Genomic DNA, 60,948 nt, shown 5'->3' with positions numbered 1-60,948 from the left:
CGCGGAGCGCGCTCGGGGCAGGGGCGGGGGCGGGGACGGCGCGGGGGCGGGGCTGCGCGCACACTCGGGGCCGCGCGCGCGCGGGTCGGGCCCTCCGCGGGCGGCGCTGCGGGCGCTGCCTCCCGAGCCGGGCCTGCCAGTCCCCCGCCCCCGGCCCCAGATGCTGCTCGCGGCGGGGCAGTGCCCCGAGGCCTGCGCCCCGTCCCTCGCGTCAGCCTTCCCAGGGCGGGTGCCCCGCAGCACGCGACCCCGCCGAGGCCCCCCACCCCCGGGCCCGCCAAACCCCCTCGCGCCCCCGCGCGCCCCCGCCGAGGCATCCCCCTGCCTCCCAGCTTCCGCGCGCCCCTGCCCCCTGCCAAGCCTCTGCGCGCCCCACCTACCCCCGCCTCCCCGCGCCCCCGCGCGTCCCCGCTGAGCCTCCGCGCGCACCCGCCGAGGCCCCCGCGCCCTCGCCGAGCCTCCGTGCGCCCCCACCGAGCCCCCTCCGCGCCCCCGCCGAACACCCCCCCCCCCGCCGCTGAGCCCCCGCGCGCCCCCCGCCGAGCCCCCGCCGCCCCCCGCGGAGCCCCCCTCCGCGCCCTCGCCAAGCCCCCGAGCCCCCGCCGAGGCCCCTCCCCCTGCGCCCCCGCCGAGCCCCCGCGCGCCCCCCCGCCGAGCCTCCCCCCGCGGGGCCCCCCTCCGCGCCCTCGCCAAGCCCCCCGCGCCCCCGCCGAGCCCCCCTCCCCCGCGCGCTCCCGCCGAGCCCCGCGCGCCCCCGCCGAGCCCCCCGCGCCCCCCGCGCCCCCGCGAGCCCCCCGCCCCGCCAGCCCCCGGCCCCCCCGGGCCTCCCCGCCCCCCCCCCCGAGCCCCCCCGCCCCCCGCGCCTCCCCCCGCGCCCCCGCGCCCCGCCCCCGCCGAGCCCCCCCCCGCCCCCCCGAGCCCCCGCGCGCCCCGCCGAGCCCCCGCGCCCCCGCCGAGCCCCCCCCGCGCCCCCGCCGAGCCCCCCGCGCCCCCCCGCCGAGCCCCCGAGCCCCCCGCGGCCCCCCCCCGCGGCCCCGCCGAGCCCCCCGCGCCCCCGCCGAGCCCCCGCCCCCCGGCCCCCGCCGCCCCGCGCGCCCCCGCCGAGCCCCCGCGCGCCCCCGCCGGCCCCCCGGCCCCCGCGAGCCCCCCGCGCGCTCCCGCCGAGCCCCCGCTGCGCCCCGCCGCCCCCCGAGCCCCCGCCTGAGCCCCCCCGCGCGCTCCCGCCGAGCCCCGCGGCCCCCGCGCGCCCCGCCGAGCCCCCGCTGAGCCCCGCCGCCGAGCCCCCCCCGCGCGCCCCCGCCGAGCCCCCGCTGAGTCACCCCCGCGCCCCCGCCGAGCCCCCGCCGAGCCCCCGCGGCCCCGCCGAGCCTCCTGGCGGCCCCGCGAGCGCGGAGGGCGGCGCGTGCGCAGGGGCGGGCCGGGCGGGCTCCCGGTTCGGGGCCGCGGGGTCGAGCGGTGACTGGGGGCTGCGCGGCCGGGCCGGGCCGGGGCGCGTCCTCGGAAGCCGCTGGGCGCCGGCGCGTTGCTCGGGGGGCTGTGAGAGCGGGGAGCGGACAGCGGGGAAAGCCCGACTGCGCTGACCAGCCTGACTGCGCTCAGCTTTCGCGGTGAAGGTAGATTTCCCCAACACCATCTTTGTGTGATTTAAGTGTCCACAGGGAATCGAGATGTGGAACGAGAGGATGAAACTAATCCTTTCTTTTGCACTGTTAGGGGTTGCCATAAACACCATTTGTTACAAAGCATAATTATGTTGGGAAAGTGCCTGATGAGACAATTAAGCTACATAAACACACTGAAAACAAATGAAAGCCAGAAGACGCCCACACCCCTTGTGTAAAGCAATTTTTTGTTTACATAGAGACGAGAGGGGTCTGAGCTGCTGCTCTATTGCAACAATGTTATTAATGTCTGCAAAAACCTAATGACCGTGTTTTGATGAATTTTAGGTCATGAGATGATGGTCACAAGATGAAGAGTCGTGGCCATCAACTCAAACCTGGACCAGCCGTGGAGCCCTGCGTCCCCTCTAGGTGAGGACGGTTAGGCCAATGGACAATCCTAGAACAGGAGCCAAAGCCAAAGGATTTAAGCCCCGGCGGTACTGCTATTTGTACCAGGGCACAACTGAGCCTAAACCCTAAAGCTTAACATGAGTCTCAAACTCGTACACCATGCACTGGGGGGTTCCCCACCCTGAGAACGTTACCTGATAGAAAATAACCCTTATGAAATGATTTGTTGCCTGAGTTCGTGAGGACCACATTTATTTTTAGTTAGGATATTTAAAAGAGACCAAAAGAGACCAAAATATGGCCTGATTTTGAAAAGGGAAATTTTTTTTCGTTATTTTCAGATATTTAAATTTCTTTAGTTCATAATATTTGAGACATGAAGAGATAACGAGTTGAAAAATGCCACTGTAGAGTACCAAAAAGAACCAAAGCAACCTCCAAAACTTATGTGATTAATCCACTTTCAACTAAAGGACATCAGTCACTTTTTTGGCTCTACTGATTCACACAGACTATTATGTCAGATTTCAGTTCAAGGAAGAGAGTCCTGTGAAAAGATTTTAAACTGAAAAGGGAATTTTGGAGATTAAAGTATGAGAGGAATTTAGTTAAATAGTTTTCACTTACAGCACCCAGATGAGTCCCTTTTATTTGTTCATATATTGTCTATTACATGGCCCATACAGAGAACTTTTCTTTTTGCCAGAAAAGTAGTTTTTATAAGAATCTTCATTTCCCTAGTAAGTCTCATTTAACAAGAAGATCATGCTTATTTTATTTAAGTAGAATAGACCTTGATAACAGGGATAATCTAAGGAACATGATGTTTAAAAGGAAATAACATAAAAAAAGGAAATAACATACTTTAATAAATATATGCATTTACATGACAATTTAGGCTGACAAACTTTCCTTATATTTTCTAGTATTGTAACTATGTTCGTATGTTTATATGTGCATGACCACAAAGACTTGACTTCCCGGTTGACTCACTCTGAGGATTTTATCTTTTAGATGTTCTCCAAGAATGACATGGTGAATTGTTCATATTATGACTGCCTGGTTTCTAAAAAATATCTACTTTTTTTATGGTTGATGAACATGAAAATATGAATGAGACCTAGAGACCAAAATGAACCATGATTTTTCTCCTTTTCTAGAAAAATCACCATGTCTTCTAGACTGGGGTTCCGTGTGGCTTCCTGTTTACTAAATATTTCAGAAACCAGAAGAAAATCCATGGTTGAGAACGTAGCAAAAACAGCTCTTCTTGAAAAATAATGGTAGGAACAACAGACAATTGAAGCAAATATGGATTGCTTTTTGATACAATAATTTTTGTATTGTGTAGATAGTGCTGTAGAACACTCTTTCTTCTTCTTAGACTTTCCTCCTTGTTCTTGTGCAGCTTGTTACAGCTTCTACAGGACTCCAGGATGCAAGATAGATCTCTTACGTGCACATGTGCTCTTTCTGAAAGCCCACAGAAGCTCAGCAATGCACTTATTCACACTGGAGGGTGAGTGTCTGAGATGAGCATTGTTCAGGATTTCAGGCTCCTGAGGAGGATATATTTACATAAAGGTTTAATGTTTCCCTCATGGGCCATTTATTTGATCATTAATAGAATGAGCATAATTGTACATTATGCCTTTTATTCAGCAGGCTAAATAAAAAATAGACTTGTCAAATACCAGCTAATTTTCAAAGCTCTCCTGCCAGGAAAGTGCATGCCTTCGTTACAACGTTATTTCTACTCCATTTTTTCCCATATAAAAACTCTTAGGCAATTGCATTTAAGTGATATGTGTAAGATCACTCAGTAATTCAGAAGACTGGGACTCAAGCCTCCTTACTCCCTAGACCAGTATTTCCAATGAGAGATACTACTCTTTATTTTACTCTTGTAAAAACGTTCATGTGATGGCACACAGTTCTAGATACCAGTTGTTTTGCTTTCACACACACACACACACACACACACACACACAAAACACAGTATATTCAGACTTCGAATCATTTTTTTTTTAAAGATTTTATTTATTTATTCGTGAGAGACATACAGAGAGAGAGAGAGAGAGGCAGAGACACAGGCAGAGGGAGAAGCAGGCTCCATGCAGGGAGCCTGATGTGGGACTCGATCCCAGGTCTCCAGGATCATGCCCAGGGCTGAAGGCGGTGCTAAACCCCTGAGCCACCCGGGCTGCCCCAGACTTCGAATCATTTAAATAGAATTGCTTTGTTATTAAATCAGTTTTTTGTCAACAGGTGAGCATTAAGGTCATAATCCTGAAGCATTCCAGTGTATTTTAATTTCTGAGTCATTTTTGATTTGGTGACTACTTTTCATGAGAAAGAAGTGTTTTCCCTTAACCCACTTGTAAACTGCAGGAGCTGGAAATGTCTAAGAAAATTCCTGATAATTGCTGATAAGAAAACTCCTCTGGAGTCAGTGTGCAGCTGTGCTTTTGCATTCTCTTTGTGGGAAGAGCCAGCTTGGGCCTCTCATTGTCAGACACAGTACCTCTAATGGGATTGGGTTACCTGTCTCTGTGATTAAATGAATGTGCAGAGACATTTGTGGAAGCTGTATACTGATGGACACCTGGGTCTTAACTCACAGTTTTTATCAGCTTATTAGTGGCAGCAGCTCAAGTGGAATTATAGCTATTATACTCCATTACAAATACCAAACAATTTACTTCTGCTGAGATTCATACTGACGGTTCCTTCTGCCAGCAGTAATTTTTTCCTATAAGCATGCTTAAGAAATTGCAGGAAAGAGTGTTTCATTCTTTTAGCATTTGATTCAATTGTATCATATGAAACTGAGAATAAAAAGCTTTTCAGAAGAAAATTTAGGATAAAAAAAAATAAAATCATCTCTTTTCTTCCAGGAGCTAGAGTATGTTGAAAAAATACGTAAAATAAGAGGTTGCATAATCTTGTTCTTGCTTCATCTTTTATGGTTTTAAAAATGAGAGAAGGTGGCACTAGCCAAGAAAATGACCTGTTGTTTTACAAGTATTTTAAATGCATTTATTTTTAAATAAGTGGACTAAATCTGTAGCATCCATATGAATGAGAAATCATACATTTTCTGATTAAGCAATGTGAAAATATTTAAATAGCCTAAAATACCTCAGATAAAGGAACCCGAGTGAGTTATAAATTTTAGATTTATACCAGGGCAGGGCTCTGTAGATGCTCACTTGGCTATGAGTGAGTGACATATGTTTATCTTTTCATGTTATTAAAATTAATAGTGTAGGCCTGCCGTAAACTCTGTAGTTCCTATGTATAACTTATTTTTCCTCTCTTCTGAAAAGTTTAATTGTTAGGCTGCCAAGGGACAGGGCGACAAAGGTATAATAGCATAGCTAACAGTTTAATTACTGCCTGAAAACTTTTGTCCTTCACTTTGAATTTGCTTTTGTAGGCTTAAGGGGGACTTTTAAGGAGGCTGAACCAGGCTTGTAAACTTTAAAAATAACTTTGGGGTAACGTGCGGCTGCCATACAAGTGTATGGCAGCTTTCTCCTCCAGGTTACACATTCAAGTGAGTCACAAGCCACCAAAAGCTGGAAGTCGTTAACATCTGAAGGCTGTTGGTGGCCTCTGAAAAGGAGATGGTGGAGACAGAACAGTTTCTAATGGACAGGTGCATCTATCCCAGAAACCTGTGCTTCAGGCACTAATTGGCCTATCCTAGTTTTTCCAAGATGTCAGATTTTGATCCAGGCAGTTTGATCTGTGCATTTTGGAAGGAAAAACTGACAAAGCCTAGAGGATGAGATTGAGAAGGAGAGCATTTAGAGTGATGTGATTTGACGATTGAAAGATGAGGCTACTGGAATGCCTGGGTGGCTCAGCAGTTGAGCACCTGCCTTCGGCCCAGGGTGTGATCCTGGAGTCCCAGGATGGAGTCCCACACCAAGCTCCCTGCAGGGAGCCTGCTTCTCTCTCTGCCTGTGTCTCTGCCTTTCTGTGTGTGTGTTTTTGTTTTTTTTTTTAAAAAAAGAAAGAAAGAAAGAAAGAAAGAAAGAAAGAAAGAAAGAAAGAAAGAAAGAAAGAAGAGGCTATCATCTTAGACTAAATTAAGAGAACTTTGGCAAGCCCAGTAGCAAGTCCAAGAGATGATCAGATGTAGACACCAAAGACTAGCATCTGAACTGAGCCATCTGGTTTTATAATAACCAGATCTGTTTATAAAGTAACGCTGTAAGAAGTAGACATTACTACCCATGAATTTCATGATTAGTCAATGTCACTTCAGAGGTCAAATCCCAGAATTTTTCTATCAAGCTAAATTTAATTATAACAGAAGAAATAAATTATTAAGATTTCATCAGAGAAAAAAATTCTTTCATGTATATGTTATTTTCTTTACAGGGCAGAAATATCCTGCAGTATTGATGCTCAATATATTTTCATTTTCAAGACTGCATAAGACCAGTTATTACAATAGCAGCTTCTATTAATGAGTTAGGTAAGATTTTAGCTTCTATGTTTACATATATGTCTTTTGATGAAAGATAAGCTTTAGGTAGACGTGAATGTTCTTTAATCATTGATTTCCTGTATAAATCTGAATACTCAAGAGAGTGTACCCCCAAACTTCATTTCATTATTGTTCTGAACATGTATATCTCCAACACTTCCCATTTCCTCTTTATTAAAATGAACATTGGGATCTAAGATTTAAATATTCTTTCACTGAAGATGATGATCTCATATTTTATGTGGTTAAGGAAACCTTTTCTAGTTTTCACCTGTGAAGTAATAGTATTGAAATCAGCTTTGATTTCACTGATAGGTTGGCATGGGATGAAATAAGCTAGGCAGTTGTGCTTTGGATTGGGACCCTGAAATCTTAGGTTAGTTCATGGGTTGAAATGAAATGAGCTCCATGTCTCATAGGGATGTTGTTGGGTTTAATTGGACAACTTGAATTGGAAAGATCATAATTGTTTAAAGAAAAGCTTATATTATCTTAATATTGTTTAGTAAAGGGTTCAAAATATTTTTAAATAAACCTGATTTCAACTTAGCAGAGTGTCTTCTTTCAAAAGGCATATTTGTTTGGAGAGCAAAGAGCGGACTGATAACTTCCAGCAAACACAGAACAGATTATCTTGAATGTTAATCATAGGAAGTAAAATTTGCTTCTTTGTTGTTTATCTTTATTTTTAAAATGGTCATATTACACTAGTGAAAACTCAAAGTAGTAGTATTATAGGTGTCTATAATATGTACTTAGGTATAATGATGGGTGTGATCCTGTAGTCTCGCATCGGGCTCCCTGCATGGAGCCTGCTTCCTCCTCTGCCTATGTCTCTGCCTCTCTCTCTCTGTGTCTCTCATGAATAAGTAAATAATAAAAATCTTAGAAGGAAAAAATTTGATTACTGAACAAAAACAAAAATCAAATACTTATGCTTCAGAAAAATGAATGTATATTTTAATGTAATTATTCATAAAGCATTCTGAAAATAACATGGACTTTTATCAGATTAATTTGATAAAATTGAAAAAATTTAAAGTAACCAAGTGAAAAAAATACAAAGTTGTTTAAGACTGATAATTTCTCCACTTTGAGGAATAAAGAATTGGCAGAAATGTGAAACTTGATGACAATTGGGAGGTGAGGTGAAGGGAACTGTTGGATCTTTTATTTTTCTTTATTTGGTTAAAAACAACCTTTGTACAGATTGCAAAAAAAAACAACTAGTGGGACAGTAAAATTATAGCTGCTTCTTTGGATGCAATTGAAAGTTTAATGATTGCTATTTGCAGTTTCACACGTTAGGGTAATTCTCTTCTGGCTACAACTTGGGGGCCTGTAAGTCTATCACTATGGAGGTTCGAGAGGGGATCCACTCTTGCCTGGGAGCAGTGAACCTCTTTCCCACTTATGCTCTCTCTGTGGACGAGTGTGGAGCTGTGGCCAAAAGTAAGAGAAAGTTTAGGGTAGTGTGTCATTCCTATTGGAAACCATTTTTCACAAATCAGGACAGTTTGTAATAATACTATCATTCGTTGACTCCCTGGGAAGAGTTGACCTTGAAGAATTAACATCAGCAATAGGCTCTCATGGGTTGCAGTGCATAGCTAGTCGCTGTGCCTTATCTCTCCACTTTCCACCCCACAACACTGTGGAGCTCTAAATGCCATGGGATGGGGCAAATCAACCATTTTGTCCCTTATAGATTCACCATAGATCATGAGAAACAACAGTAGTTTCTAATGAGTTCCTTAGACTCTTCAGGGCAGAACAATGGTGTGTTTTGCCCATCTGTGTCCTATTTTCTTGAGCAGGGGTAATGATGAGGTTGAAAAACCACTTAAATGTTAACTCCTACCCCTGTTTCCTCTGATATTTTTTTCTTTCCTATGCACAACTCTCTTTAAGATTTGCTTTAGAACGGAACTGTCACATGCTTGATTTAAGCCCCAGGGGTAAGTTTAATTTGGAAAATTTGAGCTATGTCACTTGAGGTGTTTTTGAATTAGGCAAATTGGGAGAAAAGAAAGACCTTTTGCCTGGACTGTCTAGCTGCACCGTGGTTAATTACGAGATGCAGAGCCTCATAACCTTTGGGGGAAAGTCCGCCTTAGGATAATTGCATTCTTCTCTGTATGACCTCAAGTCCCTGTATGATGTTGCCTCATTTTTATTTAATGCTGAATTGTCTAACAATTGGGATGCAGATTTGGACTCTGATGGTGTTACATCAAGTAGTAGCAACAGGGAAGGAGACTTGTTTCCAGAGGAGCACCTCACTGCCTGTGCGTTTTAATGTGACCTGACAACCTAAAGATTTATTTACCAGGGCAGTCTTAGCCCAGAATTTGCTGCACCTTTTATCCAAGGAAGGGTTAAGATTCAGCAGGGGGAGAATACATTTCACACAAAAATGAAGAGTTCAGAATTGTCCAGACCAGAATAATGATTTTAATTGTCTTCAAAACAATTATGTTCAATTACATTAAGTCTCAAATTAGCTAGTACATGAAGTTCTTCATTACATCAGGACTAGTCCACCCCCAGATGTTCATCCTGCGTAGGAGACAGTTGACAATCGGAGGGTCTGGACACAGTATTTCTCCCTTCCCTTGCCCTTTTGCTTCATTGGCAGCTACTGTACCTCATGATTTAAACATGGACATTTCTAATTAAATGAGAGCTCAGCTGCATTCTTAAACTAATTTATAACATTTGATTTGAAATGTAATAGCTTCAATCTTCATCTGATTAAAAACAGTCATATACTGTATATGGTTACTATTTTGATGCTGCAACATGCAGTTTTTATTTTTACATTCCCCTTTCTACACAGCTGTTCATCTAATATCATCCAATTTTTTAAAGTTTTTTTTTTTTTTTTTTTGGTTGTTGTTGTAACAGCATGCTCAGGCATTCTTATGAGGTAGAAGTATTCAAATTCTAGGACTTTACTGTTCTCAGAACAGTGAAGGGATGTTTTTCACTCAGGATAATCCCTTCTCACGGAAACCAACTTTAGGATAATACGTTAACTAACTTTCTTTGGGAAGAAGGGCAATGGAGAACATTCTAGTGACATGAAAAATAATTAATGTTGATATGTGTAATTCATGTATGCTTTATATGCAAATGTCCTGAATAATATATTTCAGAACTTTTTTATAGCAACTGTAAGCTTGCTTTTAACTTAAGGAATGGTTTCTGAAAGTGGGGTTCAAAATTGATGTTCAGAGGCCTTATAAATAATGTCAAAATCATTTACAAGTTTTATGCATGTTCATTTATGTATACACACATATGCACAAACACATGTAATTGTGCATCTAATTTTAGTTTAAGAACTTTTAGGATAATGGGCACAGCAATACAGAGGCTCAGATGTGAGAGCACTGTGAGTTTGAGGACTTGCAGAGGATGTCAGTGTGGCTGGCTGGAACTTAAAGATGGGGTGGAATGAGAGAGGCATTCCTGGGCATGTTAAAAAAAAATGAAGCTTCAGAGGTAATTAGAGGTCAGAGCATGAAGTCCTATATTGCAAGTTGAGGAGTTTAAACCTTATACTAAAGGCACTGGGAACCACAGAAGAATTTTAAGCAAGAGAGTGGTATGATCGGCTTTGAATTTTAGAAGCTTACTCTGCCTATATTAGAGGATGGACTGGAAGCAGGCAAACCAGTTTGGAAAGGTGATGGTGCCTTAGGTAATACAGTGGAGAGAATGGACAGAAACCATAGGATGTTGGGGGTGGAAACAAAGCAGTGGTATGAAAGTGTCATCACTTACAAATGATGGAAGAAAGGGGGTTGGGGGGGAAAGACAGTGAATACTTTTTTACATGCTGCCACTTGGCAATTAGATATAAAATGGAGAGCTAGAGGACACAGAGATCTAGTCTCTATTTATTTAAAGCTTACACTTTTCCAAAAATGTTTTGGACTTCGATTTTCATTTTCAATAAAAACCACATTTGACCTGTTAGGCTCTCTTTCATTTTTATCTGTATTATGTCTCTAGAACTTTTCTTTCCTCCCTTTTCCCCTTCCTCCCTGTGTCCTTCCCTCTCTCTTCTCTCTCTTCTGTCCTCCTTCCTTTCCTCCTTTTTCCTCTTTGTTATTATCCAAGTGATACACACATGTGGTTGAAAGCTGACTATTTCACAGGGTTCCCAAAACTCTAAGAACCTACATAACTCCTCTTTCCCTATCACTTTAATTTGCTTCTTCCCAAAGCCAAGTGCTTTCAGCCCTTTGGCCTTATCATATAGGATTCAACTCCAGATATCTAAATGCCAACTCATATTGGTGCTTTCTTGGTTTTTCAGTTTTAGGCATTGTCTGTTGACTTCTCCCTGCAGAAGGTGAGGATTTCTCTTCCTTTTACCACTCACCCCACCCCCAACATACACACACTCACACACTCTTCCTAATCCTCCCTCTTCCCCATACAATTATGTCAAAATTTGGATAACTATTTAATGTCTACATTATTATAGCTATGTAAACATTATTCACAATGAAGTAATCAGAATGTTGTTTTCATTTTACCCTTTCTGCACAACTTTTTCTTTTGGCTGGAATTGATCATTATATTTTTGATTGTTTATTGACCTAGTTTTTTATATATAATCAATGGTTTAACCCCAACCTCTCTGTTAATAATGACATCTCTCCACACATTTAGATTGATAGAACATTCAATACATGGAATGTCCTATCTGTTTAATCTCCTTAAGGAGCTGTCTTCTAGACCTTTCTGACCTGTTCCAATCTAGACCAGTTGCCCTCAATTTGTTGAGGATAACTGTAATCATGGAATCTCCCTTAACCATCATCCTGGGTGTTCCCTTTATCTCTCTCCATGTTGAATACACTGGTTCCTAAATTTCATATCTTCTCTTTTTTGTCCCCCTTAGGTTATGCCCTTGTTTTAGGGGAACATATCTTCTATTTACTTCTAAAAAAGGGGGGGGGGCGAGTATATTTTTGAGACCTTGCATGTCTGAAAATGCTATTATTCTATCATCATACTTGTTAGTTTGGCTAGGTATAAAATTCTAGGTTAGAAATCATAAGCCTTTATTTTGCAGACATTGTATTATTGAACTTTTATTTTTATGTTACTGTTGTGACCTTTAAAGCCATTATGATTCCTAATCTTTGTTTGTGATCTGTCATTTCTCTCTGGAAGCTTGTAAGATCTTTGCTTTGTTTCTAGTGTTCTGAAATTTCTGTGATGCACCTTTGTATGGGTCTATTCTCATTTATTATGCCAGATATGTTAGGCCCTTTGAATCCTTGAAACTCTTGTTCCTCAGTGCCAGACAACTCTCGAATTGTTCCACTGATGATTTCTTCCATTTTCTCCGTTCTTTCTGGAAGCCCCATTATTTGGATATTGGAACTCTTGTACTGATTCTCTACATTTTTTTCCTCTTTCCCCCATCACTTTATATTTTTATAATACTTTCTGGCAAATTTCCTCTATATTACAGCCTTCAGTAAGTCTTTCATTTCTTTTATATTAATTTCCAGATGCTTTTGTATACTCTCTGAATGTTTTATTTTATTTTATTATTTGAAATAACATCCTGGCCATGTCTCATGAATGCAATATCAGTGGGTAATTTTTTTATGTTTTCTTCTTCCTGTATTGTGTCTGTTTTTCAACCCCTGCCCTCACTGTCACCCCCAGGTTACTTGTTTGTTTAAAAGGCTTTCCTCGGGGATCCCTGGGTGGTGCAGCGGTTTGGCGCCTGCCTTTGGCCCAGGGCGCGATCCTGGAGACCCGGGATCGAATCCCACGTCGGGCTCCCGGTGCATGGAGCCTGCTTCTCCCTCTGCCTGTGTCTCTGCCTTTCTCTCTCTCTCTCTCTGTGACTATCATAAATAAATAAAAATTAAAAAAAAATAAAAGGCTTTCCTTGGATGTCTGATGATTGTTGGTTGGTGCTTACCCTAAGAGTAGACACTAAAATACTGGAGTGGATATTTTCAGTATATAGGTGGAGCTTGTCAGCTGTAGACTCATCTGACTGGATCATTTCTTTGATGACCCCCTAGATCAGTAATTTTTGGTCTTTCTTCTTGGGCTGTTCAAGTTCCCCAGAAAAGGATCTTCCAGTCTTGAGGGTAGATACAGCTATGTTTTAGGAAATGAATTAAGGAAGAGGGCTAGTAGAGTCTCAGCATTTAGTTTGTAATAGTCTCTTATCTCCCCTCTTTTTATTACTCATCTCTGCCCTCAGGTCTGCCCAGTATTCCCTAGCTGACATGCCCTGGTGCCAGATGCTTCTTGTCTTCTGCCAGGGTGGAGGCAGGGCACTTGCCTATCAATGTGGAGGTTGGGTTAGTATCTAACAGCTACTTAAACAGAATTCCCATGAGCCTCCGTTTTGAGCTTTGCCTTTATCTTCCATTCTGAAGTGGGTCTGCCATTTCTGATCATTATCAAGTATCTGTGGCATAAGTCAGGTTCCTTCACTGATGTCCTTTTGCTGCCATGGGCCTACTAAATCATCTACCACTCTTATATCTGTTTTCCAGGTTCCAATGCTATTGCCTCTTCTTCCATTTGTTTGAGTGAGTCCTTGCTTTTAGAAAGTATCCCTTTCCCATCTTTTTCCTGGGGTTTTAGGAGGAAGTGAAAGTAAACATAAGAATTCATACTCTCATCTTCACTTGGAAGTCCTTACTTCTGTAATTCTTCTCGATGATTTTTAATTAATTTGGATCATTCAAGAACACTTAAGTCACCTGATTTGGAATCAGTGGTAATTTACAGAAACATATTTTTTGTCTTATGTCCAACTCAATATTAAAGATATTAAGTCTCAATTTCTGGGCTTTTATACATTTTTTTAATAAGCTGTGGATCATACGGCTTCCTGTATGTTTTCCCTTTTTTCCTTACTCAGTGTTTTTACATGTGGGAGCCAGTGTTTCTGAAACATGACCCTGTTTTCCATTCACACATAAATCTTCATGAAAAGGATTGAGTGAAAATGTGGGGGAGGGTCAGGGCAGAAGGGGCTCAGGCAAGTTCTCCCAATAATTTTCTAGTGAGAGTGGGCTTACCTAACATGTAGGCTCATAACATTCAGCTTTAAAAGTCTGGACTATAGCTATGAATTTTATAAATGATATGGAAACTTGCTTTTTGTTTTATGTCATTAATTAGATGAAATAATGTTTGTACAGTGCCATATAAATTGACATTATTTAGAAGATTGAAAAGATGAGGTGCTAGCTTAAGTAAGTTATATGAATAAAGAAATAGCTTATACATAATTGATTTTTAGTTTTTTGATTTACCTTAAATTATATAAAACATTAATGAATTTGATTAGAAATATCAGCCTTGTTAGATGTTTTTTTGAGTATCTTTATGACTTGGAGGACATGTGCCATGACAGATTCACACGATGTCAACACTTGTGTGATAGTCTTGAGACCCTTTGATTACCTTATTACAGATTGTCAAAACATGGGCTGATCTGGCAAATCAGGCACAACTTTCCCTTCAAGAATTTTCTACCCTGATTCTCTAGTTGCTATGGAGATTGCCTTATAAAACAGCCCTGGATTTGGTTGAGATTAGTCAATTTAGATGCTGGATTCTGATATAATTCTCTCCATCATCAGCAATGCCCTCATTGCCATAGTATAAAAACAGTGGTTGATTTTACAAGCATATGTTAACATAGTTTTAGGACATAGCATTTAGTTTGAGAATTTTAAGTATACTGGCACTATATTTTAAGAAAACTGAAAAAACAAGGGATTATGAATTAGGAAAGTACTTAATTGATTTAGTACATTTTGATTACAAAGGAGAGGGCAGCCCCAGTGGCTCAGCGGTTTAGTGCCACCTTCAGCCTGGGGTGTGATCCTGGAGACCCCGGATCAAGTCCCATGTCGGGCTCCCTGCATGGAGCCTGCTTCTCCCTCTACCTGTGTCTCTTCTCTCTCTCTCTCTCTCTGTCATGAATAAATAAATTAAAAATCTTAAAAAATAATTACAAAGGAGAGTTACCAGATTATTCATAAATGCATATTGCTATAGGTTTAATAAATGCAACAGGATTGTATCTACCAATATAAAAGGAGGTACTAATGAGGAAGGATAAGGCCAAATGAGAGAACTGGGATAAACTAACCTGTTTTTCCACAGCAATTAAGGAGGAAAAAGCTTATTTGAAAAAGCTGCACTCTTTTCTTTCAGTTTGACTCTGTGGTAACGTGAAGTCCAAGCAAGTTAACACCCTGTGGAGCAAGCCATGACCAGTGGAAGGACCTGAGCTAGTAGATGCATACTCTCACCTTTTGTTCTTGAGATGGACAATTCTGAGGCTCATTCTAGCAAGGCCAAGCCTCAGTTGCTCACAATGATGACTAGCTTGGTAACACATCCTTGTATTGACTCTCCCTCTTTCCCTGTTTCACTCTTGATATATATTGAATAGGATTTATTGCAAATATTGAAAACAAAATTACTATAAAAATCTTGGGATGAGTGAGTGGAATGCATGAAATCTTTGCTGCCTGGCTGCATGATGAAGCCATGGATCATGGTGGGAGACATTAACATTCACCCTTTACTAGTAAAGGTATCCCCGGGGGGCTCTCAAAGTTTAAGGGCTCTAGGTTTTCCAATTTTGAGTAGTTATTTACAGTACCCAGTGATTGATTTTATGTGATCATTGGTGGTGTTTTAGAGACTGTGAACCTAATAAGGGATTTATAGCAGGTGACTGATACCATAGCTAACTTTTTGAGTCCTTGTCCCCAGATCTTAGCAATTCTTTTTTTTTTTTTTAAGATTTTATTTATTGGGGATCCCTGGGTGGCTCAATGGTTTAGCGCCTGCCTTCAGCCCAGGGCATGATCCTGGGATCCGGGATTGAGTCCCACATCGGGGTCCCTGCATGGAACCTACTTCTCCCTCTGCCTGTGTCTTTGTCTGTCTCTCTCTCTCTCTTTCTCTCTCGTAAATAAATTTTAAAAATCTTTAAAAAAAGATTTTATTTATTTGAGAGAGAAAGTGTGTGCAAGTGGGGGGAAGGAAAGGGGGAGAGGGATAAGAGGACTCCGCACTGAGCATGGAGCCTGACTCAGGGCTTGATCTCATGACCCTGAGATCATGACCTGAGCTGAAATCAAAGGTCAGATGTTTAACTGACTGAGCCACCTAGGTGCCTCCTTATCTTGGCAGTTCTTTTCCTGAGTTCCTTTTCCTTTTTATCCCTGCTTCCTAACATTTGCAGTGACTTCTAATGTCAAAGTCACTAGGATTAGAAAATTCTGAAGAAGTGACATAGTGATGCTAGTGACATTGATGGGCCTGTAAAATGAGCTACATCAGTCCAAGTCTGTCCACACCCTTGTGTATCCACCAGCCCATCTCCCTGCTCTCCATTGGTCAAGTGAAGGTGTACTTCTTCAGGAGACCCAGAGCATGCAATGATGTAATGACGTAATGTAATGACGTAATATAACATGGTTATAACATTGTTATTAATTAGATCAATTATAATTTATTGTTTGATATTAAAATTCATGTATTAACTCATTCCCCAGTTTTAGTTAACCAAAAACATATAGTAAGATAATATTTTGAGATATTAATTCCTGTGTGCTTCTTTCCCCCATAGCCTATGTGTGACGATTTCCTGGACAATCTGAGTTACCTGCTACCTTGAGGGGTATAGAATTTTTATAGTAGGAGTGAGAAAGTAGCAGTCGGGGATGCTAGGGTGGCTCAGTTGGTAAAGCCTCCAACTCTTGATTTTGGCTCAAGTTATGATCTCCAGGTTGTGAGATGGATGGAGCCCTGCGTCAGACTCCATACTGGACATGGAGCCTGCTTAATTCTCTCTCTCCCTTTCCCTCTGCCATGCCTCTCCTTCCTCTCAAGAAAAGATGAAAAAAAATGAAGTAGTTCATTTTTGGATTTTTGACAACTTGAAGGAGAGGCCTCGGAGAAGCAGTGCATAAAGTTTATACCATTGCAATAGAAAAAACAAGGGAGGAGGCCACCTCACTCCCTGCCCAGAAAAAGATGAGGATTGGTGTGGGGGGTTTGAAAGGAGGATGTTTGTTATAAATAGTATGCTCTTTCCTTTCCCAAATTTTGAACCAATTTTTCAGTAAAGAAAAGATGAGAAGAGGAAATACTAACTTAATACTGATGAAACTAACATTGACAGCTGAGCTTACTCAACCAGAGAATTAGATAGACTCATTCAGCCCATCACAAGCAGCCCTGTACAGCACAAGAAGGCTTTTAGCAAGGAGGAATGGACCAGAATACATGTTTCCTTCTCGCAGCTAGCTCCTTAGAAGGAAGAAGGAGGAAGAGTTTGCCTATGCAAACCCAACTTCTCTTCCAAACTCTCCATCAGGGAATGAAATTTAGGAGGAAGGGAGGCCAGTGTTTATTTCCTAGGGCTGCAGTAACAAAGTGCCATACACTGGGTGGTTTAAACAATAGAAATGTATTTAAAATTTTTTTAAAAAAATATTTATTTATTTGAGACAGAGAGAGAGCAAGCACAAATAGAGGGAAGGAGCAGAGGGAGAGGGAGAAGCAGACTCCCCACTGGGCAGGGAGCCTGGATGTCGGATTCAATCCCAGGACCCTGGGATCATGACCTGAGCCAAAGGCAAGTGCTTAACCAACTGAGCTTCCCAGGCTCCCCAAATGACAGAAATTTGTTATGTCATAGCTCTGGAGGCCAGAAGTCTGAGATCTAAGTATCAGCAGGGTTTGTTCCTTCTGAGGGCCATGAGGGTAGGATCTGTTCCTTTTTGGTTTTCAGATGGCCCTCTTCACGTTCACATGTCATTTTCTTTATATATTGTCTATGTCCAAATTTATTTCCCTTTTTAAAAAGATTTTATTTATTTGAAAGAGAGAGAAAACAGGGGGAGGGGCAGTGGGGAGGGAGAGAGAGAGAGAGAGACCGACCGTCCAGCAGACTCTCCACTGAGGGCAGAGCCTGACACGGGCTCAAACTCACCACCCTGAGATCATTACCAGAGCTGAAACCAAGAATCAGATACTTAACTGACTGAGCCAATGTAGCGCCTCTGAAATTTCTCTTTTATGAGGACACCAGTCATACTGGATTAGAGTCCCACCCTACTCCTGCATATGACCTCATCTTAACTAATTTTATCTGCAGTGACCCTCTTCCCAAATAAAGTCATATTCTAGAGTTCTGAGGGTTATGGCTTCAACATATGAATTTGAGGTGGGATACAGTTTAACTCACAACAGCCAGCAAGACCAGCAGAACTCTCTCCATCTAGAAATATCAGTAGTGAGCAAAAAACATTCCCCCCCCAAAGGAGATTTAAAGAAGTGGACGTAGGGTCTCCCTTGAGAGGTGGCAAAGAGCAGAGGGACTATGGGAAGGACACTGGGAGGACTTGACCTGTTAAAGGAGCACATGGTAAGAGTTAGGGCTAGGCTTGTGATGACTGAGAGATTGTTGAGTATGGTTGGTGGCCAGTGACCAGGAAGATGTGTGGGAGCAGAACATGCACAAGGAAACCAAACTCACTCATGTAGACGTTTTTCTTTTCTTTTCTTTCCTTCCTTCTTTTCTTTCTTTTCTTTTCTTTCTTTCTTTCCTTTCCTTTCCTTTTCTTTTTTCTTTTCTTTTCTTTTCTTTTCTTTTCTTTTCTTTTCTTTTCTTTTCTTTCTTTTCTTTCTCTCCTTTTCTTTTCTTTTTTCTCCTTTCTTTTCCTTTCCTTTCTTTTCTTTCCTTCCTTCTTTTCTTTCTTTTCTTTTCTTTCTTTCTTTCCTTTCCTTTCCTTTTCTTTATTTTCTTTTCTTTTCTTTCTTTCACCAGTTGGGGAGCGTTGGTTGGGTGTAAGAGCCAAATTAACTCTTTGCAGCTGTGAGTAGTGGGCTTTGTTTTGAAGGCATTACACAATGATGATATATTGGCCAGCAGAAAGATTTCTTCTGGCAGAGCCATTCCCAAGGCTTTCCTATGTCCCATCTGAACCCTTCTTTGGGGCAGCCCCAGCTTCTCAATAGCCTCCTGGAAGGCAGTAAGAGGTCCTTACTAAAAGGGAGAATCTTTAGGAAGTGACAGGCCCAATTCTATCCCACCTATGTACTACATATGTATGTATAGGTGCCCATGTATTTTTGATCAGCATGAACTAAAGGACTATTGGGTATCTAGACAGGAAAGCCAAGTTTTAAGAGGTCAAAATAATGATTTTGGAGCTGAATAAACCTGAGTTCAAATTTCAGATCTGCTACTTATTTGCCAGCTGATGTTAGGAAAATGTGTCTCTTTTTGTTTTTGTTCTATTCAGTGGGAAATACTATAATCCTGCCAGGAGGATTTTGAGAAATAATGCCTGGATGTAAAGGTCCTGGTACACTGCCTCCCACCAATAAAGTAGCTGTCACTGCTTGTAGCGATTCTCTGTGGCTGTGTGGAGGAGGGTGTTGAGTGGTGGGGGCCCAGGCTATTCCCTTCCACCATAAAGGGAAAGGATCCCTCAGTTCCCTTTTGTGTTAGCAGGATTCCAAATAAGGCCTCTTTTGAGAAAAAGTTGAGAAAAAGGATTGCAGGACAAGATGTTTGAAAACCTCTTGGGCAGGAGATCTCTAAAGTGCTTTCATCTCTAAAATTCTAAGTTCTATAGTAGATAGTTTCTTCCTATTGGTTTTTCTTTGCAAAATAATATTCAGTGCCTATTTTAAACAAATACTATGAAGTTACATGAAGAGGTATTTGTGAACCTCCAGATAGTATCGAAGTGCCTATTATCTTTCCATTTACCATAGTTGATGCTATTGTGACTACCAGAGAAGTGTAATAGAGTACCTTACCCTAAGAAAGATGGGGTAATGGAATCTGTACCTGAAATAATCAGAGAACACCATAGGACAGATTAAAATATTCATATTACTGAATAAAGCATAAATAACATATGCTAGATTGCTCAGGAAAGTATAATTCTTTAAATGAATGATATGTCTGCACAACGTGGTAATTATCTCAGCATATGCCCTACACGAGAATAACAAGCTTTTGTATATATATCTCTATGAAAGTATATGTCCTATACAAGGAAATAACAAAATTCTTGGATGTGAAAATATATATAACATGTACCCCCAAACAACCAATGTACTATATATTTTTATGGATACCTATTTCTCCATGAACGTATATGATATATGAAGAGTTTAGAGGCATGTAACTCTTATGTTTATAATAAAGATAGATGATGGGTGAATTTTTTCTCTATAGCTGAAAAACAGACCTAGAAATCTTGAAAAACTTACTCATGTTTTTCCATCAAGACAGAAGCAGAATGAAGGGCTTCACAACTTTTTATTTATTGGATCTTGCCTAGGACTTTTATTAATTCTCTTTTTCAAAATTCCAAGTGTTCCATGTAAGGTTAAAGTTCACCTCTGACCATCATCCCCATTCCTGTTTCCCTGAACCCTTCCCTGCCAGGTTATGGTGTGAGGAGCTTTTGTACACTCTGAATTCAGAATTTCTTCATGTTTTTGTTTACAAATATGTACTCATAAACTCAATATAGTATTGCTTGTGTGTGTTCATAACATAAATGCTTTCAAAATAGAACTTTTTCATTCAGCAAGATATTTTAGAAATCTATCCATGGTATTACATATAGTTCTAGTTTGTTCCTTTTAATTTTTTTTTTAGTTTATTCCTTTTAATTGCTGTATAGTATCATGGTATGGATATATCACATTTTACCTGTTCCTCTATTTGTAGACATTCAGATTACTTCTCATTTGTCCCTACTATGAATCATGCCGCAGTGAACATTCTTGGATAGTCTTTCTCATGTACAAATGCAAGAATTTCTCTAATGGAATGGAGTCATTAGGTATAAACATTTAAAATATTTTGACAGATTAACTTTTACATGAAAATCAACCAAGTGTTTACCCTCATTTCTTCATCCTTATTTCCATAGGTTGGAGCAAGTTTTTTCTTTGTACTTTATTTTTTACTGCCATACCAGTGACAACTCAGAGACAGGTGGAATTACTATTTCTTAGCAAGTCCTATTCATTTTGAATCATAGATGCTTTAATCAGTGAATCATTATTAGTAAGCTTATTTGTCCTTTAGGAATGAAATGTGACAGAGTAAACAGTAGCATCCAGAGATGTACTGTAGAGTTTTGTCCACCTCCCCCAAATTATTTTCTGCTACTTCAAGAAAAAACAGGCAACAAAATGTGTCAGTAAAAATGCAATTTGGGAATTACACTTGATCTCGTTTTTTCAGCCTGATGTTTCTTTTCTTTCATCATAAAGATCAGCTGCATTTTATTTTTTTTCTAGGCCCTTCGAATAACATCCAGTTCTAGTCAGCATGTTTAATGTACTTCTCAATGATGTTCTAGCATAATAAATTTTCGTATCTCGTGCATGTGTACATATGGTAAAAATTTCTTCAAGTTCTAGCCATGTGGGGGAGGAATATTGTGGTTGCTTTGTTAATGCAGTGTTTGTGTTGGAGCGGTTAGGCCCCGCGCTTTAACTCTCAGCGCTGGGCGTAATGAGATGGCTTTGATGGTGGCGGAAGAGTCTAGTGGGACGTCCCAGCTTCACACTTCAAAGCAGAGCATATGGGGTGAATACTGGGTAGCTTCGTGCTCTTTGGGGATGGATGGTTGGGAGACAATTCCTAACAGCACTGTTTGAGGAAGATATTGGAAAAGAAATGGTCTATCTTTAAAATAATCCTGAATTGCAAGAAGAGAAATGTCCACCTCCCCCCTTCCATGGATTGAACTAAGAATATTTTTCTCCTAGTCTGTACTTAATTAGAGGCGGTGCAGCATCACACTACTATGTATTTTCAAATGACTTCTCTTTCAAAGGACTGTAGTGAGATGAATGGGCCAGTTTTATTTTAGGTATGTGTATGAATTTAGGCAAAAACTTTTAGGGCTATCTGTTTTACCATCTGAGAGATTTTTATGGCTTCTGGTAGAGAATCTTTTTTTTTTCTTCTCATTAAAAAATACATAAATAAAAAAATCAACTAAACAAAAATCTCAGCTATATTAAGAGAGCTAGACTGAAACTAGAGGACGCTTGTAAGATTTCAAGTCTAGCACCCAGTTTAATTTTTAGATTCTGTGCTTCTTTCCCTTTACTTGTTATTGGATCTGAGGTGATGGGGTTGAAGTATGCTCTTTTTGATTGCTATGTACTTATGAAAAAATTTAATCCTTGTTTGAGTATCATTAGAGTTCTGATTTAAAAATAATAAATCAGGGGATCCCTGGGTGGCGCAGCAGTTTAGCGCCTGCCTTTGGCCCAGGGCGCGATCCTGGAGACCTGGGATCAAATCCCATGTCGGGCTCCCGGTGCATGGAGCCTGCTTCTCCCTCTGCCTATGTCTCTGCCTCTCTCTCTCTCTCTCTCTCTCTGTGTGACTATCATAAATAAATAAAAATTAAAAAAAATAAAAATAATAAATCACACATCGTATTGTGGGTCAGAGGAAAGAAAATTTGTCTATTCTTAGAGGAAAGGGAAAGTCAGACCTGAGTTTTTTTCTAATTGTGCCTTTTGGCTGCTATTGAAAACATAATAAAATTGAGCTCATCAGTTATGTTCCTTGAGCTGCTGAAATGCAAGTCTGTTTAACAGTTAAATTTTAACTCCATTTTTACCAATAGTCCTAAATTGCTCCTAAAAGAAACAAAAGCAGTGGGGAAAAGGGCAATATTAAATACCACTGTAAATATGAAGCGTGTTTTAGTATAAGGCAGGCATATCCATTTAATTAAGCAGATTCTTAACTACTGTCTTTACATACAACTTTATTGTATCTTCTCTTTAAACACTACATTTCAGCCACATGTCTGTTATAGACTCAGAGAAAAACATTTTGTTAAGAATATGAAGCATAAGTTTCTCATTACATGGAGTTATTCTCATTGCATAGCTCCTCCTTTTGCAAAGAGGTATAACTGAACTCATAGAAGTCTCTAAAGTTAAGACTCTAAGTGATAAATGTACATGTATAGAAACAGCTAAAAATCATTTTTTAAAGATTTTATTTATTTATTTTACATACAGAGAGAGAGCCAGAGAGCACAAAGCAGGGGGAACAGCAGAGAGAGAGGGAGAGGAAGAAGCTGGTTGGTTCCCTGCTGAGCTGAGAGCCCAACTTGGGGCTCTATCCCAGGTCCCTGGGATCATGACCTGAGCCAAAGGCAGATACTTAACTGACTGAACCACCCAGGCACTCCTAAAAATCATTTCTGAGTAAATAAGATCAGCCAACCATGAGGGTTAAAATATATTGAAAAATATTGTCATTATCGGCCTTTTCAGAATAAAACTAACAAAAATTGAAAGATCAAAGCTGTTAACGATGGGGGGTAAAGATTGCCAAAAATGGAAGAAAAGTGAAAAAATATTGGTCTTTTAACAGGGCACAATTTAGGAAGCTACAGAATTTTCCTTTGCCTATTTTAAGACCAGCATGATGGTATCATATTCTTTCTGCACAAGGTGATTCAGATGTTTGCCTTGTCTGACAGTACTGACTGGTTCAGGGAGCCCATGTACAAGTGGTTTTGATGGCTGCTGATGGGACCAGTGTTCTGGGGACAGCTTATAAAACATGAAAATAATGGTGGAAATGGATCCCATGGTTTCTCACCAAGGATACATTGGATCCCCACTGCTGTTAAACCCACTTCTCACTTTGTTAGCATAGGGACCCCTTACTGTCATTTGTATGTTTGGAATGGAGCCCACTTTTCCAGGTTTGCAGTATCTAGTACTTGCAAAGTGCTTAGGAACCAAATTCAATTCATTCAACCTAACAAATGTTGATTAACGACAAGGCAATGCCTCAGGGAGTATGAAACCTAGATAGAGGAATGAAAGTCCACGATTAACTATATAATACAAGTAGATTAGATTTGATATTACATCCTATAAAAGCTGTAAAATACTATGTGAACACAAGAGAGAGAGAAATGAATTTCAGTGGAGGGAGAGCACAAGTATGAAGTAAGGATTATTAATTAGTTCAGAAGTTCTGGGTTTTTTTTGGGATTCATTGAAAGTGCTGGAAGTCCCCACTCTGGAAACATTTGACTTCACTGTAGAGAGAGTGGTGACTTTACAAGAAATGCACACAGAGCTGTTTTTGTTTTGTTTTGTTTTTTGTTTTTGTTTTTTAAAGATCTTATTTATTAGAGTGTGAGTGCACAGCTGGGGGGAGGGACAGAGAGAAGGGGAGAAGCAGGGAGCCTGACATGGGGTTCCATCCCAAGACCCTGAGATCATGACCTGAGCTAAAGGCCGATGCTTAAGGACTGAGCTCCCCAGCCACCTCAGAACTGTGGTTTTAAATAATCACTTACCTGAAAACCAATGAGTTGGTTCCCACAGGCTTGAGCTTGAAGTATTCAGAATTTTTATCTTCTGTAAAAGACCTGTTTGATTTGCATGGTGTGAGCATTTGAAGTTATGTGGGATGATTTTAACATAGATAATTGTGAAAATAAAATGATAAAATTAAAACTAACTCTTCTGAATATGTAATTTATATCACAAATAAAATAACTTACTAGTAAGCTTCTGACTAAATTTGATGCTCTTCTTTAAAATGCAGGCAATCTAAATTTATTTTTCAGCAAAATTACAAATACCCACCTGTCATGGGCTCTTAAGTTGCAATTATTAGAAACACAAATGTTATTTCCTTGAATATAAGGAGTGTAGTGTACTCTCTCTATTACTAACTATCATTTTGGCTTTGGTTGTCTTTTCATTGTACTTGAATAATGAAATATTTCCTTTTCTGGCTTCATTAAAGAACAAAAATTAAGTTGGATTCCTTCCACATGATTTTGTGTGGAAGACATAATGGAAGAGGAGTGTCGTTAAACTATTCGGGGATTTCTAGTGAGTGAAGACATACCAGTCCGGGAAGGTAGTCAGAACTTCCAGAATTCAGAAGAGTGGTGTGGGCTTGCCAGGGAGAAAGGCATCTATCGTTTACTGAGTCCCATGCAGCAGGCCTCATGCTAGTTGCTTTTCTTAGCTTATTTAATCTTAATTTCTTCATTTATTCTATGGAGTAATTTTTTCACTTTCTTTTTTTCCCTTCCTTTATTTTTCTCTCCTTTCCTCCTTCTTTCTTTTCCTTTGATTTTACTAAAGTATTTTAAAGCAAGTCACAAAGATCATGTCACTTCACTCCTACATATTCAATACATATTGCTAAGCACTGTGGACATTCTCTTAATTACAGTGTCATCATACCCAGCAAAATGAGAATTCTCTGGTACCATCTAATATCCAGTGTATAATCCAGCACATGTCATCCTGTGCTGGGCTGGTATGAATCTGGATCTACACATGATTCATGCACAGCATTGATTCATTGTATCTCTATCAGTTTTGATCTAGATCAGTCCCCCTGCATCACCCTTCCTCCTTTTTTTCCTACCTTTACTGGTTACAGAAACTGGGTCAGTGTCCTAAATTTGTCTGTTTACTCCTTTGTGGTATCACTTAATTTATATCTTCATCTCTCATATTTTTTATAAACTTTAAGTAGATTTAGAGGCCTGATTGGTTTGAAGTTTAATTTTTTTTTTTGGTAAAAATTCTTCAAAGGTGAGCCAAAAGCTTTATACTGTACCCTAATGGAACTGATAATGTCTGGTTACCTCAGTTCTGGTGATGCCTTTGTTCCTAATTGGCTTTTCATGAGGTCTTCATCTATTGATGATCTTTGTCTGAAACAATTATTTTCTTAGGAGTTATAAAATGATAGTTTTCTAATTATTTCATTACTTGTACATTTAGTAGTTGGATTTTTTTGTTAAAAAATCCTCAGTTCAGGCTATCTAGCTACCCTGAAATAGTTTATACAGGAAAGGTAGGATAAATACTTTTTCATATTCCTTTTTTTTTTTTAAGATTTTATTTATTTATTCATGAGAGATACAGAGAGCAGAGACACAGGCAGAGGGATAAGCAGGCTCCATGCAAGGAGCCTGATGTGGGACTCAATCCCAAGTCTCCAGGATCACGCCCTGGGCCAAAGGCAGGCACTAAACCGCTGAGCCACCCAGGGATCCCCTTTCCTATTCCTTTTAATTGCCATATCTCTAGATAAAGAGTTGGTACTTCAGAAGAAGCTTTAAAAAAATTGTTTTAAAATTTTACAGACCGAGAAGTTGAGGCTCAGAGATGTCAAATAAATTATTCAAGATCCCAATTAACTATTAAGAAGCAGAAATGGTATTCAAACTGGTATCTTCGGGCTTCAAAAATCCTATGCAGTTTGCACTAAACCAAATGCAACCCTGCCCTTAAACCCCCATTGCTAACTAACTTTTGGGAGTGGCTATAGCAAATATCTCCCACTGCTTTGTCCTTTAGGAACCAGGCTCCAAGAATTCTTCTTTGCAGACATTCAGGGCTTTATAAACTAATGCAATGTTCCAGAACTCTAGTTCGAAATGGAGGCGCTGGCCTGGATAGGTAGAGAGCTGGGCAAAGCCAGAACATATGTCACGCTGTTTAGTAGGAGAGACTTTAGGCATCACAGTTCGTGCTTTATGCTCCTGCAGCAGCCAAAGTAGGAGTCACTCTGAGTTATGATGGAGCAGGTACGGATGATCAGAACAATTTGGAGAACTGTCAGGTGTTATGATGCCTTAAAATCCTTGTTCTCCTAAATGTTCTTGCCATGCCCACCCCCTGCCACTCCAGATTTGAGGGGAGAATTTAGCTAACCGCCTACACATTATTTTACAATTCCTAAACCTCCATTGGCTGTACATGTCTTGGGCATCTGGCCCTACCTACCACCTGTGGTCCTTTAGTATCTTAATGTATTGTAAAGAAGCAGAGATCACTTAGTAAATTTGGGAGATTTTCTTTGTGGTGTGTACAACCTCATGGGCTTCCAATGCTAGGGTCCCAACCCGACTCAAAGGAAGAACATTACCCAAGATTTCATACAACCCAGGGGTACAAAATGTCTTTTAATATCCTCCACACTTTACCCCTCCCATCAACATTGCAGCCTACCTTAGAAACAAAAACCAAATAACAAATCCTAAAATTGCAGTTGGATAGATTTCCTATGCTTATTGTGGCTAGAGGCCCAATCTTAGCCTCTGATGTTCCATAATAACGAAGGCTCACACTCCTGCCATCCCAAGGCAATACCACCATTCTCTAAATACCTAAATTTTATACATCACAGACAGTATGTGTTATCTCTTTCCTTGCTTACTGGGGACTGTAATTAGTCCCATAAAAAGATGCCATCAGCAGCAAACAGAAGTCCTCTGAGGCAATTCCCCAGAAAAAAATTGGAAAGCAATTCTGTAGTCTGCCTTGGAAGATAAGGCTAGAGACAGAAAATCCAGATGTAAGGAATGGAGGAAGAGGATGAAAACAAGTTGTCATCCAAAGTAGCCACCAGGGTTGCCTGGGTAGCTCAGTCAGTTAAGTGACTGCCTTTAGCTCAGGTCATGATTCGGGAGAGAGTCTCTGGAGGGATGGAACTGCATTAGGCTCCCTTGCTCAGCAGCGCGTCTGCTTCTTCCTCTGTTCCTCATCTCGCTTGTGCTCTCTCTCTCTCTGGCTCACTCTCTCTCTTTCAAATAAATAAATAAAATCTCTAAAAAAACAAAAAAACAAAGTAGTCACCAATAATGTTTAAATATTAGACTTCCTTACAGAATATCTGGATTAGTGTTTATCCAATAGAACTTTCTGTGATTATGGAAATGTTCTATGTCTGCACTGTCCAATAGGGAGATTACTAGCCATGTTAGATTACTAAGTACTTGAAATGTGGCTAGTGCCACATTTAACTTAATTTCTAATTATATTTCATTCATATATTTAAATTTTATTTTTAATTTTTACTTTTTGATTCCCATTTCTCCCACTCCCCCACGCTCTATCTCTGACAACCAACAATGTGTTTATTCTCTGTATCTGTGAGCTTGTTTTTTGTTTGTGTGGTGTTTTTGTTTTTGTTTTTGTTTTTTAGAGTCTATAAATAAGAGAGATCATATGGTATTTGTTGTTTTTCTCTGTCTGATATATTTCCCTTAGCATAATACCCTCAAGACCCATCCACATTGTTGCAAATGGCAAGATTTCCTTCTTTTTTATGGCTGAAAAATGTTACATGTGTGTATCAGACATAATTTCTTTATCCATTCATCCATCGATGGACACTTAGATTGCTTCCATGTCTTGGCTATTATAAATAATGTTGCAATGAACAAGGGGGTGCAGACATCTTTTCAAGTGTTTTCATTTTTTTTATAATAAATACCCAGAAGTGGAATTGCTGTATCATATGGTAGTTCTATTTTTTATTTTTTGATGAACCTCCATGCTGTTTTCCATAGTGGTTTCACTAAATTATATTCCAATTTTAGTATATGTGCTTCCAAAGTGAGCACTGCACTAAATTATATTCCCACCAACAGTGCACAAGGGTTCCCTTTTCTCCACATCCTCATCATACTTGTTTCTTGTCTTTTTGATGATACCCATTCTGATAGGGATGCAGTCACATCTCATTGTGGTTTTGATTTGCATTTCCCTGATGATTAATGATGTTGTGCATCTTTAAATGTGCCTTTTGGCCATCTGCAAGTCTTCTTTGGAAAAATGTCTATTCAGTCTATTCAGATCTGCCCATTTTTAAATTAGATTGTTATTTGCTATGAGTTGCATGCATTGTTTATTTATTTTGGATATTAGCTCCTTATCAGATTCATGATTTGCAAATATTTTCTCCCATTCAGTACATTACTTTTCATTTAGTTGATGGGTTCCTTTGCTGTGCAGAGCTTTTTAGTATGATGTAGTCCCACTTTATTTTCACTTTCATTGCTTTTGCTTTTGGTGTCAGATTTAAAAAATCATTGCTAAGACCTACCTCAAGCAACTTACCTATGTTTTCTTTTAAAAGTTCTATGGATTCAAGTCTAACATTCAAGTCTTTTTTTTTTTTTTTTAAGATTTATTTATTTATATTAGAGAGAGGGAGAGAGAGGACATGCCAGTGGGGTCAGGGGCATAAGGGGAGAATATTCAAGCAGACTCCCCACTGAGTGCAGAGCTTCCTATCTCGGGGCTCAATCCTATGACACGTGAGATCATGACCTGAGCCGAAACCAAGAGTCAGACAGTCAACTGGCTGAACCACCCAGGTGCCCCACGTTCAAGTCTTTAATCCATTTTGAGTTGCTTTTTGCGTGTGGTGCAAAATAGTGCTCTAGTTTCATTCTTTTGCATGTGACTGTCCAGTTGTCCCAGCTCTGTTTGTTAAAGACACTGTTCTTTCTCCATTGTACAGCTGTTCTTGGTTGCTTTGTCCTAAATTGATGACCATGTATGTGTGGGTTTACTTCTGGGCTCTCTATTCTGTTCCCTTGATACATGTATCTGTTTTTATGCCAATACTGTACTGTTTTAATTACCATAGCTTTGTAATAGAGTTAGAAAGCAGGGAGCATGATGGCTTTAATTTTGTTCTTTCTCAAGATTTCTATCAGGGTTTTTGTGGCTTTATACAAATTTTAGGATTGTGTATTTTATTTCTGTGAAAAACTTGGTTGGAATTTTGATAGGGATTGCATTGAATCTGAGGATTGCTTTGGGGAGTATAGACATCTTAGCAATGTTGAGTCTACCAATCCATGAGCATGGAATATCTTTCCATTTTTGGGTATTGTCTTCAATTTATTTCATTAAGGTCTCATATTCAATATACATTTTTACCTCCTTGGTTAAATTTATTCTTAGGTATTTTATTCTTTTTGTTGTAGTTTTAAACAGGATTCTTTTCTTTATTTTTCTTTTTGATGGTTAATTATTAGTATGTAGAAATGCAACAGCTTTTTGTGTATTGATTTTGTATCCCACAATTTTACTGATTTTATTAGTTCTAACAGTTTTCTGATGGAATGTTTAGGATTTTATATATATAATATCATGTCATCTGCAAATAGTGACAACTTCATTTTTTTCCTTTCCAATTAATTTAATTAAAATTTAATAGTACATGTAGCTACAGGTTCCAGTGCAGGTCTGGTCCTTTTACTCTTAACTATTTCTTTTTCTTAACAAAATGCACAATTTGGTGCTGCTATAAAATTGTTTAAAAATTGAAGGCACTGATTTTATTAATTCTTGTCATGAATTTTCCACATGAAACTAGATTTGTGATGGGTTGGAGATTTTATCCTCTTTGTACAAAAACAAGCTTTTACCATGCAACTAACTTCAAGGGAAAATTAATTATACCCAAACTTTGATTTTTAAACATTGTATAAGTTATTTGGTTTAGTGGTGATGATTACACAGTGATGAGCAAATATTTAAGGTACTCTTAGGATTGGTTAAAATGGTAGATTTTGATGTTAAATATATTTTACCACAATAGAAAATTATATGCTCTACTTTTTATTGTGTTTGATTTCAGTTTAATTTGGTTAAAATATCCCACTGCCTGTGGGTCTTGCTGAGAATTTGGTCCTGCATGTTCCTGGCTGTGATGTGTTTCTTCTTGGTGAGGCTGACCTGCCTGAGAAGTACATTCTTGTTCAGAGAAGGAAGCAACTGGACTGGTTTATAAGGAGGGATTTCAGTGCTCTTGAATCTGACCTGGGATCTACACCTGCCTGAAGATGTGGTTTCACAGGTTCTTGGTATGTTTCTGTTCTGCTTTTGTTTTTACACTTACTAGAATCCTGAGGTCCCCTTTGTTTGGTTTCTCCCACATAAGTAGAAGGGTTTACAGTTGGGGACTCCTTGAATCAGGTGAGGTTCTTCTCTTGGCTTTTACTCTCACCCATGCTTTTATAAGCTGACGAGATAGTCTGGAAGCCCTGGTAGTATATTTGAAGAGAGGCCCCCAGGAGTGATATAATCAGGATCTTTAATGAGCCCTGCAGCATGGTCACTGATGACAGTGGTTGCAACTCCTGACACTGGGGAAGGTGCCTGGAGGCCTGCTGCTGTGTCTACAAGTGTGAGGTTGTATCCGGGGGCGTGATGGGGGCACTTTGAGGGGTAGAGGCTTGAGTAGAGGCTATTTGAGCTGGTAGGAAAGTCTTTGAGTACTTAAACATCCAATGTAGTCAAGTGGATGCTTACAGCTTGAGAACAGGCTCCTATGATGTAGAGAGCAAACACCGGGAATGATATTCTCTCTTCTCTTGGATCTCATCAACTTTTGCCTCTCTCTGCTACTCCAGTACTCCCCTGTGCTTAGTGTTTGCCTTAGGGAAAGGCAGTGCCCCGCTTCAAAATCCAGCCCTCGTTCCCTGTACTTTTCCATCCTACTGCCATTTATTTGAGTTTTAATCCTTTCCTTCTCAAATAACTTCTGTGAGGGTCACAAATTAGTAACATTTTGGTGGTTAATACCTACCTAGCAGTTGTTAAAATACTAGATCCCCAGGAACAAGAGGTGGGCAGGCACATTTCCTTGTGGCACAGCTCTGCTGTGGTTGCGTATAGGCCTTGTGCAGAATTCTGCTCTCAAAGAAATGATACCTATAATCAATTAGGGTAGAACAATGAAAAAAGCAGAGGCTGTGAGGATGTGCTCAAATCTTGGCCTGGCTGCGAACTGGGCATTAATCTCGTTAAGCCTCAGTTCCCATATCTATAAAATGGGCATAAGAACTGTACTCCCTCATAAGACTGTACGGTTGAAATTATATCTGTGAAGTACTAGATACGATACTAAAGGGCCATTTTTTAAATACACTGTAGAGAGATTTATTAAAGAGTGATTATAGATGTTTTTCAGTATTTAGTTATGGAAAAAAGGAAGAAACTAATTGCTCTCTGCCAATTTTAACCTCACATATTTTCCCACAATTTGTCTCACAAATGTAGAAGTGTAAGTTTTGTAACTAACTTTCAGAAATCTGTTTCCTGGTTTCTAATTTGAGCTCATTAAAGACTGAAGGAACCTAACTGCAGACTAAGTCATTGCGGTGCCAGGTGACTGGGATTGGTCAGGTGGACAGGAAGTAGAAATGGGGGTTATCAGTGTTGGGGCACAGAAGAACTGGCTTTAGCAGTAGGTTAAGCAGACTCTTGAAAAACTTAATTCTTGTTTTTGTAGTGCAGTGAAGATGAATGGGTCAGTATTTGGGAAGAACTTTAACCTGATAGTAAAAGTTAATCTGAGTTAAATGTTCATATTACATCTCTTAGGAACAAATTTGGTTTGTAATTATTTAAACCAAAGTGGATGTTGCTTCCCAGTCTCATGAAAGAATTGCTCACGGTTGAGATAATCTGTGTCTCTACTCCATCATTGCCTATTTTACATTGTTTGATTTGAAACGGTCAACCCTTTGGGATTTCTAATTTCTTCTTCATTTTACTCTACACAGAGATCTGTGATTTACATGAATAATTTCATCAACATCTGCAAATCCTAAGTTAAAACTTTAAGATGCCATAATTGGCACAAAATATTTAAAGATGGTATTTTAAAGGTAATGCTTAGTGCTGGGAAAGATGTAGTTAGAGGCACTCATGCTGCTAATGGTAATATAAAAAAAGCCTCCTGGAAGTGAGTCAGTGATATGTATCAACAGTTCTAAAAATGCATATAACTGCCTTGCAGGAATTCCAGTTCTAGTGATAAATCCTTGGGAAATAATAAAAGGTAGATGTACTTATCTACAAGTATGTTTATCAAAGCATTATTTATGATAGCAAATACTGGAAACATTACAAATGTTCAGGGTTTGGGAATGGTTAAATGGACTATAGCATACTCAAGTGAAAGATTGTTATACAAGCAATTAAGTGTGAAGTTTCAGAAGAATTTTTAATGATATGGAAAATATAATACAATATAGAGAGAATTGTAATTAATGGATTAATGTGACAGATATTTATTAAGTACCTAGTGTGTGCCAGGCATCATCATCAATGTGCAAAATAGAATTTATATGCCCTCAAAGAATGTATATTTCAGTGGGGAGGGATTGAAGAGACAGACAATAAATAACAAGGTTGATTAATAATGAACTACATAGTGTGATAGAAAAATGATAGGTGGTATAGCCAAAAGAAAAAAAAAAATTGAACAGGACAAGGGGCTTCATCATGAGTTCTAGGTTGTAGGTGAGTTGTGATTTTGAATGGGATTATCCAGGGGTGCCTGGATGGCTCAGTGGGTTAAGCATCCCACTCTTGATTTTGGTGCAGGTCATGATCTCAAGGTCATGAGACTGAGCCCTGCTTTGGGCTCCCTCAGCGTACAGTCTGCTGGAGATTCTCTCTTTGTCTCCCCACTCCCCCTCTCCCTGCTTGCGTGCTGTCTCTCGAAGAAATAAATAAATCTTCAAAGAAATAAAAATAAATGGAATAATCCAAATTAGGCCTCATTGTAAAGGCAGCGTTCGAGTAAAGACATGAAGGGATGAGACTGTTAGCCATGTGGAGATGTGAAGAGTCTCAGGCAAGAGGGGATAGCCAGTGTCAAGGCCAAAAGATATAAAGTACTATAAACAGTATGATTTCAGTATTGTAAGACATATGTGTATGTATTTTATTTATCTCATCTATTTATAAGAAAAACATTTTTAAATTCTTAATACTTCCAGATTACTTTAAAAATTTCTCTAAATCAATCTTATGATTATTTTCTATCATCTCCAAAAAAGGTAATTATTAAGGTTTTGCATTGGTCACTCTTATATAACCTGGGTCTCAGTGTGTTCATTCAGTTTGGGTTAGGTGGGGGATTCAAGATAAGAAGGGAAAACAGCACAACTTTTTTCCCCATGTCCTTTTTTGCTACTGTCTCCTGACAAGTGGTAGAAATCTTAGTTTGTGCAAAAAACTTGTAAAATTATGAATTGCTAAGGTTAGTCAGCCCATTGTTCATCAGGAACTCCTCATTTAGGAGTCTCCAAGTGGATGCTAATGGCAGAAAAATAAAAATGTTTCAAGGAGGAACAGTGAATTAAGGAACAAAGACAGTTTCTAACATTTCACAAACCAGATTGTAATTCAAATTTAAGAGATATGATCATCCGAAATCTTAGATCACCGTACTTGCATTAATTCTCCCTTAAAAAAACACTTCTATCGGAGGAAGTAAATGCTTTATTTTTTTTTTACAGTGATATCTTTTGAAATAGAATTTATAACACTTTTGTCATTAGAACAGATAATATTCACCTAGCTCTTCAGTGAATTTAGTTCCCAACAATGGCAATTTCCCTCCTGATTTTTAAATTTAGTGACTATATGATTTTTCTAACTTTTCTTTTTAGTTACATCAGTGTTTCTCAGCATATTTTTTCACTCTTCCCATCAAAACAAAAAAGCCTCAACACATTGTAGTTGTGTTTATCTTTTTTCTTAAAAGAATTAAATAGAACTGGTCAGGGCTCTCAACTGAACATTTACAGCTAACTGTGCTGCATAGTACCTGATAGGAGACATAACCTGTAAGGGAACAGGTTTCTGCTGTGAAGGGCCCTGAGAATATTATACACAGAAGAGGAAAAAAAAGTGAGGTCAGAAATGATTAACGGCCTTAGTTAGTGCCAAACACACAAAATCTTTTAAGCCAAATTCCCTTTAAAAGTTTGTAGTTGGCCGCCTTGTAGGGAACATAAATAAGGGCAAAGCAATAATAGTTGATACTTTTAGGTCTATAAATAAATACTTTATACATATATATTTAAAAACCCTAAACATTTGTGAGATCATTTAAACACTCCTGGATGATATGTTGTATGACTGGCCTGCATATATGCATCATTGTTTAAAAATATAAGGACAGTTCTCTGAGCTGTAGTTTCATGTGGTGCCTTAGGCATTGTAGATGGAGGTAACTGGTATGTATTGGAATCAGGAACTTCCATCTGGTTATTTAAATGGGTTACTGAGAGCTGCTCCTGCTTACTTGGCTCTCTACAAATAAGAAGTGTGGCATCAGGCACTTTTCTTGATGTTGAATGGCCCAATTTACCCCACACCAAAAACTTTACCTAGCCTTTGAGAAATAATTTCTAATTTTAGAATGAGTCTTGTTTTAAAGAACCTGTTTTCATAATTTTCTGTGTTTGCTTGTAAATCTAGTTGGGATGAGGGAAGATCAGAGTCTCAATGTGTAATTAAGTATGTAACCTGTGATTGAAACTCCAAGAACTAGGGTCTTGTCTCTGCCTAAACTGGTGAAGGGGGCTGTTCTGCTGTGGAATACCTGGGATCAGGCAAGTCACCTGAGGCTCCCCTCACCTGGGCTGGCTTCATTCCCTGATGATGCTAATGCGTACCTACCTCTGTAACTTCCTTTCTGGGTGATTGTTACTCTGAGAGATTCCAAAATGAGAAATTGAGGCTTCTGGGAAAGCACCTTAGCTATTTTGCAGGAAGACAGCTGAGCAGAAGCAGCATCCTCAAGACTTGACGGTGAATTCAGACTCACGGGGAGCCACTCCCAGTCCAGGGCCATACAATTCTCTCTTAGCTTTATTTTCTGTGGATCCAGCCACATGCATAAGAGTCCTGCATTCTTCTTGCCATGGGAGCATCAGACTTAGCAATTATGTTTGAGTTTTATGGCTTTAGTCATCAAATGTCCTGTTTCAGCTGCGGTTTCCCTTTAGTACATGTTCTCAAAAATGTAAAGTACCGATATATAACCTTGACTAATTGCTTTTGGTGTGATAACTGTTTATGTTTTTGAACCTAAGTTCTGAGTCTGTTTGTTACTGTGTTAGTTACTCTGAAACAAAGACCACATTTAGGCTAGGTTTTATCTTATTTTAACTTTCTTTGTGTTTTTATACCCAGCAACCTGCATGGTTCCTGGCACCCAGCAGGATTTCAGTAAAAACATATTTAGTGAGGGAGTTGCACATCGGTCCATAAGAGTTTCTCTCTTTATTCAAACTGTAATGCAATCCACAAATTTGAAGGTCACTCTTCAAATATAAAAATGTAAAATATCCTGAAACACCATCTCAACTCTTCCCTCACACATGTTTTGATACTACCCACCAAAGAGTAGCTTAATATAATAAATAGAACTTCTAAAGACATCTCTAAGCAACTTCTGACCCCTTAAAATGAAAATCTTTCTGTAGAGGAAAATATATAGAATTTTTTCACCTTTAATTGATTGAAGATGATGGTGCCTGGAACTATTTTTGAAAATAATTTTGATCTAAAGGAGGAAAAAAATACATGTGTTTCTTCTGAGCACTGCTTTTTCATTTTTCTAATGGGCTCTTCACTATTGTTTTGTCTGAACGCAGTTTTTTATTTGTGTTATTCCAGACGTGGTCCTACCACAAGCATCTTTAAACCAGACATTAATAGCATAGTTCACAGTCATTACTGCCAGTGCTCAAACACAAATATTGCATTTGTGTTTGCAAAAGCTACACATCAGATGTTAATTAAGTGCATTTGGTTTTTTTCTGCTTAAACAATCTGGCATAAAGAGTTTACATCTATATCAGTTCACCATAAGGTCTCTACAATATCTGAATCACCAGCCATACAGTATATGATAAATACAGTGTTTCCACACAAGAAAATAACAGAATTGTCAGGAAAACATCAGGCCTGTTATATTTCCCTGTGAAATAATAGCAACTGAATCTCAGTTTCTTTTTCTTTTTTGATAAAAAAAAAAAGTACTTAGGAGTAAACACCAATATTTAGAATGATAAATTTTTCATTAAAGAACACATGGAAAGTGAAATCATACCAAAGATTTTTTTCCTTGTTTTTAGCTTGCTTCAGGGCGTTTTGACAGTTGCGTTGGAATAAAATTGGAATTTCAGCTTTGCAGTGAGGAGATTCATGCTGCCGCCAGAGCAGCCGAGTGCCAATCTGCAGGAGGCAGGAGCGGAGCGAAACCACAAACTGAGAAACAAACTTTCACATCAGGTTTCTAATTTTAGAGCAAAAAAATTGAATTACTTTAATTGTGACATTTAACTAGAAATACGATTTGCTGGGATTAATTATCTCCCTTATTTAAAAATTCTCACTAAGTTTAAATTAGCATAAAAAATCAGATTCAGCATTTGAATAAGGTCAATGGGACTGCTGAATTTAAATGCAGAATTTGATTCTTTAGAATTGGATCACAGTATTGGTGCTGGACTTGGGAAGGATTAAATGGAGGAAATTGGAAAAGCATGCATTTGGGTAGAAAGCAGGGTTCCCCCCCCCCCTTCCCCTTTCTCTCTCTTTTTTCAAGGGAGAAATGGGTCGTGGCCTCATAACCCCACAGGGAGGAAACTACTACCTGATTAGTTCAGGAACTTCTCAGATTCATTGAATGTGTCTGTATTCACTGCTTGAATAAGGTAAAGCACTAAAATCAAATGAATTATTGTATAACTAAAGTTTAACAGAATGTAAAATACATATACAACAGGGCATACACAAAAATAATCATTCTGTATTAAGTGGTTACCTCTTATTTTAGTTAAAAGAATGTAAAAGTTACTTCTGATGTTTAGTTTTATTTTTCTCTGAAACAGTTAACTTTAGAGTATGCTTTTGAAGGAATCTTTAAAATAGGGTTTTATTTTAATTAAGTAAATCAGTACTGAGACAAGTGTATTCTTTATGGAGCTCCTGCACTCTAGGTTTAACATCTAAACTTTTTTTATCTTTAATAATTTATCATAGGCAATGAATTCATTTTTTAACAAGAATGATTAACTTTGCAAATTCTACTAAAAAAGGGATAGTTATTGGAGTGCCTGGGTGGCTTAGTTGGTTAAGCATCGCTGACTCTTGATTTCTGCTCAGCTCATGATCTTAGGGTTGTGAGATTGAGTCCCGTGCTGGGTCTGAAGGCTGCTTAAGATTCCCTCTCTCCTGTGCCCTCTGTGCCTCACCCCTACTCTGTTTCTTAAAAAAAAAAAAGCGGGATCCCTGGGTGGCGCAGCGGTTTAGCGCCTGCCTTTGGCCCAGGGCACGATCCTGGAGACCCGGGATCCAATCCCACGTCGGGCTCCCGGTGCATGGAGCCTGCTTCTCCCTCTGCCTGTGTCTCTGCCTCTCTCTCTCTCTGTGACTATTATAAATAAAATAAATTAATTAAAAAAAAAAGGATAGTTATTAGGCATGTGATGATAAAAGGCCCTTTAGAATTTGGTGGGTAGGAGATATAGGAAAAATCCCATGGCTACAGGGATGGAATGGTCCGTGCCACTGTAGTGTGGGGAGGAAGAGCCCTGGGTCTCTATGAAGGAATTTCTGTTGAACGTGACTTGCATCCCTGGAGTACCTGGGTGGCTCAGTCAGTTAAGCATCTGATTTAACTCAGGTCATGTTCTCAGGGCCCTGGGGTGGAGCCTGATGGCCCTGCATTGGGCTCTACACTCAGTGGGGAGTCTGCTTATCCCTTTCCCTCTCCCTCTGCCCTTTTCCCCATTCATTCTCTGTCTCTCTCAAATAAAAAAATAAAATATTTTTTAAAAATTTTAAAAAAAGTGATTTGCTTTCCCAATGGGATAAACTACATGTAAATATCTGAATGTTGATTGGCAGATCAAAGTTCTGGATAGCAAAGCACAATAGGCACAATATGTATTTTGAATAGTTGTTCTTACTATAACCCAGTACATATATGCTCCTTAGCAAAATCTGAGTGTGATCCAATTATTTGTTGGGAAGATGGTAAAAATGAGGCCACTTCTTGAGTCAGAATAGGAAATAGGACTATTTGTAACATTACCTGTTGAGGGGCAGAGGAGAGAGAAACCATGCTTGGATATTTTGTTAATGAATGACATTAGCATTGACAAAAAAATTTCCAATTGTACTCTGTGAAATGTTAAAACCGATATAATTCTCAAAGATATTTAGAGTAAGTGATTGGTATATGAAATTATGAGAGAGAGATGTATTGACTGTTAGGAAATTTAATTTTTATGAAATCAGCATTATGGAGAAATGTAATCTGATTCATTCCTGCAGAATTCCCAGTAGGAGGAGGCCCAGCTTCGGGAGTTGAAATGTTTCATTATGTACATGTGTGGGAAAAAGATGAAATGTGGTTTCCGTGTGCTGATTTTCCGTAAAACGTCTATTAGTATGAAAGTACACAGGCTAGGCAGCAAAACCCCCAAACCACGGCTGTCTGGGAGAAAGTGAACTCAGCAGGATATCTCTGATGGAGACTGACATCATGAGTAATAAGTTTGAAAGTAGCAAGAGAAAGCAATGACAGTAAAATAATGTTGAAGTAGTAGCTAAGGAATTGTCATATGCTGAAGATGAGGTCAGCCTTTTATCCCCCATCAATCTCTAGTTAACTTTGCTTTTGGAAATGTAAGGTTCCCCCAAAATAAAGAAATTGCAAACCTAAGCTTTTTATACCAATGCTAATTTAACCAAGTTGTCCATCTTATAATGTAAACTATAATTAGAGCAGGGCTATTTATGTAACATGAGCTACACCATCCCTGAGGCAGGGAAAAGCGGGACATTTGCCCCTAGGCTCTAGAGTAACAGGGCTCTAGAGTGGCAATGACAGTCCCAGTCCCTTGGGAAGCTGGAAATGGAAGAGGTGCCTCCAACAGGTTATACCAGAGGAGGTGCACATAATACTCCAAAGTCTGCCAAATCCACATTGTCACAAGACACAAGTGTCTTTGCCCTTCCCAATTCTAAGGCTATATGGCACTTTTAAAGCAACCTTCTTCTCTAGGCAAGACTGTTGTTGAGATTAATTTGAATCAGATGTTAATCAAACTCTGATGACAGGTGTGTATTGGAGGAAGAAGAGATGGGTACATAGTGTGATTTACTCCTGTCACCTTCACCCTGAGGCTTTGGCACTGAATTTCAACCCCTGTGGAAATGGCCTTGGAAATGAATCAAAGGCCAAAGGGTTTTGCTGCTGTTGATATTTATTTATTATGAAAGTGTACTTTCATTTTTCTGTTGATATTTTGGAAGGTCTAGGCTCTTCTTATGATTTAGGCATGGGAGCCAGCCCATATGTGATGAGTTGCAGTGTTACCATAGACTCTCAAGACTTGGCTTTGGAAAAAGAGATCTCTAGTGCCATTCAGGGCTCAAATGCCAATGGATTGAAGGGCATCCAAACAATGAGTTTTCCTCATGAAGGGAAGGGTTTTGGAGACCAAGAAGCTATGGAAACCTCAGAAGACTCTCACTGCATGACTTAGAAGTGACCTTGGGATCATTTTTCTTATGTATCTCCTAATTACATAGAAGCTCAAGTTAAAAAGTTGATGAATGATCAAGAAATTGGTAATATGGGAAGAACATTAATTGGATTTACTCCCCAAGAATGCAAGAACTGTGCCAAATGTGCTGTAAAAGAAAGTACTGCAGGATTCTGGAAGGTGTGGGAAGGGAGGTATTTTCATGTGATCCAGTCTGAGACGTCCCTGAAATTTTAAGGAAAATATCAATCACGACACAGTTTTCTTTTGGCCAATAAAGATGAAAGGAAGATCCGGAGAGCTTGGTTATAGCTGTGAGGTGGAAAATTCTCTGTTCAACAAAAACAGGTATTTATAGACTGTAATCACCCTATGATATTTCTAGTTGTTGTTAAGACTTCATGAGAACCTACTCTGTATCAAGTTTATGCCCTGTTCTACATTAGAAGCGTTCCTGAATTGGCTGGATAAAATAGCCATGGTTCCTGAACTACTTTGAATTATTGTGAACAAATCTAAAAATGGATTCAGTTCATTTGATTTTCCTGAATTCTTTATTCCTGAGTTCTGTATTCAACTCTCATTTTTTGAGTAATCATTTTTAAAAATGTACACTTTAAAAGATCAAGTACTAAGTGACTAAAGTGTAGGGAGAATTAGAAAATAAAATTTCTTTTTCAAAGCATGATTGTCCTTTTCTGACTTCCCACTTTCAGGATGACCTATTGTTCAATTTAGAGGTAACTCCAAAAGCCGTACTTGTCTAATTTTTTAATGTTTATATGGGGAGATGGAATGGTGGTATTGGGCTTGGCTTCAAGGAATTGTGTTTATCTTTTTTGGAATTTAAATGGAAAATCTGAAGGTTTAGGGAATGTATTGCTTTTGAGCAAAGAGAAGGGTATCAGTGTAAGAATTTTACTTGAAAGAAATCAAAATATGTAGCCTCTTTGTGAACTAAGAGAAGCCACTTGTTGATTCTGGCAATTTTTTGTAAACACTTAGTATTTATATTGCTTTAATACAAGGTGCTTTCTCTCCATAAGGCACAAAGAAATGAATTTTTTCCATAGATTTTGTTTAACAAGAAAGATTATCTTGTCTAGTAAGAACATACAATGTGAATTTATTTTAATGAGTAAAAAAATAAGAGGTTGAACTCAGTCTTTTATAGGATTTAGTTACCTATCCTTATATATATATATTTTAACTTACCTTTGACTCTGGAATCTGATTGGATTAATTTTGCTTCAGAATTGTGATTCTGTGGGTGTTTTTCACTGTCAATATAAATACAACAAAGATAAATGATGGACCAGGTATGGTTTTCAGTCATAAAGAAGTTTTTTTGTTGTGGTGAAGAGAGCAAATGCTGTCCATTTAGACCTGCTGGGCCAATTTCTTAGTCTGTTAAGAGCTGAGAAGCAGAAACGCTTCATTCTTCTCTCATTTTGGTAGAGGCCACATAACCTAGTAGGATGAGCACTGGTCAATGGATTAGAGGACGTGTGTTCTGGTCCTTGCTCTCATCTACCATGTAGCTGTAGTTCCATTACCTATGAAGTAGGGAAAATAGTTCCACCTTGATGGAAGGCTGTATTCTAGGGGAATAAAATGAAGTACTTGGTAGACTGTAATGCAAAAATGAAATTATTATTCATACTCTTTGCAGATCTCTTGTGGAGCTTTGGTTCAGCTTTGGGCACCGATACTAAACCGATAAGGGAGGGTAAAAGCAGCTCATGCCACTGAGTCATTCGGGGTTGTAGGAGTTGACTGATTTACTAGTTATGTAACCTCTTCAGGTTCCTATCACCGTATTCCAGGCCACTGGCTTCGAGTAAGGCCTATGTAAAACCAAACACCCATTAAGTGGTGCAGAGTTTCAGTTTTTGAAGTTGAAAAAAATTCTGGAGATGGATGCTGGTGATGGTTGTACAACAGTGTGAATACTAAGTGCCACTGAACTGTGAAAATGGTTAAAAATGGTTAAAATGGTAAATTTTATGTTATGTATATTTTACCACAGTTAATTACTAAAAAGTATATATTAAGTTCACAAAAGTTAAAAAAGTGTGAATAAGATAATTTTACTAAGCCTATACTTTCTAAATAAAATGTTGGCAAATTTCTAATTATCTGTTGAAGTATACAAACATGAGACCTGCTTTTCCTTTTAATCTATTATGATGGACTCTGGCACTGCATGTGAGGTTTAGTTAATGGTTCAAAATAGAGTTAATTAAATTTGACCTTTGATTCAACTGTCTATTTAAAAACAATAATTTACCATTTTTTTGTTAAATAAATAATTTTCAAAACCAGCACAATCACTTATCTTACCATATTCTTTTTTTTTTAATTTTTTAAAATTTATTTATGATAGTCACACAGAGAGAGAGAGAGGCAGAGACACAGGCAGAGGGAGAAGCAGGCTCCATGCACCGGGAGCCCAACGTGGGATTCGATCCCGGGTCTCCAGGATCGCGCCCTGGGCCAAAGGCAGGCGCCAAACCGCTGCGCCATCCAGGGATCCCTCTGTTCATATTCTAATTCCCCTTTTCTTCCTACAATGTTTCTCTCTTCCCCCTTTCCCTTGCCCCACCATGGTTCTTTAGAAAATCTGAAACAGCTGTAAGTTCCTGAAGGTTTATCCTATGGACAAATGCAGTATATATCCCTAGCTCTTTCTATGCAGAAGTAGCTGGGATGGATCTATCACAACTAGGATTATCAAATTGGGTTGATAAAATCTGACAAAATGAGCTAAGAAATACCCTGACTCATATTAACCTTTTCTCTTATTGGCCTCTTAAAAACAAATGGACAGTTTGTGGGAATGTTTCTGCAGTACTTCTCTTTTCATTGGACCACAAAGTGGACATTGTATGGACTGTGGCTTCCTAGTTCATCTAATCCCCGGCTCCTGCCACAGGACTTTGTCCATGACTTGTGCTAATTGCAAATAGAACAAAATCGATGTGGACAAATAGATTTTACAGTTTATCAACTCTTCAGTGTTTTTGTTCTTTCCCACTTTAAACTTCAAGTTTTAGTCTCTTAGAAGAAAGACAAAGAAAGCAAAATGCTGGATTGTGAGGGTGATAAGGACCCTTGATGTCGTTGTTGTGGAGTGAGTTGTCATTTGTTGGGCTTGATTCAACAGTAAGTTAAACTCCTTAATGATAAGGGACCGAGGATAGGCTAGATAAAATATAACTGCAAAATAAAACAAAATGGCGGGGGGTGATATTTTCATTCCTCAACATAATGAAAAGCCTTGCTCTGTAATTGGTTTGTACTGTCTTGGAAGTGGCGTCCATGGCCCACAAAGGACCACTCTATGAGAGATCTGCAAGGAATTTATCATTCCCTCTGGCTGAGCCAAAGCAGGCTTGATATACAATTTTGTTTAGTATAAATATTCTCATGTTACTGTTTATTCTGTGGGGATATGAGGATCTCACTGACAGGGTACGTGCTCCACTGCCTTGCTTTTAAAAGGCATTTATTTGACTGTTGTTTGTACTTGCCCAGAAACTTCAGAGAACAGCCCAGGAACTTGTTTGATAAGCATCCAGACCATGCTCCCGGAGTATGTCGTGCTCGGGGGTTAGAAAAGCTTATTGTTTTAAGCAGGCCTGCATATGGCTTTGTAGGGGCCCATTTTTCATAGGTAAGAACAATTAGGACAGAATTAGACTACTTCTCCAAGGCCTAGGAAGAAGGTTCTCCAGGCTGTCTCCTGGTGAGCGTGGCTCAGTTGGACTTAGTGCAGCGTTGGAGGACCCTGCCACTTCTTTTGTCCCCGTTCGCAGTTCTCTGGGGCAAATTAATTTGTTGTAAATTAAGATGTGAGTCAGAGACCTAAACATGGAATAAATTTCTCTAAGTGTGCAGTGTGGGCGCCGTCCAGCTATTGTCTGTCAGCCGCACGCCCACCCTTCCACACGCTGCTTTGTAGCCCTGGGACTCTGCAAATCCTAGTTGTTCTTTGCCAGCTGCTCTCCTGTTAGGCTCTGCCAACGTAGGGCGCTGGATGGGAGGCTCTGCCAACATAGGGCCCTCGATGGGAGGCTCTGCCAACGTAGGGCCCTCGATGGGAGGCTCTGCCAACGTAGGGCGCTGGATGGGAGGCTCTGCCAACGTAGGGCGCTGGATGGGAGGCTCTGCCAACGTAGGGCCCTCGATGGGAGGCTCTGCCAACGTAGGGCCCTCGATGGGAGGCTCTGCCAATGTAGGGCACTGGATGGGAGGCTGCAGAGCGGCAGAGACAGGGGCCTGCTCTTTCCTACCTGCTTCCGGTCTCCGGCAGCCCCACCACAGCAGTGGCTCTTGAGCTGACAGGAGCTCCTAGTTCCACGTTCCAGCTTTTGTTCCTGACACTTTCAGAGCTGACCTCATCCTGTTCCTCAGAAACCCCAGCAGCTCACCGAGGGCTGTCCTCAAGCTTCTAGGCTCTGAGAACCCCCGCCTCCTCCTCCCTTTGCGCCCTAAGGCTTCCAGGCATGCTGTTTCCTGCCCTGGGATCTCTGGGGTACCATCGTCTGTCTTTCCTCCTTTGCTTCGCCAACAGCTTTTGGTTGACCAATTCTTTATTTTCTCTCTTTTGCAATACTTAATGGGGTTTCTGTTTCCTTGACTGGATCTTGTCAGAAATAAGTCTGTCAGCAGACTGAATTGGAGGAAGGGAAAATAAGACAGAAAATATTCAGGTTGAGAGTATAGTTTTATTAGAAACAGCCCATTGATGATTACTCACCTTCTCTTCTCATTAGCATTTTATTCTCATAATTTCATTGTTTTGTTTATTGCCAAACCTTAAGTTCCCTTTGACAGTCTTGCTGTTCCTTCGGCTAAGAGGGAGTCTGAATGCTGACCTGGAGTAAAGGTGGGAAATATTATGATAAACAACTGGGTGGAGTTTCCCAATGAATGCCTTTCCTGTAGTAGCTGGTTCTACAATTAAAAATGTAGACTAACGCAATTTTTAAAATGAAATTCTTTTCAACTATAATAGTTATGTATCTTTCTTTGTGTATCCATCTTCCCCTGCCAGGTAGATGATGCTTTTTAGCCAATGGTAGGCTCCCAGCCAAACCCCTTTTCCAAACCCCATGTCACATCCAATTAGCTTTTTCTTAGGAAACCCCATATGTAGCCATTAGCTGTTTCCTATCTTCTTAGGTACCTGTATCTTCATGAAGACCAACTTCTTTGGAGAAAAGTAATCATTGTTCCTAGTGTAGTCTAGTAATGACCTACTGTTATAAAACTATATTGTTTCTAGTGAGTATAAAGAATTTTTGGTAATTGGTAAATAATACTCTCTGTCCTGAACTTTTGTTTCATAGTTCATCTTCTTTTACCATATCCACACCAATATTTCACAAGGATAAAAGGAAGGTAAAATAGAAACATATGGGAACAGACATCTTAAGTAAACTCTTTAAGCCTCATTAATTGTGGCTACCTTCTATTTAATTCCTAGTAAGTGTCAGGTACTCTTACGTGATTTTCACAACTCTCTGGAACAGGTGATGTAAAGTAATAAAATTCCCCACGTTCTTTTTAGCCTACTGGGTCAACCAGGAGCCTCTTCCCACCATATTTCATACCCTGTAGATCTGTGCCACTGTTCTAACCCTGAACAAAGTATCCTTGGACCCACTCCTCAGAACTCTAGGCCTCTCCCCCTAGGCCTGGTCAGCTTTTGTCTTTTGTTTCTTGTGACCCAGTTATATTTGCACATTCAGTTGTTTGCTTGATCCTCCCATTCTGTGGTGCCTCTATAGGATAGTCCACCTCAGAGTCCTACATTTCCCCAGACCTTAGACCTCCTTCCAATACTTCTACACTCTTTTCTGACTTACAGTTTCATCCAGATCTGTGTTTTACACAACTAGAATATAATGAATTATTGCCCATTTATTTCTTCCTGTATCTGGAGGATCCATCAGCATCTAGTTTCATAGCTTCCTCTCCTGGACTATCATTGCCTCCTCTGCAGGATCGATCCTGTGCTACCGGGCACACCCCTGCCTCATCAAGAGAGGAAGTGGAGGATGAAGCCCCATATCCCCAGGTTTCTCCCCACAGAATTTCCCAGATGGAGGCACAAAACTTGTTCCAATTAATTAGGAGATTCCTGAAATCACTCCTACTGTCCTGAAAGAGCCAAGTCAGCCACAGGATCTAAAGTGGTCCCCATCAGTGTTTAAGTCAGGGAGGAAAATTGCCACCAGATGGTGCCAAAACTGCAGCTAGGACCAGGTGGGTTTGGATTGTGCAGCCAGTACCCCAGAAACTGACTGCCTGACTGTATAGTCACTTGCGTTATTTCTTTTACTTTGCATTCATCCCCACATTTTATGCAGTCATGTTCTTTGAACGTGACACATTGAGCTGTGGCATCTCTCATTTGTCTTGTTGGCTAGACTGCACAGTCTGTTAGGCTTCCTTCACAGTATTTATTGAGCACCTACTATGTTTTAGTGGTGCAGATTTACCATGATGCTGATGACACATGAGCTACAGGTACCCTGACTTGCATGAAGCCCTTGTAAGGCCTGGGATAGGCCCTGGCAAAAAGCTCATAAGATTGTATAATTTTGTAAAACTGGCAAAGGTATGAGTTTTTTTTTTTAATGTATGAGATTTTAGCCACAGTTTGTTGAAATGACTGTCTCTTCCCAATTCTACTTCTCCATTAAACTTCCTCCCATGACAGGTGGTAGTAGAGGGACCAGGGTCAGCTTCATGGGCTTACAGTCTGTGCAGCAGCACAGGATCCTGTGCTTGGTTTAAGTGCTTGGCTGTCCCTGAGATTCTGAATAATTTTAAGAGGACCCTCATTTTCATTTGTACCGGGTCTCACAACCATTACATTAGCTGGTTCAGGGAGTGGTCCATTTTTGGACCCAGTTAAAGGGAAAGTTGAGTTGGGAATGATTTGGATTTAGTAGGAAATATGTATGTGGTTCATAGTCATTCCATACATAGCTAGGCTAGTGCCGACTCTTCCAGTGTAGGAATGGCCTCCCGGAATCCTCTCACCCACCGTGATGGCTCACCACAAAGCAGGGCCAGAGGATTGGCATAGATGAATGTGTCCTCTGGTGCTAACACCAGAAATACATAAGCTATGGAGGAAAGACAAGGTTCAGGAGGAAAAACAGGCTGGTGTGTGGAAAATCTTTCCAGTTATTAGTAGCGTAAAACTGTAAGCAGAGGATGTGGTTCTTAATAATTCCCTCCAAAACAGAAACTCTGTCTTGCAGAAATATGTGTTGATGTAGTATATGCAGCTGTAAATACACTAGGTTACTGCCTATTTTCATGATGATCATACGAAATAGAACTACTCAAAATTCCTTTTTTCTGAGGGAAACAAATTTCTGGTAGAACTACGAAGAGCAAGTGTGCCTATGTGGGAAGTTGCATTCCAAACGTTAATAATTATAAACGGATTTACATTTACCATTCTAGAAAAAAGAATGAATCGGCCTTATATTCTCTTTATATGAAAGACAAATAATTGTCATTTGAGAAGGTGATCAAAGAGTATGCAGCCATAAAAATGTGGAAAAGATATAGAAAAATATTATAGAATAATTAAAATGTCATGTTATTTCTTATGAATTTACAATGATAAAATTTCTCTGCTTTTAAAAATGTGTAATTTATTGTAATTTATTTTCTCCTTCAAAATTCACTTATGATCTTATTTTTAATTTTTCATTTATTTATTTTTGAGGTATGATTGACATGACATTATATTAGTTTCACTTGTAGAATATATTGATTTGATATTTGTATGTATTGTATGATCACAGTGAGTCCAATAACACCTGTCACCATATGATTATTTTTTTTGAAGATGGCACTCAGCATTATACAAGTTTCAGGTCTCACCAAACCTGGATCTGCACCTGTGCACTGAATACATTTGGGTATTTGACTCGTGCGTTACCTTATTTAGTCCTCACAATGTCCCTCAGAGATTGATATTATTCCTGCCATACAGATTCAGAAACCAAGGTTCAGAGAGATTAACTAACTTCCTTGAGGTTGTACAGCTGGTAGGTTGTAGGACCAGGTTTAGGTCTGACCTTTAAAAGTTCATGTTTTTACACATTGTTCCCTAGTTTCTGCAGTGATGAGACATTTCCTTGAAAAACTCTCCTAAGGCCATCAGGTTAGGTTATATGCTCCATAATGCACATCCTTTCTTTCATAGCCTATTCCACAATTATATAAAGATTAAAGAGAATGTCATCACTGTGCTTCAACCTCTATGAACAGCTTCAACCGCTGTTTTGTTTACAACATAAGGGCTCAGCATTACAGTCGTGAATTCATTCCTTTAGGTTTACTCATTTTCAGAGGTACCTTAGAACAGCTTCTTGCTTCAAACATTTTCTCATTTTTCCCCTTCCCAGTCAGGGGAGGCGTCCAGGTACACAAAACCATACACTCAGAGTTCATCCCCGAGAGTGTTAGGGTTGCGCAGTTGGTTGGAGAGATGTGATTGCCTACTCATTCACTCCTTTATATGGATGGCTGGTACCCATTCAGGGTACCCAGGGCGCGTTTCCAGGGTGGTGAGTGTCGTGGTTTTCAGGCCGTAAGTGCATCCATTTCATAGTTCAGTATTTTCGTAAACTGAGTCATCCTAAAATGGGAAAACACCTGTATCCAATTTTCCCCGGAATGTGCAACTTAGTTCTCTTATGCTCCCCATTTCAGATGAGGTTTTCTGGATGACACCATCTGGGAAATGTCACTTTGATTAAAGTAAATATGCAACATAGTTAACACTGGGAGCCTATTTGAATTTCGCTAAGTAGCCACATCTTACAGAAGCAGAAGGCAGGCGGCTCTTTGGACTGGGAGAGCTTGAGAGTGTTGCATTCCACGCTTTGGTGTCAGTCGAATGGCAGTGTGTGGCCGACTGAGCTCTGAAAGGTTTTGTGTATTTTTCTTTTCTTACCATTGGGTAATTTTTTTTTCTCTTTCAGTTTATTTTGACAATAAGAAGAAAATATATAAAAATAAAAAAAAAAACCCTTAGCGTTATGATTGCCAAGTTTTTCTTCCAAACTAAGAAACCAGTTGTTGAAAAATAAGATGAATGGTATCCTTTGTTTTATTTTTGGTGTAGCACATGAGGGCACTGCCACTGGAATGAGGCCAGGTTCCCCAGGCAGGAGGAGGGGGTAGTGGCTGAAAGGAGACCTAGAGATTTGGGGGGAAGGGGGTCAGTTTGTTGTGTCAGGATTTCCTCTTTCTCTCAAAAACATCTCTTTCCTTTCTCAAATGCCCACCCCTCCTATCTTTCAGTCATTCTTTGTGTTTTCAGCACTTGCTACTGTTGAGGATGTCATCTATTTATAAGAAAGCACCATTGGTACAATGTGGGGCTTTCAGTCTTTTCGTTGTGGTTTTTTTCAACTTCCACAGCTACTGACTTATTTGACTGTGGGATCATGTATGGTCGAGGGCAATAGTTGTTAATGTGTAGCAACCCCTATGACTGTTAGCACTATTCTTCCTTTATTGTTGTCTTGTCACCAAGTGGTTTTGGAGAGCCGAGGGGCAGAGTTTTAAGTTCCTTGTTCTGCAAGTCGACCTCAGAGCAGTCCCTTCTGATCCCTCTCTGCCACCCACATGCTGGAATTAAGAGGAAGGGTTGGGTGGGAAGGGTCACATTTTCAAGGACGCAAGGGAAACGTCTCAGTGCTCTAAAGCATCCACATGTTTCCTAAGAAGTTAAATCTAAAATTGCTCTGTGGACATGAGTAAACTGTAACTCAGCAGAACCTGTAGCACTTCCCCAGTTCAGAAGTCTCCTCTGAAAACTTTACGTACTTTGGCTGGTGTACTTAGCTCATTTATTATGAATTTTGTTTGCAAGGGTGTTTTCCCCGCTAGACTGTGAGCCCTTTGAGAACAGAGACTGCTTTGTTCGCCTTGGTAATTCCAGCGTCTGGCATCAGAAAATTTTTGTTGAATAAATTAATGTACAAATAACTGAATTCAGTCAGAGCCCTCGTGCTGGGTCAGAACTAGACTATCTCTAGGTGTAGGTGGCTCAGTCACTTATCCACTGACCTGTGGTTTTATTGCATGAAGTTGACTTATATTGAGGAGCTATGCTTAAAGGAAGAAGTTGTTTGGAACTTCTAGGGAATGCAAAGTTTGGCTCAGCTTACGTGTGATGTTGGGGAAACGGGGTGGAGACACCAAAATTCTTCATAAAGACAGGCAATAAAATGACTCCAGAACGCAAACAACCTGACTGTGACTTCCCACGGAAACATTAGCAGAGGATGAGGTGTTAGTTTGAGTGCTCACACCTCTTCCTGTCGTCTCTCCTCTTAAATTCAGGCTGTCTTTTAAATGCCCCATGATCTACTTGTAAACTCTTTAAGCAAAAATGATGCCAGGTTCTGTTCTGTGGCTACCAGATTGGAGCTTTCTCTCCCTGCTTTATTCAGTTAATTGAGCTGTGCTGGAAGGTTCAGTAATTTATTCTATGGAGTCTTTCTGTACAAACAATCCCAGGCAGAGGGAGAGAGACTGAGCTGAATCTCTCAAACACTTGAAATGCAGAATTTGTGTTTTGGAAAACACCAGTGAGTCACTGTCCTCAAATGTCATCAATAAAAGACAGTCTCCATCATCAGCTTTTCATTAACTGAGCTCAGAGTTGCTTCCTTTTATTGCTTTTTGCGTGTTTATAGTATCTCATTCTTTCCTTGATTCTGGATTTTCACACCATATGGCCACATCTTTAAGTCATTTTTCAGCTGCTCTATTAAATAGTAAAATGAGATTCAGAACAGATTTCTTTGATTTTAAAATAGCATTTTGGGTGTGTGACTTTTTAGTAAATAATAAAAAAAAAGAATTAAAGCATTCAAAAGCATGAAATTTCAGGTATTCCTATCCAGACAGTGGAATATGTAGCTTTCTACCTTCTTAGAGTAAATATACATTTATCTCATAGAATTTCACCTGTGGTATGAATTGATTCATTCACCTTGCATATTGAAATTCATTTCTACTTAAATAAGATGTAGCCTCCACTATTGTTAATGAACATAGGTTGAAAATGAAATTGAAAGTATATCTTTCATAACTCTTCAATGTTATATTTCTCATTAAAAATGATTATGGGCATCTATGAGCATACATACTACACATTGATAATGCTCTGTTGCTATAATTGTGGTTGTGATCCTAGTATTTAATAAAAGAAAATGTGGCATTTGTTTATGTTTTACTTTTTTTTCCTGGACTATTTAGTGCCACTTCCTTGAGAAGCTGCAAAAGAGGGAGTGGTACTACTAACATTTAGATCTCATGCTGTGGAGTTGGTCAGTGAGGGTTTAAAGCATATAGTCCCGCAATTTAATACAGTTTACATTGTAAAGGATTAGCCATTTAAAAGGCTATTAAATATTTATTGCTTGTCTTCTGAGCCAGAAGGGCATTTTTGTGTAAGCTGATTGTTTTTTTTTTTCCAATGGATAGTACTTAACAAAAGGAAACCACTGCATGAACAAATTGTGTAATATGAGTAAATTTGCCATTGATCCAGACTTTAGCAGCAGGGACTGTGTCAATCACAATTAATCAGCTTATGAGTATGTGATCTGAAATCTTCAATTATCCATTAAAATCTAGACATCGACTTGAATAAATGACTGGCCTAGAGTTGATTGTTTAAAGTTAAAACCAAGTGCACTCAGGATCCAAAAGGTCAATAGTCTCTTAATTGTAATTCAATAAGTCAATTTTAAGTAGTATACAATTTGTGAGTGTTATAAATATAGTTCAGTATTTTAACTCCAATTATGGTACTATTTGCTAGAGAAATATACTTGAGTTGAGGATAAGTCCATAAATGAGTATATTGGGATTACTGTTGATTTTTTGGTTCATTATTTAATAAGACACAGAGGAAAGTAGCAGTCCAAACAGCAACATTCTAAATAATTCAGATAAAATTTTAGTTTTTCTGAATTATTTGGTATATTCATTGTTTTTATTGTCACCATAACAAACTTACACAAGTTTTTTAAATAACAGTAACAAAAAAGTAAAAAATCACTTTTAATCCTGTTTAAAATTTTAAAATCACTTAATTGAAAATCACTTCCACATGTTCACTCTATCCTTTTCATAACATAAATCTCTGGAAGAGATTGAAGATACCTCCCAACATGTTGTGTACCATTTTTAGAAGGTAGAGATTGTCTTTAAGGCCAAAATTAAGAGGGCTGCGTGTCTTCCACAAAGCAAAAATCATCACCTCCCAGCATTTGCTAAGCACCTAAAAGTTAGTGGTGATAGAGAGTTAGATAGACAGCAGTTCCTTTTTCCTAAAAATTTGAAATTAAGAGAAATGGCACTTATCCAAGCAAGTAAAAGAAGGATGAATGACGGTGTGACACAAAAAAGTGCACTGACAAATCAGAGGGACAAGCACTCCTCAAGCTGTATTGTCATTTTCAGCCTGTAGGTAAGGGCAGAGGGTCCCCACCTTTGAAGGAGATCCAGCAGGGGGTTTGGAAGATTAGTCAGCCTCTGGCACTGCCAGATTGTTACCTGGTAGGAGGCAGCTTACTCTTCCCAGAAAAGTACTTACGCAGTAACTATTGAGGATTTATTGTGTGTCAGGCCATGTTTCAAGAAGCAGAGGTATGAATGAAGCAAGATCCCGGCCGTCAGGGAGCTTGCTGCCTACCGATAGTCTACAGCTAAACAAGTCAACAGAAAAATTGTCAGTAGATGCTAAGTGCCACATTAAGAATATAAAGCAGAGTAAGAAGATGGGATTATTTTTAGTCCTGTTTAAAAATCAGGTCTGAGGGGTGCCTGGCTGGCTCAGGCGGTAAGGCTGATCTCAGGGTTGTGAGTTCAAGCCCCATATTGGACAAAGACCTTACTTATAAAAGAAAAAAATGTAAAGAATCAGGCCTGGAATGCATTTACCTTTTTGTAAGGTGGTCAGAGAAGTCCTCATTGATAAGATGCCTTTTGAGCAAAGACAGGGCAGAAAGAACAGGGTATGCTTGTTCTAGCTATCAAGCATAGCTATCCTACTGGATAGCTAGAATGAAGGATAGCTAGAATGAAGCAGGCAAAAAACTCTTCCTCTCTAGCCTCCTTGTCTTCAGCAATCGTGTTTGACGTAGCATGGTAAGAGACAATTTACGAGAATATTCTCCAGTACGTGCCATCCTGGAAAAAAAGTTTTCTAATCCTCCATTTATTGAGGACCTTGTATGGCAGCCATTGAGTTGGGCATTTTGTAACAGTCCAAGTCAAAATTTTTACGGTGTCCTTTCTCTAATAAGGAAGCTGATGCTTAATTAAAGTTAAAGTGACTTCCTCAGGCCTACGGAGCTTTGAAGGGTGGAGCCAGCATATGATCTGGGGTCAGTCCTACACCAGGTCCCTCCATGATGCTGTTGTCTCTCCAGGAAGGTACAATACATGGGAAAATGGCAACATGCATGTATTTTTAAAAATAGCCTCAAAATGTGACAGATATTAATGTTCTTAACTAGTGAGAAAGGCTGAATTTTATACTGGAAAAAGTCAGAAAAATAAATGGCTACTAACCTCTAATTGGCTTCTTTGAAGGTAGCAAGATTTTCTACCACAGAGAAGTGGAAACATGACTATTATCTTGTAAGTTTGGACTCCTAGGGCCACTGATCCTCATAATACAGGACTCCTTTCTCAAATGAGAAATACATGCTTTGGCCATGATACTTTTTATTTTTAAACTTTTATGTATTTTATTAGGAATGCTGGTTTTTCTAAGCAGATATAGTTAGTCTACTATTATGAGTAAAATACTATTATGATTACTATTACTAATACTATTATGAGTAAAAACCACCCACCTCCTTTAAGCAGCTTTGAAAAGGTTTTAAAAATTTGCCAGCTCTCAACTTTACCAATCTGTATTCAAATAGATGATAAGATTAATATCCATTACTATTTTTCCAGAACTATATATTTTTTAGGGCATCTGTATTTTCAGTGATGAAGTGTAAAGATTTCTATCTATTTAAGACACATCACCTGGAGTATTAATTCACTTGAATATCGATGTATGGAAAAGTGATCTTCTACTGGGTTAATTAGAGATACAGATCTTACTCCCTATGCTGCTTCTTTCTGGAAGATTTTGGTCCTACACTTTGAATTCACCTTGCAGAGAAAGAAGTGATAACGAAGTGAAGTGCACATATAATGAGTATCTGTTAAAATAATAGCTCTGGAAAGAAACTGAAGTTTAATGCAACACAGCAATTTTCTCTACTCTTTTAGCAGATTCACATTACAGCTGGTTTTAGGTCTTGGCCCAAGTAGTTGTAAGTTCTTGATGTCAATGCCATATGGTTAGGGGGATAAATATCATTCCAACAGCTATTTAGGTCCTGCCTTCATTCATGTGTGCTACACATACATTTTAATACTGGACTCTGTTCTTTTTTTAAATGAAAATGTCTATATCAAAAACTGGCTTAGAGTTTTCATTGTCTTTGTAATGAAATCATGGTTAGCTTTGAAGAGTGAATAAGGTTTTGTGGTAAAGATTCATGGGGGCAAAACATCTATATAAATATACTATAGCAAACCTAAAATACTTTCATCCCCTCTTTGTTCTCTAGTTTGTTTTTGGTAATTTTATAATTTTTAAGATTGAGGATGAACATTCATAATATATTTTACGTGCCTTTCAGTGGAGTAAATATACCCCTCCCTTATGTATTTCCAGGCAACTTGCATCAACTCTAAGAGGGTTTCTCTGGAAGGCTAGACAAGAACTATGCATTGGGTTGTTTGTTCTTTATTCGTATTTCACTGAATTATTATTTTTTTCAACCTCAGGTATCATTTCCAGAATAATTTCATCATTTTTCTAAGGAGATACTCACAGGCAGTTGGGGATATGAATTCCTCCCATCTGAGTGTGGCAGTTAGGAGCAATGGCTGTCTCTAGAAGGAGGAAAGAGCTTGGGTTCTCTTCTAGGGTGGTAAATAAAGGCTCATTTCATCACTTTCCCAGGGTCTGCTGTCGCCATTGTATGATTCCAGATGCATTTTGAAGTCCTTGTCTTTGTCTATGTGCTGCCTAATTCATCCATTAAATACAAATCAGAAAATTATAAATTTAATAACATATTTGATGGTACAATGAGAATCTAGAGAAAGGGGGGAAAAGGGTGTGTTCCTTAATTTAACCAGAATCAATGATTAAATTACTTCGCTTGGCATCAGGAAATTTGAAAAATTTTTAAATAGCCCCTATGATTTCTGTTTAGGATCTTGCTTTGGATATGAAGTGTGCACATATGGAGTAATCAGAGAGCAATTTGAAGCAGTGCGTGGACACAAGAAGGAGATAAATCTCTATGCTGGGCATAAATGGACTGTAGAGACAAGAAAGCATCAGAGGGAAAGACAATCAGTTTTGCAGGAAACACAGATTGCTGAGAAGGTTGAGAATATTAAAGATGGAAATATGAGCAAGAGGGATGCCTGGGTGGCTCAATGGTTGAGCAATTGCCTTTGGCTCAGGGTGTGATCCCAAAGTTTCAGGATCGAGTCCCACATTGGGTTCCCTGCATGGAGGCTGCTTCTCCCTCTGCCTGTGTCTCTGCCTCTCTCTCTCTGTGTTTCTCATGAATAAATAAATAAAATCTTTAAAAAAAAGGAAATATGAACAAGAGCACAAAAATGGGAAATAAGTGATACATAAATGGGCCACTGATAGGCATGTGTGTATAGCTATAATGAGTGGTTTACATATTCTTCCCCTTGCTTGGCCGTGACCATCTTGATGGGGGAAAAAAAACAAGGTCTGGTCCTTTCTGGATGTTCTGTGTTGACTACAAGAAGCCTTCCCCGACCCCCCTTGGAGAATTTTTTGCTTTCTATCTATACTCACACTAGTGGGGGGTCTGGGAAGGCTTCTTGATGGAGGAGATAAAGTTTAGAGAGGGAGAGAGGAACTTTCAGGCAAAGAGAATACCAGATATAGTTAGATAGAAGTGAGATCTCTGGTGGGAAATAATCTTCCATGTACTTTACAATCTAGTATCAACTATTTCTAAATTTATCAAAAGACCTACTGCTTTTATGAGACATTGTTGTACAATTGCTTTGGGACTTCATATTTCAAGTACTTGTGAAAATTGATAACAGTTCATCAAGTATAATAACAAAAATTATAATTTCCCCTAAATTCCATCTTCTACCATTTATAGGTTGTTTTTGTTTTTTTCCTTTTCAACAAAATTCACAGTGAATCTTTTTTTACATATAAAATTATGAGATGAAAAAGGCAAAGTTCTTAATGGACATCACTCCACATCATTTATCTACATAAATGGGGGTAGCATAGTTAATTCTTTTAGTACCATTCTGGAAATTAACACACCTAAGTGACAAGATTGTTAAAAGCTGATAGTATGTACAAATATTTCATATACTGTGCCATATAGTATATGTAAATAGGTATGTAGACATACATGTATATATGTGTATATATGTATATATATACATTTGAAAGGGGTACCTTACATTTGTTTGTGGTCTCTTTCATCACTTTGTACTGTAGCATCAGAAGTTTTCCTTTATATGATTAGTCCTTTAGAAACCACAGTCATCAAAGTAAACAAAATAGATGGTCCTGACTATATAATATTATATGGATTTAACATAATTTTCACATTATGTACAATGACACTATTAAATGTGTTAATACAACACATAAAGTGACCAATTCTCTTTAAATTTTAGTGTTTAGCATATTTGTTTTGATTGTACGTGTGGGAGCTGTGAGAACAGCTCTGCAAAAATACTTTGCAAGTTACCATAGTGACTAAATTGTAGTACTTTATGATGTTGTCTTTCCCCTGGGTCTTAATTCAGTTGCATGTTTTTTCAATCACAATCCAATAGGTGACGTTTAAATTTTCCTATTAGAAAAGTGTATACACACATACAGTTTTATTACTTTACATAAATGTATACTTTGATCGTATTACACATTCTTAAAGTCTTCTTTTTCTCTTTTACTTTTTGCTGGATTCCTACATCCCTTCTCTCCTTCCTTCCTGCCCCATCCCAGTAATCTATGTTAACAAATGGTGTGTAGTCTTTTATTTTTTCCTCCATTTTCATACAGTTATATGCAGACCTATATATGTATGTACAAAAATAAAGCAGGATTTCATGGAAATCCTTCCAAATTAATTGATATACAGTGGTTCCTATTCCTCTTAATGCCTACTTAATACTCCATGAGCCAAAATTTATATAACCACTTTGTTTCCACTTTTTTTTTTCAATAAAAACATACATATGTCCTCACTTACTGGTGGTGCTTTTATTTTTGTGGGATAGATTCCAAGAAGTTGAAATTGTAAGGTCAAAGAATATATTATGTATTTTAAACTTTCATAGAAGTTACCATATTACTTTCCAAAGGAACTGTAACACATCACATTTATACCTAGCAGCATTTGCAAGTATCTTTTCCCCTTGTCCTTACCAGCAATAAGTATTATAATTCTCATTAGTTTTTGCTCCTCTCATAGGTGTAAAGTTTCAGTGTTACTCGAATTTGAATTTTGCTATTAATGAATTTGTTGGTTGAAAATTTGGATGAGTCTAAAGAATATGTGTATTGGAAAATTGTATCTACCTAAGAATTGTGTGTTCGTATTCTTGCACATTTATTAGGTTTACCTTTAAAAAACCCAACTGTGAGATCTCTTTGCATATTACATATATATCATCTGATGCAAATATGTTTTTTTCTATATCTATTGTTGCTCTCTTTGGCTTTCAGGCATTTTATGCTCTATAGAAGTGTAAAAAAATTTATAGCCCTTCAAAAATATTTTAAAATAAAATTATCTAACCCCTCTCTAACCTCCCCAAAACCAACCTTGTTGAAATTCTAATTGAATGACATTACAAGATATAAATGACATTTTTATGGAGCGAAGTCTTTCCAACCAAGAACCTGGTATGTCCTTCCACTAGCCAGACCTTATTTGATATCTTCCAGTAGTGTTTTTTCTTAGGAAAAAAAAACTGTAATTAGAATATTTTTTTCATTTTTAGATACCTGAGGAAAATATGTTGATATTTAGATATTTATTTTATATCCAGCTGTCTTGCCAATTTTGTTAATTTTTAAGTTGTTTTTGAGAAAGAGACAAAGAATCATATAAGCGGGTGGGAGGGGCAAAGGAAGAGGGAGAGAGAAAATCTCAAACTGGATGCTATGTGTAGAGCCCCACATGGGGCTTGATCCTATGCTCCTGAGATCATGACCTGAGCCGAAATCAAAAGTTGGAGGCTTAACTGACTGAGTCACCCAAGTGCCCCTGAATTTTTTTAAAAATTTGCATTCTCGTAGGCTCCTGGCCATGCGTTCATGTTACCAACAAAATACACAGTTTTACATCTTCTAGTCCAAGTTTTAGGTCAGCTATTTATTTGCTTTAAAAATTACCAAGAAAGTAAAGAATGATAGAGATACTGAGCATATCTGCTGTGTTGCTAATTTTAATTAAGGTGGTGGCAATGTTTTACTATTTAGAATAATATACGCTCTTGATTTTTTGTAAGCACTCTTTACTGTGAGTTGTTTTCTTCAATTGCTCTTATCCCTAGTTTTTATAATTGGAGAGGACTGCTCTCGAATAACACATTTACATGTATCAATGTTTTTTAAATTATTTTTCTTCTTTAATGTGTAGATGTAAGGGATTGTGCTGACAGATTTCCTACCATTACGTTACCTTGCATTCCTTGAAGAGAGCACCTTTGGTCATACTACACTAGTCCTTTGGCAAGTTGATTTTAGTCTTGCTATTGCTTTGTTGAGACTTTTGCCTGTATTCATTGTGAAATTGATCTGTTTTTTTCCCTTGTATTACCATCTTTACGAGGTTTTGATATTAAGGTTTTACTTCTTTATGAAATATATTTGAGAGCTTTCCGTCTTTTTTTTCTGTAGTCTAGATTAATTTAAATCATTCACAACTATAATTGTTTAAAGTTGGATAAAGCCATATTGCCCTGGTGACTCTTTCAAAATGATAGCTCTCTTCTGTGGTAATTACCATATTCAAGTTTTTACTTTTTAGGTTGATTTGGTGATTTATACTCAATTAGGAAACCATCCTTTTTTTTTTTTTTTAGACTTTTCAAACTTGTTTTCTATGAAGTTATATAGAGTATTCTTATAATTTTTTTTATCTCTTTTGTATCTGATTTTTTTAAAAGATTTTATTTATTTATTCATGAGAGACACACAGAGAGAGACAGACAGAGACACAGACACAGACACAGACACAGACAGAGGTAGAAGCAGGCTCCAAGCAGGGACCCTGACGTGGGACTCGATCCTGGGTCTCCAGGATCAGGCCTTGGACTGAAGGTGGCTAAACTGCTGAGCCACCCAGGCTACCCTGTATCTGTGGTTATTTTACATCTTTTTGCTTTTCTTTTTTCTTGTTTATCTTTCCTTTATCTTTAATCAAGTTTTTGAGTCCTTTTTTTAAAATCACATTTTAGGTCTTTTCAAAGAATAAACTTTTTATGATATATTTATCCTTTCCATCATGTGTTCTATTTTATTAATTGCACCTCTTGTTATTGTGGATTCTTAGCTTCCTAGTGTCTTTAAGTTTATTCTCCCAATTTTTTTTTGTACGGAGCACTTCTTTATTTTTAAGCATTTTTCCTGTAAAAACAAATAATTTAAAACCTTAAATTTTCCCCCGCAGAGATCTTGCTATATCTCAAGCTTTATGGATCCAGTGGTTTCTAGTTTCTCTTTTTATTTCATCATCAGTTTATTTAAGGCTTATTTAAGAGAGTATTTTTAGATTTCCAAGTTGTTAAGATGATTTGGGTCACCCTTTTATTATTACTTTTAATTTTATTATATTGTGATCATAGACTATGCCCTGTTAAAATTTCTACTTTTTTAAAAAAAAAATCTCTTTGCCCAAATTCCTCTCTTTGCCTGTCCTTCAGCTAAAATACAGTTCTACGGGCCCCTGCTTCTTGCCAAGGGCAGAGCTGTCCTAGGGGAGGGCAGAGCAACAGGCTGGAAAGAAGCTGGTCCCTGAATAGTCCTGTGGGAAAAGCTGCATCCCTGCCAGGGCCTCTCACTTTAACACTATTATGTGAGAAAAAAATAAGCTTTTGACTATTACAGGACACTGTTTACATTCTCCTTCTTACAGTATCTTACCCCTTGTATTTGTGAGCCTTATCTGCAAACTTGTGTTCGCATTACCTTTTCATAATGTTTTGGCTCTTACTCTTTAATACAGAAATCGAGTTTCTTACAAGAAATAAAAAAATGCAATGCTTAAAATTCTAATGTCACATGTAGTGGTAATGACACTATAACCACAGGCATACAAGACAAAATTATGTCCTCAGAAAAAAATATGTTCATATATATTCATATAACTTATATTTTTATGTCAATATGGAAATATACTTAAATTGGCTGTCTGTGGATGTGTATTGTGTTTTATTCAATCTAAGATGCCATTGAATCTAAGTCATAACATTATTTTTTGTACTATGGAGGAAAAAACTGCAAGTTACCTGATTCAGTGACTCAATGCTTCTTAACACTTAGAACTTTTTACTTACATGAAGATTACTTTTGGACTTCTTTATTTCTTTTTTTTATTTTTAGTTTTTAAGTCCCATTTGGTTAGCATACAGTGTAATATTAGTTTCAGGTGTACAATATAGTGATTCAGCACTTCCGTATGTCACCTTGTGCTCATCACAGCAAGTGCATTTCTTGATTCCCATCACCTATTTCACCCATCCCCCCTATACACCTCCCTTTGGTAACCATCAGTTTGCTCTTTGTAGTTAAGTCTCTTTCTTGGTTTGCCTCTCTCTCTCTCTCTCTCTCTCTTTTTTTTTTCCTCCCTTTGCTCATTTATTTTGTTTCTTATATTCCACATGTGAGTGAAATTATATAGTATTTGGTTTTCTCTGGCAGACTTTTTTCGCTTAGCATAATACTCTCTAGTTCCATCCATGTCATTGCAAGTGGGAAGATTTTATTCTTTTTTATGGTGAGTAATAT

At 39.1% G+C, this 60,948-nt stretch overlaps 1 protein-coding gene across 1 annotated transcript; it reads left to right on the top strand.

The window, feature by feature from the left end:
• Positions 1–1,434: 1,434 nt before the first annotated feature.
• FTCDNL1 (formiminotransferase cyclodeaminase N-terminal like) lies at positions 1,435–31,772 on the top strand. The gene is given in 9 exon segments (XM_041737741.1): positions 1,435–1,613; positions 1,950–2,033; positions 3,176–3,277; positions 3,279–3,298; positions 3,424–3,534; positions 6,408–6,448; positions 6,450–6,495; positions 30,071–30,272; positions 31,703–31,772. Coding segments are annotated over 8 exon segments (654 nt in total). The 5' UTR covers positions 1,435–1,613; positions 1,950–1,971.
• The last annotated feature ends 29,176 nt before the right edge of the window (positions 31,773–60,948 follow it).

This window comes from Vulpes lagopus, chromosome 22 (assembly GCF_018345385.1).
Source record: "Vulpes lagopus strain Blue_001 chromosome 22, ASM1834538v1, whole genome shotgun sequence".
In the NCBI taxonomy this organism is placed as follows: Eukaryota; Metazoa; Chordata; class Mammalia; order Carnivora; family Canidae; genus Vulpes; species Vulpes lagopus.
The sequence above is the reverse complement of the archived record's forward strand: the minus strand, read 5'-3'. Positions and strand labels throughout refer to the sequence as shown.